This window comes from Tenrec ecaudatus, chromosome 4, assembly GCF_050624435.1.
Source record: "Tenrec ecaudatus isolate mTenEca1 chromosome 4, mTenEca1.hap1, whole genome shotgun sequence".
NCBI classification, from domain to species: Eukaryota; Metazoa; Chordata; class Mammalia; order Afrosoricida; family Tenrecidae; genus Tenrec; species Tenrec ecaudatus.
In genome coordinates, this window is record NC_134533.1 from 153,875,616 (window position 1) to 153,938,260 (window position 62,645).

At 43.7% G+C, this 62,645-nt stretch overlaps 1 non-coding gene and 3 pseudogenes across 1 annotated transcript; 1 reads left to right on the forward strand and 3 right to left on the reverse strand.

Annotated features, from left to right (window-relative positions):
* The first annotated feature begins 21,493 nt into the window (after positions 1–21,493).
* On the forward strand, positions 21,494–21,631 carry LOC142447682 (small nucleolar RNA SNORA7). Its single transcript, XR_012784343.1, has one exon. It is a non-coding gene; the product is annotated as a small nucleolar RNA SNORA7 (small nucleolar RNA).
* A 6,088-nt stretch (positions 21,632–27,719) lies between these two features.
* Positions 27,720–28,112, reverse strand: LOC142446087 (small ribosomal subunit protein eS17-like; annotated as a pseudogene).
* A 13,144-nt stretch (positions 28,113–41,256) lies between these two features.
* On the reverse strand, positions 41,257–41,694 carry LOC142447176 (microtubule-associated protein 1 light chain 3 beta pseudogene; annotated as a pseudogene).
* Positions 41,695–46,987: 5,293 nt separating this feature from the next.
* On the reverse strand, positions 46,988–47,494 carry LOC142447177 (ATP synthase mitochondrial F1 complex assembly factor 1 pseudogene; annotated as a pseudogene).
* Between the last annotated feature and the right edge of the window lie 15,151 nt (positions 47,495–62,645).

Sequence of the window (62,645 nt, forward strand, 5' to 3'; positions counted from 1 at the left end):
AGGAGAAACTTGAGTGGTCCCAGTTGAAAATGTTTTGAAATCATATTCCATATAAATGCCACTGTGTTCACTGTTGACATTTCCAGTAATCGGGGCTTTATCTTCTCTTAGAACCAGCTTCCACAGCCTTACAGAGAAAATGAGTGTTTTCCCCAAAGCAGTGCAAGACTGCCTCCGTATTGTCTCTGGAGTAGCCCACACACAGGATTCTGAAGAGCTTGCTCTCTTGTTTGTCTGGTCAGGGGAGCAGCTCTGAGATCACAAAAACCATCACATAGGCACACACCTTAAAAATAGGAATGTGAAATGCCACATTTACAGAGTTCTACAAATAAGTCTAGTTCGGGGATAGATTTATTACCCACGGCTCCAAAGACAGGTCAGTCTTGGTCTATGCGATGTAATTGCTTAGCCTTGTCATCTCTTCTACCCACCAGCACAGAAGATCTAGGAATGCTGGTTTCAGCATCTCTTGATATTACCAACCATTTGTAACCAGTCATTTCTAACATTCATATGAGCAGTCATATGAATAAAAGTAGTACTAGACTTTCATTTTACAGACGAAATTCCTCTCAATATCTTTGCCAAGTAAAAAATATTTCTATGGGGCGTTTTTTTTTTTTTAATTCCATTTCGGGTTCTTGCCTTGTAACTAATTAGCGAGTTGTTTGATTGTTTGCTTGTAATCCGACAGGAACAGGATTTTGCTAAGATTCAGTGAAAAGCGTGCTGCCGGGCCAGCAAAGGGAAAGTTCTGTTCATTGTTGCTGGGTGTCTGTCTCCACGACACAAGAATACTTAACTTCTACCAGCGTGAAGGGCTCACTCTCTGTTGTATAATAGTCTCCTGAAAAGGCGGGATCAGACAACCTGTTATCAATACACACTTATGTATGTGGAGACTTTTTTTCTCATAACAAGAGTGGGTTATGGGCTTACATTTAAGCAAAAACTAGGAATCTAGGAAGATTATCTAATCAGAGTCCGTGTTTGTTTGTTCCAGCTGAAGGATGTCCTGTGAAACACCCAGTCCATGAGGTGGTTTCTGTGAAAAGGGTTTAATGGTCATAGGAGTTTGAGAGGTGCTGCCACGTTTGTCCACTGGCCTTAGGGGGTCATGATGTTCATTATATAAAAGCCTTGAGACTTTCCCCCGTTAAAGACAGTGCTCATCTTGCTTGACCTTGTGTTTTGTTGACACCTGGCTTTTGAACCCCTTTTAATATAATCTTTAATCCTGGGAAGTTTCTCCAGACCATACTTTGACATGGGATAGTGAAGGTAATGGATTTTTCTGGAACTCAGGAATGTCCTCGTGTTTTAGCACCTTTTTCCTTGGTAAAGTGCTTTTTCTTTGGCCTGCACAGTATTGTATCGGAGCAGCTTCCAAAGTTAGATTTCAGTCTCGAGTTGTAGGCGAGGGAATAAGCCCAGTTTAGGAATAGCTACTTTATTGAGTTTCAGAAATACTTAACAGGTTGGTTGCCCTTTCATTGAATTTTGAGGCCTAAAATTGCCTATCAGTGGGATGATTATTTATAACAACACTGTTTGGTTAATCATATCCAGTATTGGCTATTCTTGACTGATCTCATTTCCGTTGCCAGGCTCTTTGGTATGCTTTGCTCCATTATTCCTGCTGGATAGGATACAGTTAAGTGAAAGCATTCCTACAGCAAAGGTAAAACACTAGGCGTGCAAAAGAACAGCAAGGGGAACAGCAACAAAGTCCCCAGGGAATGCCATCCGACTCAACCAGAAAACACTCCTAGCAAACAGTCTTTGAACTGAAAAAAGCACTCCTTAGTTAGTACTACTTCTGACAGATACAAAAGACTTTCTAAGATTCAATTCCTAGCCCCTCCTTGTTTGTCCCCTTTGTGGATTTCAGTTCTGCTAGAGTTATTACAGTTAGTTGGTTTTAATTACTGGGGCCCAGGCTTTTAGATTTATTCATAAAAGATCTCTTATAGCTCTTACTACAGCTGGATGCATGTAGCTACACGTGCATTGTAAGATGTTTATTTTTTTTGTAGTTGGAGGCAACTGTATTATGTTTCCAACATTAACTCCAGCCCTAAATTCTTACATTAGAATAAAATAAAGCATAAATTGTATACTGTCAAGTCACTGCTGACTCATAGGGACCCAATGTGACAGTAGAATTGCCCTGCAGAGGAGCAGATTGTCAGGTCACATAGCAGCAGGAGACAAAATAGAAAAACTAGTTTGTTTTCTTAGTTCTTTTAACATCAGGTGTAACCCAGTGAAAAGTAAATAACATACACTCTAAAATCGAACATGGTTTTTGAACTTGTTAGATAGATCAACAAGGTCTGATCACTTTCTGTGCTATAGCTGACACCCATCAAAGTGCTCCTGATGACGATCTCTTGAGTCTCTTCTTGGGAAAGCTGACAGAATGTGCTTTAATATTTATTATAAAGCCATCAATGATAAATATACTCCCAAAGTATTAATCATCTTGCTTACAATGACTGATTACTTTCTGGAGATGCAAACTCTTCCAGAAATTCCTTTGGCATTTTCATGTTCAACATGACACTCCCATTTCTTCCCACTTTCCTCCTCCTCTGTACCTTTCAGTCCTTCATAATTGGATGCATATTGGCATGTGGCATGTAAGTTTTACCTCAATAGATCTTCCTTTCATTGACCCAAACTCAGGATGTTGGGGAACTAAAAGCAGGTTACATATCTCCGCCCCTTAAATGACCCAGGACCCCTTTCGTTCATGTTGAGGTAATTAGCCACATGGGTGGCAGAGGGAACCAGGATATCCTTTTTTCACCATTGCAGGGTGTAGTCAACAGTATAGTGGCAGTGTTCACTCTATATCCCTGAATCCTTTCAGGCAAAGTGTAATGCCAATGGAAGTTGCTGCCCCTCAAAGCGTGCCAAGATATCAATTCCCAATCCCAGTCTTAATACTGAAGAGGCCTGGGCATTCCACCAACGCTCACCTTAACAGTGGTTCCCAACGCTGGATACCTATTGCTATTATCTGAAGAGTTAAAAACATATAATACCTAAGCCCCATGATTAAATTAGAATCGTAGGTGAGGCTGAAGTCAATCTTAGTTAAATTGTCAGCCCTCAGTTAATTTAGGGTTGGAAACCTCTGAAACCTGGTTTGTGGAAGTCCATCATTGGCACTCTGGCATAACCAAATGGCACAAAATCCTAATTACATGAAAAAAAGGGCATTGGGACTGTCTTGCTGAAGGTCTTAGTTATAACTGAATTAGCTCAGCACCAGGGCCCAGACTTTAGAACGGATTCACCTGGTGCTGTCAGAGAGTGCACGGGCCTGTTGCCTAATGGTTAGGACAGCTGGCGTAAATACCGCTGAGAACCTTGTGACAGTGTGCGGGTTTTTCCTTTTTCAACTCCTTTCAGAAAGGAGAGACCCGTGCCTATGCTGCGTATCCCCTCAGATCGCCAGCTCTCGCTAGGTCATGAAACCAAGACTGGGCAATTTCCTGCAGTGACTCAGTGTTCTGAGCCAGTCATTTGGGTCTCATTCCCCAGAAAGCTCAGGATTGTCTGCCTGTGACCTCAGTTGCCTGGACTGGATTTATGCAGCACACCCTTCATGTACGATTGGGGACTTTTTTGTGACATCTGTGGACCGTGCAGAGGAGCCCTTTGGTGAGTCATCATACTTTAGAGAATTATGGCCGGATCGTGGCTGTTGTATTGAGATCATAACCCTAAAACCCGGGTTGTCCAGGAATTCTGGCACTTGAGCAATCCAACAGCATGTGCATTTGGAGCAGGCGGGTGTCGCGGGAAGTAATGCCCGTTGACTGCTATCCTGCTTAGGACTCTTGTTGCACCATTGCACTATTACACAAAGGCTTGAATGTAGCTTTTTTGACAGTTTTTGTTCAATAAAAATATTTTATTAACTGGACTACGTATATTTGTTGACTCACTGATTACTCCTAGTGTGTTATGTTTGTGGCAATCATGGCATAAACTAGCTTCGCTGTGTGCGCGCTCCAATCACACCACCCACCGAGCCGTGTTGAACATACTTTGGAATAAGCTTGTGCTTGTATTAACTGGGACCCTAGCAGTAGTGCTTTTTAGAAGTTAGCTATCGCTCATAACGACCAGATTGTGTTCTCAAGCTCACCCTAAGATAGTGTATTTAGCCCTCTCGTATTCACATTTAGGGCACAGTGGCTAGTGTGCTAACAAAGCAGTGCAGACCCACCTACCGGCTGGCCGAGAAAGGTAGCTCACTGCCACAGATTTGTGGTCTTCTGGAACCCTCGGACAGGTCTGCTCTGTCCTATAGGATCATGGTGAGTTGGGATGCTGACTGCATGCTCCTTCACCCCCAGCCGCCTCCTGTTGCTTGGGTCCAAGAATTCGAACAGTACTAATGTTTGAGGTAGCCATGTAATGTGTAGGTGAGGTTGCCCCAAAGTTAATAAGTACCTTAAGAAATGAAACGCCTTGGAATATTTTTTTTTCTTAAGCGAGTTGGCAGAACTAGAGCTAGGATTTACGTCTTTGATTCCTCATGATTCAGGCAAGGTTTGAAAGGAAGTTCTCTAACCAGTGGTAAGTGCACTCCCAAAGCACTCATCCTCTTGCCTACCATGACTGATTACTTCTTGCTGCCCTAGCAACTTACTGTCACCAGTGATTTTAAAGAGAAACTGTTGAATAGGAAATCTATTGAATGGCCCGCTTTTACTTTTCTCTTTCTGTTCTCGTTTGACTTGAGATACTGGATAAGGATGCCTTGCAGCGGCCCTCTGACTCTTTTTGCTGTACTTCAGTTTCCGTGTGCACCAGAAGTAGTACTGATAGTTCCCCTGGCGGTAGTTGTGCTCTACATCCATAAAGATCGACAGTCTTGTGAAACCCACTGCCCTTCTGCCTAGTTGTAAGGGTTATTGTGTGTCAGAATGGACTGATGACAGTGAGTTGTTATTAATTACCAATGGACTGGTTTTTGCTAATTACTGATGGAATATGTCCATTGGGCACTGTACAACAATGCAGGTTTTGTAATCGGGTTACACACTTTGACTTGGATTTTCTTTTCTGTGGTGATGTAGGCACTGTACAGTTGACCTTTGACCACCAGAAGATGGGGCCACTGACCCCTGCAACGTCAAAAATCCTTAACGACTCTCCAAACAACCAAATGACTGGATGTCATGGATAACATAATTTACTAACTTTTCCATGTTAACATGCATGCTATATTGTACCCATGTAAAAGCTGCATTTTTAGTACAAGATGCCAAAGTGAGGTTTTCTAGCTTGCTGGTATGCCTGCAGTTCTTTTCTTACAATGGTCTTTATACTGTGATCCTTTATTTTGAAATGCTGGGTAATTCTATCTGCAGACCTCAATCTGTGATACCTCCAAGCAATTCAGTATTTCTTGGCTTGATTTTTGGTTATGACAAGAATTTTCTCTGCTTTTGAGAGCACTTCATATGAGCCCCATCCTGTCATCCAAAGTTTGGGTTTCCTGAACCGTATAAAAAAGTTCATGAGACCTGTGAGGTGGCACTTTTTACTTTGATAACAGTTTATTCCAAGTGGGGTGATTAGTGTTACATCATGCTTTTTGTTTTTTTCTTTTAATTTGTGTAAGTGAACCTGTTCAGTCCTTATCTGTGGTGTTCAGAGGGAAACTATTTGCATTTTATCACAACTACTGCTGAAAGAAAAGCAGTTTCCCAAAGAGCTTCTCCAGAAGGAATGAACCTTACACGGACCTCTGAAGGCTCAGTGGCCTGAACGAGGACATGCTAAGTATAGTAGAGGGACAGCAAGAAGAGAGGAAGCCCCTGAGCGAGACAGACTGACAAGGGCTCTAACCATGGACTCCAACAACTGGACTTGGGCAGCTTTCATTCTGTTGTGTACATAGATAGGGTCACTTTGAGTTGGAACCAATTGGTGATTAAGTTCATTATCTCTGGGAAACAACTGGGAAGAGTGGGCAAACTCAACAGTTATATCTTAGAGTAGCAGTTGTCAACCTGGGGCCCGAGACCCCTTTGGGAACTGAATGACCCTTTCACAGGGGCTGCCCAATTCATAGCAGTAGCAAAATGACAGTTATGAAGTAGCAATGAAGTTTTATGGTTTGGGGGTGGTGGTGTGTCACCCACAACATGAGGAACCGTATTAAAGGTGCGAGGCACTAGGAAGGTTGAGAACCACTGCTAAGGAGTCTGGGGGCCTAGGGCACCCATGGAGAGAACCTTCACATTGGTGAGTTGGGGTGTGCCTTATGTTCCAAGAGTCATTCCCTTCAGTGCCCCTCAACGCCAAATTTAAGCTGGTGCTTGGTGGGTGCTGAAAGGTCAACTGCGTAAGTTATTTGCCATCAACAGCTATGGGCCTGACCTTAAGTGTAGGGCCCACTCCTTTCTGATCAGGATCATAGATCAGTCCCCTGGAGAACAGCGCAAAAGCACCTAGGGTCAAGCCTAATCAGAGATGACCAACGTTATCCTGCCATCTTGACTAAAGTCCCTTCATCTTGTTACGTATGTGCCTTCCTGTCCTATGTGTGCCTCTGGGGCCTTCCCTTCCTATTACATATCGGCCCATAACTCATCACCTTCCTGTGACACGTCTGCCTATTATCCTACCCCTTCTGTTAATGTATGTGCTTACTGTGGCCTGTGTGCCCGAGATTATATAAGATTCTGCTTGTGAGAATACATTAAGCCGCTAGGACCTGGTCCCAGAAGCAGTCGCGGAGGTGCACCCTTGCACGCTTTATCTTGTCTGATGTCTCATTTACTCAATTACACAGCCATCCCCTTGGACCCATTCGGTTGTGGAGGCTGGTCCCCCATAATCTCTAAGGAAGTTTGTACTTAAAAAAAAATCTACAAGCAGAATGCAAGGCATACTTAAGAGGAATAAATGTCTAATAACACAATTCCAAGTATAAAATAGCCTAAATGCAGCTCATTTGGGACAGGTAACCTAGCCTGTAATCTTGTCTCCACATGTCAAACCACCATGGAGGAAATCTATTCAGCCTCTTAAAGTGCAGTGCTGTCATATAATTGTATATTTTAATTTTAATCCTTAGGCAGACAGTCTGGTTCCTTGTCAACTTCTGTTTGGATGGTAAATATGATTGCTTGGAGAATAGTATGTGATTAGAAGTTTGTTAAATCTTTTAATGAGTTTGTGTGAGGGCCTCTGTCAGATAAACAGAAAACCACAATTCAGTGTGGAGTTGTAATACCGACTTAAAATGCCTGAACAATTTTGGTGGTGCTTATGTTTAAACCCTTTAATTGGTAGTTTGGGTTTCATTTGGAAATGGTTTACATCTCTGTGGACATCTAGGAAATCACACAGCATAGTTTTAGAACACAGGCATTTTTTTTGTTTGTTATTTTTAACATGCATTTAAATATCAGGGGTTTAGTGTTATTTTTCAGCTTTTGTAGGGGAACACTCATTATGCCCCCAATTTGGTATAAAAGCATGAGGTTTCCCTTTTGAGTACCGATATGCTGCTGATCTATAAATTTCAAGTAGTATATTTTGCTTATTCAAAGGGCAAGAGATTTATCCATCAGAATTACTTTAAATAGTTTGCTCTTATTTAATATGGGAAGGTACATGTAAGTTGATATTTATTCTCCAATTTAGCATGACTATTCATGGCAGTGACAATTGTGTGTTCTTCCTGGCATTGTGCTAAGAAAACAGCAATTTATCTTTAAACAATTTATACGCTGTCTTTGCAAGATGTGAGCATTCTCCCCGTTTGTACCTTACCATCTGGCTTCCGTCTCTCCATAGGGTTTCACTCACCTATGTAGCATATGTATATGAGGGGGTAACCCCCCCAAATCAGAATTGTGCTGGGTGGAGTCGAGCTTTTGTAGTACCCATTTTTACCACTAGGTGAGCATCAAGCAACTCACTCTGAATTAGTGCACCCAATGGTGTCACCTGGGAAGGTTCCCTCTGGTCACAGTGAATTTTTTCATAAAAGCAGTTTCACTCAAACTTGTGATGGCCAATTTAAGACAACTGTATAGCTATGAAATTTTGTTTCTGGCTCAGGAAAAATGTTACCGGCACTGTTGTGATATTGAACACAACTTACAGGGACAGCGCTATGGGAAAAAACTCAAGTGTACGAGTGGTTTTCTCCTTTCAGAAAGGGTGAAATGTTGATTGATGACAAACCATGTCTTGGGCATCCGCCAACTTCTCGAACGAGATGAACACGTCAACTTATAGTGCATTTGGAGTTTGTTCCACCAGGTCAGACTGTTAAGCTTTCTATTTAGAGCAGCTGTTCTCAACCTGTGGGTTGTGGCCCCCTTGGGGGTCGAACGACCCTTTCACAGGGGTTGCTCGATTCATAACAGTAGCAAAATTACAGTTATGAAGTAGCAACGAATATAATTTTACGGTTGGGGGGGTCACCACAACATGAATTGTAAAGGGTTGTGGGATTAGGAAGGTTGAAAACCACTGATTTATTAGAGGTTCTGAAAAGATTGGGTAACAGTGTGCAACAAAAAGGCCTGATTTGTGGCAAATGGGGGACTGGTTTTGCCACCATGACAATGCACTTGCTAATGTAGCCATTCTCAGCCCGCCAGTTTTTGGCAAAAAGCATGTTTCTTGCCCCACATACCTTACCTGACCTTTCCCCATGAGACTCCTTTTTGTTTCCAGGAGTGCAGAGGGACACGAGAGGACAGTGATTTGCCCATGTGGAAGAGGTGAAGAAGAGAACGAGGGAGGTGCTGTCAGCCATGCAAGCAGATGTGTTTAAAAAATGTTTCCAAGAATGGAATCACAGATGTAACAAATGTATTTAGTGTAATGCAAAGTACATTGATAGTGATAAGGTTTTTTTTTGTTTAAAAACTTTAAATACATAGCCTTGGGGAAAAGAATTCTGTTTGGGAGGACTGGGGGGTATCCTCTCATATACCTCTCTTTGTAGTCATTCACACATACTACCATTGAAGATTGTATATGTTCGAGCATTTACTGTAACTGTCTCCCTGTCTTGATTTACCTTAGTCTGTTTGTGCTGGCAGCTCAGGATTGGATGATAGCTGCCTGTGGAGACAGGTACAGAGTCCCAGCAAGCAGGAAGGCAAAGAGGCAGAGAGAGGAAAAGAAACCCCCAGTTTCTTTCCTATTAAAAGACACACCCCCAAAAAGGTATCATCTGGCTTACAAGTTGGACTCAGCCCTATCTCCTAATTGATTCTTCATACACACACATATACTGCCAATCCTTGGTAACTTTCAAATTGTGCTGCTTTCTCTGTGTAAACCTATTCTTTATAAAAAGTGGTATCATGCTGTGTTGCTCTTGTGATTTATGTATTCCACTCAGCACAACATCCTTGTTCATGCATGCTATGCACTTATATTTTTGGCTGTGTGCTATATTCCATTGTATGTAGGTACCACGATGTATTTATCCACTGACCTTTTAATGACCACTTAGGTTGTTCTTCACCCCCCACGCCCCACCCCTTTTCCTGCTATTTTGAGGATATTTCAACCTCTAACTGGGGAGATGTGTTTGATTGTATTGGTTGACCCCATTGGCTGGGTTGAGCCCACTGGGGAGGTCATGAGCCTGGGCCTAGTTTGGAGCACCAAGGTGTAGCTCCCACCTGGCTCTGGGGCTTCAGTATGACCATGCTGAGTTTGGGGTCTTCATAGGCATTTAAAGGGTGCCTGGTTTCTTTCCAACAGGGACCTTTGCAGGCCTGGGGAGACAACGCCCTACCCCTAAACTATATTTTTGAACTTAACGAAAGCTGAGGTAATAACCCATTATGTGAATAGATGTATGAGAATCAGATAAAATAATAGGATTTAGTATGCAAATTCCTTTCTGGAGAAAGGTAGTGAGGTGAATACCTTTCTATTCTAGTCTCTGCCCATCTTCATTCACATATCCCTTTGCTCTTTGATTAAATTCGTAGATCTGTTGGGACCATAAATGCTTGGCAGGCTAGAGCTGATTGTCAGAATTTTTTCCAGGTTCCTATTTGGTGGTGTCATGTGGGTCACATGAAGTAGACTGTCTGAAGTATTTATACTATGCTGTTACAGTTGTGATTTCTGAGTCATAGTGACCGGCCTCTGTACAAAAGAATAGGACACTGCCCACAGCTGTGCCGTCCTCACAATGGTTGCTCTGTTTGAGCTCATTGTTGCAGCCTCTGTTCATTTGTGTTCTTCTTTTTCATTCTATCTCCTCTGCTTTACCAAGGATGCTGTCCTTTTTCAGGGACTGGTGTCTCCTGATAACATATCCCTGGACAGGCAAATGCTCTGAATCAAAGCCTTGTCACTCCTGGAGAGCTAGTCGTTAAGTGTTAGTAGCCCACCCCTGGGTGTGGTAGGGGTGTAAGAAGTGAAGTGTGATGCACACGTTCCAGAGCCAGTGGCCTTGGTTCGAATTCTGGCTTTGCCAGCACTAGCCATGGCATCGTGGGAAAATTACTCACCCTGCTCTGTTGCATGTTCTGCATGTGTTCCAGAGAGATGATAAGAATATCTAACTAGAGTGGTTTTGAATGAATAATGAGTTAGTATATGTAAAATGCCTAGAACAGGCATGGGTGTAGCAGACAGGCGTGGGTACAGGTCCCTTGGGAGCTAGTAATTTGCTGTCGGTCATTCCATGTTTCCACTTTAAAATGAATACGGGAGATCTTGTTGAGGCCTCCTGCCTCAGCAAGGGCTGGAGATGAAGAGTTCAGTCTGAGCATGCATCTTCCCCAGGTTGCTCCTCGACAGCTTTTGCCCAACCGTGAGGACAATTAATTACATAGACATTTTCAAACCCTGTGAATAATTGTCCCAACACCTGGAGGTTTACCCAGGTGACTTACCTTGCAAGAAGACAGGCATCTGCTGACATCTGCCAAGCATTGTCTTCCTACTTTCAGTACAAGCTAGGGTGTACTTAGAACTAGATGTTCTTTTAAAAGGAAGGCTCTTGAACTCTGTGTAAAAGGACAATCCCAGTGCTCAGAGTGGCCTTATTTACATGGGGAGCTCAATTTATTATTATTATTAAGAAATTACAAGGAGTGAGTGACTTAGGAGGGAAACACTATGCTAAAAACCAAGAGTTTTGTACTTGAATTCTGCATCTGTCACTCCTTGTGGTCTTGAGAGGAATTTAAATATTTGGTAATTGAATTTTATATTAAAGGGCTCTTTCTGCTAGGAAATATGTATAATTTCTAATCATCTAAGTGGATACTCTCGTTTCATCAATCAGACCCACTCATTTGACTTGAAGATGCAAGGCAATATTTCTTGTCAGGAAAACCAGGATGAGGGTCCATAATGTAGCCAGTGAGCTGTGGAGATTGATGTTATTGTGCATAGCAGTAAATGTAAAGCATATTGGGCCTCCGAGTCTGTAGAAAGGGAGGGACTAGATGGGAATCCTGGGTCCAGTTGCCTCGGATCAAGCCTGGTGACAACCCTTTCGAGGTGGTTTGATAAAGGGAAATGGAGCTGAGACCTCCTTCCCTTAAAGAAATCCTGACAGTGAAGAGAAGCAGATGTGTAATCTCTATAAACAGCAGAATCACCCAGAGGATGGATCCCGGGGGGGAGGGGATAGTTCTTTAATCGATTAAGTGGATATGGATTATGATTCATGGTGAGGAGCCCTTAGAGGCCTGTGGAGGCAGTGGGCAAGATGTGTGTGTGTTTCTCTTGTTAATGCAGGCTAACCCCTCCTCTGTTTTTCTCCCTTTTCCTCCTCTCAGATCTCAATCATTGTCTCCGTGTGCCCCCTCTTTTCCATCTCTTTCTTTTGACCTGCTCTCTTACCCGCCCTTTAGTTCTCTTCCTCAAGTGACTTTGTTTTGGAACATTGTGCTGGTTTCCTTAAGTTACTTGAGGATACAACTTAATAAAAATTGGTTTTTACACAGTGAGCATCTGTTTTAGTCCGGTATACTAGAGAAACAAATTCATGGACACTCACTTGTGTATAAGGAAGAACTTTATATAAAAGAAGAATTGAAAAAAAAAAGAATTGTATATTTAGAAACATCCCAGCCAGATCAAGTCCATAAGCCTAATATTAGCCCATATGTCCAATACTAGTCCATACATTCCTCTTTAGACTCAAACAGCCATTCAATAATGCAGGAAGATCACAGGCCAGTGGGTGGAAAATTTTGTAGATTCAGTGGCGGTGGAAGGATCTCACTGCTGGTGTGAGTCTCCATGTGGCTCCTCCCACTCCAGGGCTCTGGCTCCATCAGTATGTCTCCATGTAGCTTGTCAACAGGAATGTAATAGCGTCGAAGCAGAGAGGGTGTCTGCCCTCCAGTAAGCTATTTATCTCCTTGCGCCTCCAAATGAGGCCATCAACCTCTGCGACCTGATTGACAGGCTAGACTCCACCCCTTTGCTAGTTGACAGGAGATTCTGTAACTATCACAGCATCCAAGGGCTTACTGCAGCAATTGCTTATCTAAGTGGGCCGATAAAACTCCTTGCTATCAAATGGAGTCCAACTCGTGATGATCTATGAGAGGAACTGTCCCTGTGGGTTTCTGAGACTGTAAATCTTCACAGAAGTCAAGTCTCATCTCATTGCCCATGAAGTGGCTGGTGGTTTTGAACTGCCCACCTCACAACCCACTCTGCCACCAGGACACCTGTGCTCTGATAAAATAACTACAAATATTTATTGAGCACTTGGTTAAGCTATACATACCATCTGATGCTTACACTAACACAATAGGTGCTACAATCATCTCCATATTGCAGATTAGAAAAGAGGCCCAGACAAGATGGCCCGCTGCGGTCACATGGAGAGTATTGCAGCACCAGGCTTCAAGTCCCAATCCAAACCAGATCCACCGCCATCACGTGGATTCTGACTCACACTTACCCTGTAGGACAGGATGGACGTACTCACTAGGGTGTCCGAGGCTGCCCGTCTTTACAGAAGCACATGGTCTCATCTTTCTCCTGAGGAGGGGTCTGTGTGCTGGAATCGCTGACTTTGCAGGGCTACCTGACAGCTGCTGTGGGTGCTGTCCAGCGGGGGCTAGTGAGCGCAGGGGAGAAAAGAACCCCATGTGCGTTTTTTTTTTTTCCTCAGTGAAATCGGATCACCCCCCTTTCTATTTCGGTTAGTTACAGACCTCTGATTGCTTATTAAGGTTTTGTTTTGCTAAATTTTAAAACAGTACAAAATCATGCAGCCAGAGCCACAATCAAGATGTGGAAGAATTTCCCCTGACCTCTGCACTCTGTAGTTTCCCACAGTTCTGATCCAGGCTTCATTATGAACCAAAGGAATCTGAGAAGAGAGGATAATGTTCTCTTTGCTCTGCAGTTAGAGAGAGAGCTTTCTGCATCATAAACCTTGCTTAAAGTTTCTGATTTTGTAAAATTTAGTTTGATAATATTCGTAGGAAGATTGATTTTATTCTCTAGTCTAAAAAGGTGACTTGGCTCATGCTTGTCATATCACCCTTGAATTGTACGCTGGTGTGTAAATCTGGGTAGGCAAGAGAAACAAATTCATAGAAACTAATGTGTATAAGAAAGACTTACATACAAGAGCAATTGGATATTGAGAAAACATCCCTGCCCAGTCCAGATCAAGTCCATAAGTCTGATATTAGCCCATATATCCGATACCAATCTACAAAGTCCTCTTCAGACTAACGAAACACATGCAATGATGCTGAGTGCAGGAAGATCCCAGGCCAGTGGGTGGAAAGTGGTGGATCCAGTGGTGGTAGAGGTATCAGCACTGGCAGGGGTCTCCACGTGCCTTCAGCTTCAGAGCTCTAGGGTAGCTTCATGTGTCTTTTCCACAGGAATGTCTCACAGGGAGTGAGCCTGTGCCCTGCCTCCAGCAAGCTATTTATCTCCTTAGTGCTTCCAAATTAGGTCATTCAGCTGCGACCTGATTAACAGGTTAACTCCACCCCTTCACTCTCAAGGCTCAAATTGACAAGAGACTATGTAACTACCACATCTTGGGTAATGGTTATACTGCTAACTGCAAGGCTGGCAGTTCAAAATCACCATCTACTCCTTGAGAGTAAGACGAGCTTTCTATCCCCATTAAGAGTTAGAGTCTCTGAAACTCACAGGGGCTGTTCTACCCTGTCCTGTAGGGTCACTATGAGTGGGCATCAACTTGATGGCAACCGAGTTGTTTTTTGTTAAAGTAAAACTATCCTTGGAATAAGGGATTTTATTGAAGTTTTCAAAAACTGTTGTCACATCCTAGAAAATAAACCTATATGGGTTGTGTTAGTTGGGACATTTCTATCGGGGTTACACTGCCTTGGACTCAGTTCAAACACACAGCGACCCTTTAGGGCAGAGTCGGACTCCCTCTGGGTCTTCCAATACTGCAACTTCTTAAAGGAGTAGAAAGCCTCATCTTTCTCCCACGGTGGCGGTGGTCTCAAGTTGCTGGCCTTGAGGTGGGCAGCCCAATGTGTAACCCACCACGCCACCAGGACTAATAGTGTTGAAATGGACCCTCTGAGATCCTAAACCATTGATGCTTGTCTTTCCTCATTGTCAATGCAAAACAGCATCATTGTCCTCTTTTCCAAACTGCAAGTTGGATAAACAAGCTCCTAGGATTCTTATTATTTTACAAGCAATTTGAGAATGTTGTTGCATTTTAACTGAGTAAAGCACAGGGCATTGAATGAGGAGGCCTGATGCTAGCGTGGCAGAGAGGACAGGCTGCCACAGGTGCTGGGTATGACCAGAAATGCCTGCCAGGAGAGAGCCGTGGTGGTGGGATTCGTAGTTCTGGCCACAAATTAAATACTAAATAAAACGCAGTCCTCAAGAACAGGCATTGCGAGAAGATGCTATTCAACTACTAACAGAAGAAGTCCTGGGAATGATGTATAATCATATCTCCTGACAGCAAATGACCTTGATGAATTGATGACAATTTAAAGTAGGAGTTCCCAATTATTCTGAGAATCCCGGGCAAGCTATTTCTGAGAAATGAATAATGTGAAACCTTTTCATCGGTTGGTTATATCAGCGATGTAGTCATGTTTTCATACTTGTGAAAAATTGCAAAACCATATTCAAAGGACAAGTGCGGAGGTAACTGAAGTAACGGAGGTGCATGGTGCTGGAGTCCCTGTGCTAGTGTGGTGTGTCCTTCCCCGAGAATGACTCATTTGGTAAAGGGAAGGGGCTGCACCTTGGATGTGTCTTTACGTGTTATCTAGTCTCTGTACCATGGCCAGAGCCTCTAAAAGGAGATTCTATGCTGCCACCTGAATGGGCATACCATTGCCTTCAGGATAAAGTTGAACTTTTTGACTTCAAGGTATTTATAATTTGATCCCCATGTGTCTCTACCCTCTCTCTACGGTTTTCCCAGTCCCATTCTTCCCACCACACCCCAGCCCTACAGGCTCTGTTGTCAAACGCCCAGACTCATCACTGTCTCTCACCCCTCAGTGCCTCGCTACTCCACCATCCAACAGGACTGGGCCAGGTGTCTTCTTGACCAGTCTGATTTATCCTTCAAGATGTGATTCAGTAGTCAGCTCTGAGCTATGTTGTTCATGGCCCAATCCAGCTATCATACCCCTTCTTTGTAATTCCTTATGCTTACTTTTATCATAGGATTTTTCTGTTGGATCGTCTTTGAAGGCAAGCGTTCTCTCTCTCTGATGTCTGGGTTCTCATCCCACGGCCTGCCATGCACTAGATGTTCTGGGAGAGTTTGAGAAGAGAAGAAAACATGGAAGAGGAGGACTTGCTTGATGATCAGATTGTAAACTTCATGAGGCCAGGAACCGTTGATACCTTACTCATTGTTCTAGCTCTTAGTGCTTAAATATGGTGTCTGGCACACGGAAAGACACTCAATAGATATTAGTACTGTGAATTCATGAATAGGAGTTAATGTTGAAGGGGCCTTCATCCCTTCAAAGGAGCCAGGCTTCATCTGTCACAGCATTTCCCAAGGAGTCTTCCCTCCCACCTCCCCTGAAGAACTGGGATGTTACAGGGTGTAAGCAAGTTTCAATCTGTTAAACCAAAACTTGGAAACTGAAAATATGTATTTTGTTTTATGGTACCGATTCAGAAATATTTTTCTCTTAGGACTTCTTTAACTCCTTCATGTGGACATATCTACATAAACAAAAGATCTTAAAAGTTATTGAAGACTCCAAAGAGCTTTTGCTTATGTAGGTGATATCCATCAGTATTTATTAGAAATTAATGTTGAGAAAATGTAGAAATATTAAGTAATTTATTAATAAAATAAGCTCACTATACAAGGTTCCTTTAAAAAGTTTATGGAAAAATTCCATTTTGACATACTTTTGGAAGCCCATTCATATGTCAACAAGAATTATGGAAGGCAATAACTATAATAAAATCCTACCATATATTACAATACTAAAATAAATTTGGCAAGAGTGGGATTGCCTTACAATTTTGTAAATCAGCAGTAATAGAACACAACTCTAGTTTCAGTATCTTCTGCCTTCAACCTGTTGTTTTAGTTGAAGCATGTGAAGTAAACTAGCCTCCCAAAGAATGTAGAGCTGGAAATGATCTACGTATCCTTTTTAGATAATTGTGGATGTTTTCTTTGGAAGTACAATAAGACTCAGTAAATATTAATTTCTTAAATGCTAATGGTTATGTAGGAGCCCTGGTGGCATGTTAGTTTTGGGCTGCTAACCATAAAGTCAGCAGTTCGAAATCACCAGTAGTTCCTTGGGGGAAAGATGAGGCTTTCTACTCCCATAAAGAGTTACAATCTGAGAAACCCACACGGTCACTTCTACCCTGTCCTACATGCTTGCTATGAAAAACTTGAAATCTTACCACTGAACTTTATCATTCTGTTACTTTACAATCTATTGATATATTTTTCAATTTCAACCTTTAACTTATGCATGATTTTGGTTTGCTGAATTATACAGATTATCCAAGTGTGACACATTACATTTAGAATACATAAAAATCAATTTTTTCGATGTCATCATTAATTTTATGAGAAAAGCCTATAAAAGGAAGTTGCCAGACTCGTAGTGATGGTTACAAATTTCCAAAAATTCTTATTTTAACTTTAAAGATGGATTTTATTAATAGCAACAAATACTGTCAACTGTTTCCTTGAAGTGACAGGCTAACTTTGTTCCTTTGGGTGGGAGGGGTGTCTTCTAAGTCTGACTAACCATACTTTAATTGTAGTCATTCTTCCAGGTGAAAGCAAGGTCATTCTGCTTGCAAGTCAAACTGTCCGATGGGTGCTTTTCTCTGGGACAATGATCACACTTGGACAGGAAACAGAAGTGCTCTGTGTCTCCCTCCCACTGCACGCACAGAATCTTCGAGCAACGTGTACGCAAGGGATAGGAAATAACAAAGGGTCATCATTTTACTGCTTCGCCAAGGACATTCTTACGTGGCAAATGCGTCTTTCCTCACTTCACATGGCTCCTGATGAAGACTCCGAAGACTGCCAGGAGAGTTGGTGCTCTTGTTCTGATTTATGTTAAAGGGTGCAGCTATTTTATCCACCATCACCTCTGAATTATCCGCACAAATGTCAACACAGTGAAAAAATGCCAACAGTGTCCTAATGTTATTATGAAAGGAGTTTCAATCTCTCAAAGTCCTTGGAAGGGAGGATCCTGGGAGTTTCCAGGGGTTTGAAAACCACATTTTCTGACCTACTTTTCTAGTGGAAAACAAACAAAACAGACACAAAGCACATTTGTGAGTCAACAAGAGGTTTTCAAGCCAGTAAGTCACAGCTGGGCTGTGCCAGCGACATACAAAGTTGGAAGATTAAAATTCTCTGAACACAGAAATGAAGTTCTCCCAGGTCACCCTGATGTTATTGTTGCTTGCTGTGGAGTCACTTTCAACCCATGTGTGCAGAGTAGAAAATTTCCACGGGGTTTTAGAAGCAGATCACCAGACCAGCTTTTCTCTCTTCTGAGGGCCCCTGCGTGGATTCTAACCAGTAAGGGCCGCTTCCTATACCTTTGTAGACTAAGGAAGTGCTTAACAGCCTGTGCACTCTGGGAAAAGTCACCTTATGAATAATTTCAATTGAATTGAAGAAGAATTTTCAAAGGAAATATCAGACCTTCTTCCCATACCAATAGCTCTTAAAGCCCCCAGGAATCAAACTTCAGATCCTAGGTAGCACATGATATGTTTCAAGCCTTACATAGTTCAAGACTTAGGGAGCTGCTTCATGAAGATCTTCAAAAACTCCACTTCACTGAAGTTTCCCACAATGACAAGACTATGCAATGAAGTCAATCTGGTTATTTTACTTTAAAAATTACCTTCATATTTGGCTTAGGTACACATGTCACATCAGATGTAAAGCGTAGACATAAGAATAAAAGGAACCCTGATGAGCACATGCTCAGAGTAAGGTCGAGTGCTGTCTCACTTCATCCACGCAGGCTTTCCTTCTCCACCCAAGGGGCCACTGACCTCAATTTGAATGTATTTCCCTATTTAATTTTTTATTACATATATGTATGACTACATCATACATTATAGAAATTAATTTACTTCTGAGCTTTATAACATGGCGTTATAGTATGTGTAGTTTTTTTATTTAGTTAACAGGCTTTCTTTCTATTCAACTTTTTTTCTAAGATTCATCCATATTGTTGTATATAGCGGTTACGCATTGATTTTTATGGTTGCGCGATATACCATTACAGAAATATGCTAGAATTGATTCATCCATTCGGTTGTCAGTGATCACTTGGGTTGCCCTAGTTTTTTGATATTTTGAGCAATGCTGATACAAAATAATTTTTCTATTTCCTTAATTATTGAGGAGATGCAGCATATTTCCACATGTGTTTGTGTCTTCCTTGAAATAAGTACCTGGTATTACCTTTTTTTTCCCTCTTTTTTTTCCCTAACATTTTATTAGGAGCTCATACAACTCTTATCACAATCCATATACATACATCAATTGTATAAAGCACATCTGTACATTCTTTGCCCTCATCATTTTCAAAGCATTTGCTCTCCACTTAAGCCACATCAGGTCCTCTCCCCCACCCCCGCTCCCTTGATAATTTATAGGTTTTTTTGGGTATTACCTTTTATACACTTTTTCTGTTGAATCTTTTAAGAATTGATTACTAGGAGTTCTATATGTATTCTGAGTATTAATTCTTTGACAGATAAAGGTGTTTTTAATATCTCCAGCATATGGCTTATCGCCTCATTATAAAATTATGTTTTTTTACCCTCACTTATTTAGCAGACACTCGTGGTTATTTATTTATTTATAATAAAAATTATGTTTTTAATAAATCATTTTATTGGGGCTCATACAATTCTTATCACAATCCATACATACATCAGTTGAGTAAAGCACCCTTATACATTCGTTGCCCTCACCATTCTCAAAATTCGCCTTCCACTTGGGTTCCTGGAATCAGCTCATTTTCCTTTTTTTTCCCTTCCCCCTCCCTCCCCTAAACATTATGTTTTAAGGGTAGCACTTTTGTGGAGACTCAAAGCCCAGAGGTAGCCAACCGGACACCCCTTGCTGAGGGGTTGTGGGGAGGAGATGAACCAGGCAGGGTGCAGGGTAGTAACGATGAAACATCTAACTTTCCTCTAGTTCTTAAATACTTCCTCCCCCCCTCCCACTATCATGATCCCAATACTATCTTGCAAATCTGGCTAGACCAGAGGATGTACATTGGTACAGATAGCAACTGGAAACAGAATCCAGGACAGAACCAGTGATGAGAGCGGTGATGCCTGGAGGGTGGAGAGAATGTGGGGTACAAAGGAGAAATTGACTATAGGAATCTACACATAGCCTCATCCCTGGGAGAGGGACAGCAGAAAAGAGGGCAGGGGGAGATGTCAGACAGTGTAATATATGACAAAATAATAATATATGAATGATGAAGGGTTCACGAGGTGGGGGAAAATGAGCAACAGATATTAAGGGCTCAAGTAGAAGGCAAATGTTTTGAGAATGATGAGGGCAACAAATGTATAAGGGTGCTTTATTCGATTGATGTATGTATGGATTGTGATAAGAATTGTATGAGCCCCCAATAAAACGATTTTTTTAAAAAGGTAGCACTTTTCACTTTGGATTTATCCTTAGCCTGAGATCATAAAGTGGTCCCTTTATGTACTGACGTCTCCAGTACAGATATGGATTGAAGCAGTAAATAAAGCTTTTTCATGTTCTTAACTTTAAAGCAGTGGTTCTCAGCCTTCCAAATGTTGCGACCCTTTAATACAATACAGTTCCTCATGTTGTGACCCCCAACCATAAAATTATTTTTCATTGCTATTTCATGAATGTAATTTTGCTACTGTTATGAATCGGGTGACCCCTGTGAAAGGGTCATTCAACCCCAAAGAGACTCATAGGTTGAGAACTGCTGCATTAAAGGAAACATTTTCTTTCTTTGTTTACATTTTATTAGGGGCTCATACAACTCTTATTACAATCCACACATACACATACATCAATTGTATAAAGCACATCTGTACATTCTTTGCCCTAATCACTCTCAAAGCATTTGCTCTCCACTTAAGCCCTCTGCATCAGGTCCTCTTTTTTTTCCCCTCCCTCCCCGCTCCCCCCTCCCTCATGAGCCCTTGATAATCCACAGATTGTTATTTTGTCATATCTTGCCCTATCCGGAGTCTCCCTTCCCCCGCTTCTCTGCTGTCCATTTCCCAGGGAGGAGGTCACATGTGGATCCTTGTAATCAGTTCCCCCTTTCCAACCCACTCACCCTCCACCCTCCCAGCATCACCCCTCACACCCCTGGTCCTGAAGGCATCATCCCCCCTGGATTCCCTGTGCCTCCAGCTCCCATATGCACCAGTGTACAACCTCTGCCCTATCTAGCCCTGCAAGGTAGAATTCGGATCATGATAGTTGGGGGGAGGAAGCATCCAGGATCTGGGGGAAAGCTGTGTTCTTCATCGGTACTACATCGCACCCTGACTGACCCATCTCCTCTCCTAAACCCCTCTATGAGGGGATCTCCAGTGGTCAACACTTGGGCCTCGGGTCTCCACTCAGCACTGCCCTCTTCATTCACTATGGTATACACACACACACACACACACTCTATGGTATATACACGCACACATATGCATATCTTTTTTTTTTGTTGCATGATGCCTTACACCTGGTCCCTTTGGCACCTTGTGATCGCACCGGCTGGTGTGCTTCTTCTATGTGGGCTTTATTGCTTCTGAGCTAGATGGCCGCTTGTTCACCTTCAAGCCTTTAAGACTCCAGACACTTATCTCTTTCGATAGCCGGGCACCATCAGCTTTCTTCGCCACATTTGCTTATGCACCCGTTTGTCTTCGGCGATCGTATCATGGAGTTGTGCAGCCAAAAGGAAACATTTTCATCGTTAAGATATTTGTTCTTGACCTCCCAGGATCGCATCTGGAGAATAGCTAGTATTCTGCCAGCTTCGGAGACGGGAGGGAAAACAAGCCTGTCAGAGACCCATTTCGTTCACAGTTTGCTCAGTAGCTGGTGATTGGAAGATACTCTGCGACAGTGTTAAAAAAAAAAAGATATTTGTTCTTGGTCTTTAATAGATGTATTTATCAAAGTAAGCAAGTTATCTTTTGTGTATGGTTTGGTAAGTCAAAATTGACTCAACAGTGAAAACAGTTTTCCTTTTTTGGTGGGGGAGGAGCAGCCAGACTGCATGTGTATTTCCAGATTTCATTATGTATTTTTCTACAGTTACTCAAATAATTATGTAAATGATTTTTCTCTTTTAGTCTGTATGATAAATACTTACTAATAATCCTAGATTTTATAGGGTAAAATGATTTTTTATTCCTGGTATGAACTCACACTTGCTCAAGATGTATGATTGTCTTTGTGTTTTTTTTTTAGGTGGCTTTTTAATTTTCTTTTTTGTTTTTAAATCATTTTATTGGGGGCTCATACAATTCTTAGCACAATCCACATACACATCCATTGTGTCAAGCACATTTATACATTTGTTGTCCTCAGTTTCAGCTCCTAATTTTCCCTCTCTCTCCCCGCCACCACCCACCCTCACAAACCATTGGTAATTTGTAAATTATTATTGTCATGTCTTACACTGTCCGACAGTTTACTTTCACCCACTTTTTGTGGTGGGAGGTCAGAAGCTTGCAGGCATCCTCCCTGAGGGTGATCAGTTGCCAGACTGCAGTGGGCCCTGTTCCCTGCTGTTAAGGACAATGAACAGGTCTGCAGTCATTTGGTTCCTGTGGTGGGGTTCACACCCTACTGATAATAGTTCCTATGGAGATCCAGCTGCCATCCTGACTCTAGGACCCGCCCATCTTGTCACATGTATACCCCAATCCCTCCTCTTCCTATTGCATGTATGTCCCTAGATTGTCCCCCTCTCATTGCTGTATAACCTATAGTGCAACCCCTTCCTGTGACGGATGTCTTTACCTGTAATTAGTGGGCTTGCACGTCCCCCAAAGGTATATAGGCCTTGGTTAGCAATAGAGCTCGCTCTCTTGACCTCTCTTAGGTTTCCCCTCTCCTCTCCCATCCTCACTCCCCTTTTCCCTTTCCATTTTCCCTCCTTCCCTTCCCCCTCTCTCCACGTGGACCACCAAGCGGGGCTGTTACTATGAAATGTGTCTGACTCCATTATTTAACTCTCTTTTCTATCTCTCTTGCTCCCTATGACTTTATTATATATATATAATAAATCAGCCATACAATTGTGCTAATTGAACCTGTGATTAGTGGTCCGGGGCTGGCACCCCCACCAGTTACAACTTTTTTGTTGTCTGTTCCCCAGGGAGATGGCCATATGTAGATGATTGGAATTAGTTTCCCCTTTCTATCCCACCTTCCCTCCACCCTTCCGGTATCATCACTCTCAGCACTAGTCCTGAACGGATCATCTGTCCTGGATTCCCTGTGTTTCCAGTTCCTATCTATACCAGCGTACATCCTCTGGTCTAGCGGGTTTGTAAGGTAGAATTGGGACATTGATAGTGGGCGGGGGGAAGGGAAGCATTTAAAAACTAGAGGACAGTAGTATGTTTTATTGTTGCTACACTGCACCCTGACTGGCTCATTTCCTCCCCCCAACCCTTCTGTGAAGGGATGTCCAGTTGCCTACAGATGGGCTTTGGGTCCCCAATCTGCACTCCCCCTCATTCACAATGATATGATTATTTGTTCTTTTATCCCTGATCCCTTCTACACCTCGTGATCACACAGGCTGCTTTGCTTCCATGTGGGCTTTGTTGCTTCTGAGCTAGATGGCCGCTTGCTTCCCTTCAAGCCTTTAAGACCCCAGAGTATCTTTTGATAGCCAGGCACCATTAGCTTTATTCACCACATTTGCTTATGCACCAATTTGTCTTCAGCCATCATGTTGGGAAGGTGAGCATCCTGGAATGACAGTTTAATAGAACAAAGTGTTCTTGCATTGAGGGAGTGTGCTTGTTTTTATGTCCTTCTGGGCTTGTGTTGATGTGCTGTTTAGGGTTTTTGCATGTATGTGCCCTTTCCAAAGAAAGGTGATCTAACAACATGGAAATGATGGATTAATATTAATATCACACGCAAGTAGTCTTTAGTTGAAGATGATTTATAATTAGTTTCAGCTGTACATAGACTTTGAACTCCAAGCTGGATTTAGACAGGGATGTGGAATGATAGGTAATAGTTTTTTTTTATGTCAGATAGGTCTTGCCTGAAAAAAGAGAATACTCGAAAGGTGGTTACTTGTGCTTTATTGACTACACAAAGGTAATCGATTGTGTGGGTCATAACATTTCAAAGAATGTGAACCCCAGAACAATGAATTACACTCTTATGGAACCTGTATGAAGAACAAGAGGTCCTTAAAACAGCAGCAACAATAAGAGGTCATTCAAACTGAACAAAGGAGTATGATGAAGTTTAGGCGAGAGAAAGATGAGGCTTTCTACTCCTGTAAAGAGTTACAGCCTCAGAAACCCCCAAGGGCAGTTTATCCTGTCCTGTAGGGTTGTTATGATCAGAATTCACTTGATAGCAGTGAGCTTTTTTTTTAGTGTAGTTTAAAATCAAGAAAAGTGTGCATCTGGGTTATATCCTTTTACCATAATCACTCAACTGTGTGGTGAGCAAAGAATTTAAGAAACGACTCCACGGAGGAGAATGTGGGACTAGGATCGGAGGAAGGCTCGCTGACAACCTTCCTTGTGCAGGTGACACGCCGTGCTTGCTGAAAGGGAAAAGGCTTGAAGCACTTGCTGACAAAGCAGTCTTCAACATAAAGAAAAGAAGAACCTTAGACCGGAACCAATAAGCAACAGCGTGGTAACCAGAGCAAAGACTGAAGCTGGCAAGGACTCGCTTTTTCTTGGATTCACAGTCAAAGCCCCTGGAAGTAGCAGGCGTACTGCACTGGGTATATGTGCCACCCAAACTTCTTCAAAATGCTGAAGAACAAAGATGTCACTTTCAGGACTAAGTGTACCTGATCCAAGTCACAGTGTTTTTAATTGCTCATTACATGCGAAAACTAGACAGTGAACAATAAAGAATACAATGGAATAGATGCATTCTAATCTTGATGTTGGTGAAGAGTACAAGGGGGTAACACCCCACTAGAAAAACAGATTTTCCCTCCCTCAAAGCTATATACTTACTATCTATCTATCTATCTATCTATCTATCTATCTATCTATCTATCTATCTATCTATCTATCTATCTATCTATCTACAGAACTAACATCACTTTCAAAGGACTCTCCATTACACTTAATACATTTGTCAAATCTGAGATTTCATTCTTGGAAACATATTTCAAACTCATCTGATTGGATGGTTGGGATCACCTCCCCCGTTTTTTTTCTTCACCTCCTCTACATCGATTGCCGCATTGCTGTCCGTTCATGTCCCGCTTCATTCGCGGAAACAAAAAGAAGATGCATGGAGTGAGGTCAGGTGAGTAAAGTGCATGGAGCACGAAAGGCATGCTGCTTCTTCCCCAAACTGGTGCACCGAGATGGCTCTGAGCAGGTGCATTGTCGTGGTGGCAAAACCAGTCCCCATCTGCCACAAATCAGGCCTTTTTTGTCGCACACTCTTCTGCAATCTTTTCAGACCCTTTAAATAGAAAGCTTGATTATCAGTCTGATAATCAGAAGGCTTGATTATCTAGTGATGGGTAGGTTGATTGTGCCAACCTGGCCATAGGAACATGTGGGATTAATCAGGTTGCAGTTTGATTGCAGGGCAGAGAGAGAAATGGCTCTGCAAGGTCTGCTCCCCTCTTTCTTGCTCCCTGGTGATGGAGTGTGCTTGAGGCTCCTTCGAGACCTGCTTCTCCAAACTGCTGGTGCCTATATCGCTTGAGCCTGAGGCTAGTGGAGTCCTTCGCCTTGCAGTGCTTGCATTTGATATCCCCTCTGGGCCTGCTTTGCTAATCTTCTGAGCTACTGACTGTTGGTGACCCATCCTGATGCCGGTGGGTGGACTCTGCAGCCCACGTGAGTTGAAGGACTCCCAGTATATTAACTGTTCCACGGAAGGGAGTTGAACTGAACACTTTGTACTGCTGTGTGGACTAATTAGCTGTTATATTCTTTCTCGCTGTATAAACCTATCCTCATATATATAAAATCATAAGTGTCCTGGTTTTATTTCTCTAGAGCAGCAGTGGGTCTCAACCTGTGGGTCTTTACCCCTCTGGGGTCGAACGACCCTTTCACATGGGTAGCCCAATTCATAACAGTAGCAAAATTACAGTTATGAAGCAGCAATGAAAATAATTTAGTCAAACTCTGTTATCAGCTGTTGAAAATAGTCAGTTTGCATATTTTGTTTGTTGTATCTTTCATCGTGTTTCTACCATTTTTCTTTAATTTCTATTCATTTGAGATATGTGCACATATGTATATGTGTATGTATATTTATATATATAGCTTGACAATCTTTGAAAAGCTAATGCCTCTGGTCTCTCTATTCTTTAAAATAATTTCTTCATGACAGCCTGATGAAATATCTACAAGGCTTTCTCATTCTATTCTTCCTGTCATACAGTTTTTCCTGCTCTGTTTTTTGTTCACTAATTTGGGCGTCAGTTGTGCATATTCTGCTATTTAACACATTCATTGAACTAAAACCTTAACATAATATTTATATATGTATGGCACTCAAATAATTTTTAAATTGTGAGGGAAATGATGGGCTCTTCCATCTCAAAAGTTTGCCAACCCCTGCACTAGGGCATGTCAGCTTTAAGCCCAAGGGAGTAGTTCAGTTCTTTTAATGTGCTACAGGTGTGTTTAAGGTAAAGTCCAGTTCTCTTAATGGGGTTTTCAAATTGGATCGCCATGATGTGGCCTATGAAGAATATTGTGCAAGTCAAGAGGACAGAGTCTAAATTCCCTGTTGTCTAAAGCACTAGGTTTGGGTCACCAAAGACTAGATAGAAACCAGGTCAAAATGCCTGATTAAGAACATAGTAGTGGGCATATTTTCCCACTGGTTGTCTAAATGATCAATGTTAAGTATTTTTCTCAGTGGCAACTTGCTTCTTCTGGTTTACCCACCAACAGGAGTGAAATCACTTTCTCCAAGACAGATATGTCCCCTGACATCTCTGGACTTGAATTTCCATTCAGATTCTCTGGCTACCTTTGTAGGAGTGTCTATTAATTTGGGATGATTAGGGACCAAAGCTATATAGCAGGAACTTATTGGTCTTCTCCCTCTGCCCCCTAACACGAAAATCTGACCCCAGCTGAGGAGAGGCCTCTCTGTAGAAGTGGTTATTGAGATGTACAAATAAGGGGTGATCAAGAGCATTAGGCAGGCATGCTGCTTCATTGTTTGGGAGACAGGATTAGAAGACAGCATGACCTGAGAACAGATGCCTGCTTTTCTCTTGGTGTTTATCCTGATAGTAGCGATTGCCCTTTTGTGATTGTGATGAACTTCACTCAGGACGGTTTCCAAGTCCATCCACGTCATAAGGTGTTTTGCAGTTTCAACATTGTCTTGTAAGGATGCATATGATTCCATTGTGTGTACATAGCAGAGGTTCTTTATCCATTCTTCTACTGATAGACATTTAGACCGTTTCCAGCTTCTTGCTCTTGTAAGCTGTACTGTGATGAACGTGGGGGAGCCTATGTCTTCTTCATGTGCTGTCTCTTCTTTGGGGTATATACCCAGCAGCAGTATTGCATTTCTATTCCAAGATGTTTTAGGGAGTGCCATATTGCTTTTCATGATTGTTGTGGATGTTGACAAGTCCAGCAGCTGTGTAAAAGAGTTCCAGTTTCTCCACATCTTTTCCAGTCCTTGTTGTTTTCTTTTTCCTTTTTGAATTGGCCTACTGTTGTCGGTGTAAGGTGAGGATTTTGATTACCTTCTGCTGGTTGGCTAGTGATTGTGGGCATCATTTCATGTGCTTGTTAGCCATTTGAATGTCAAATTTGGTGAACTGTGCACCTTTTCATGAGATTATTCCTATTTTGTTGAATTTTTAAAATCAGAAATGAGTATTAGATATTGTCAAATATTTTTGTCTGCATCTAATGATATGGTTCTTATTCTTTGTCTTGTTTATGTGGTAGAATTTTTTCTTTCTCTTTTTGGTATTGTAGGTTTATTGAAAATATTAGAACATTATGGAAAAGATTGAGACGGCTCCACGTGGTGTTTTGAAATTCCCTCCAACTGTGGGCTGAGCGACCTGCAAGTTGGACAGATTGCTCATGTCCCAAAGCTTCAACTTTTCCTTAGTGTCTGGATCCACCATGATTTCCTGATCCAGGGCTGAGAACTCTGGAACGTAATTGTCTCTCTTTTCTCTGCGTTTCCTGCAGCTTGATAGAGGTACTGTGTGTGTGACATAGTCTGCCATCTTGTTGTGGAACTTTTTGCTTGGAATAATGGCGATCTCCTTGCACACGCATTTGTTAGTGTGCATGTCACTGCCCAGGCTTGTGCAGTATTTTCCAATGATGACTCAGGTCACCTTTGTCATGGTCTTGGTGCGAACTCAGCCCATGTTGGCAGGTCCCTGATAAAAGAACTTGATTACTTTTCTAACGCTGAACTCTCCTTGCATCTTTGGTACGAATCCCACTTGATCAGGGTGAGTTAGATTTTTGATATGTTGTTGAATTCTATTGGCCACAATTTTGCTGAGAGGGTTTGCATCGATGTCCAGGAAGGAGATTGCTCTGTAGCTTTCTGCCTCTGTGGGATCTGTGCCTGGTTTGGGTAGCAGGGTTATGCTCACTTCAGACAGTGAGTTTGGGTGCTTGCTGTCCCTTTCTGCATTGTGGAATAGTCTATGTCAGTGGTTCTCAATCTGTGAGTCATGACCCCTTTCGGGGTCGAATGACCCTTTCACAAGGGTTGCCTAAGACCATGGGAAAACACATATTTCTGATGGTTTTAGGAACCCAGACGTTGGCTTTTTACGCATACTGTCGCAAAATGTAGCAATGTAGTTTGATGTTGTTATATTAAGACTGTTACTCATGCTACACCATGCTTCAAGACAAAATTTCATTTGTTTGTAATTGAAAATAAATATTTCACAATATACAATTACATATTGTTTTTGTGATTAATCACTATGCTTTAGTGATGTTCAATTTGTAACAATGAAAATATATACTGCATATCTGATATTTACATGATCATTCATAATAGTAGCAAAACTATAGTTATGAAGTAGCAACGAAAATAATTTTATAGTTGGGGTCACCACAACATGAGGAAGTGTGTTAAAGGGTCGCGGCATTAGGAAGGTTATCCTTTCGTGTAAATTGGGTAGATGGTGTATTTCTGGGTACATGTCTCTTCTAGGCTATCTGCATGCCTTTTAGGCTATTATTAAACCCTTCATATCTGGTTATTCAAGATTTTAAAATGAATAAATGTTCTATAATTTAATAATTATCTGATAAGTTTAGTGTTTGAAAACCTTTGGTATCTAAGATTCTTCATTAATTATTCTTTTATTTTTCTTCTGAGTTTCACCATCTTGTGTGATTGGTAATTTTTTTTAACATTGTGGATTCATATTCAGTTGGGAATTCTAAGGATCTAATTAGGATATGTTACCATCACTGAGAATGTATACTTGCTGCTGCTGATGGCAGGGCCTCCTCAGGTCCCTTCATGTCTGCAAGTGGTTCTTGTGTAATGAAGTAGGGCCATATTCGGTTAGGCCATGTTCAGTTATCCTATCTTTTGGGTCCCAAAATTCTTTCTCAGTCATAGTGCTGCTACTGACATGTATATCCAGAAGGTGTATCTCTTGATATTTGCTGTCCTTTAAAATTTTTTAAATTTATTTTTATTTTTCTTATGCTCTAATAGACTGAGCAAATAGACCCAACATTATTTGCTATACGACGTCCACAATAGTGTCATGGCCTACCCAAGTCAACACATTGTTGGAGGACATAATTTGATCAATGACACATGTTAACCTTTTATGTCAAATGGAAAGTACTGGAAACAAGTTAATTATAGGTAAAGTAGATGAAATGGATAGCTAAAATGCAAAGCAGTGTAAACAATAGCTGCTCCTTGCAGCAACACCTAGAGTCCATAGTGGTGAAAGTCGGGTCAAAATACGACAGAGGTCACAAGCTGACAGCTCACGGGATGTATGTTTTCATTAGTTTTGACCAGGTTTTTCATAGAAGGCTCTGTTACACAGGAAACATCCAGATATTTGTCTTCTTTTAGAAAAACCATTAGCTGTCATCCACCTTCTTGGATATGGGTGGGACAGAATTGTCTCTTGGAAGATGGAATGAATCTCCAATTCTTTATGTTGAGTTCTGCTGATGAAGGACTTCAGTACATGGTAAAATATTAACTTATGGAAGAAAATGCAAGAGAATATCTTTGTGAACCTAGTTTGAGGGCAGATTTCATTAACAACACTATTTGTGTTGGTCTGGGGAGACTAGAGAAATCAATTCACGGACACTCACATGTGTATAAGAAAGAGTTTTATATAAAAGAGCATTTATATATATGGAGAAAACATCCCAACCCAGTCCAGATCAAGTCCATAAGTTCAATATTAGCCTATTTATCCGATACCAATCTATAAAGTCCTCTCCAGACTCATGAAACACATGCAACGACACCAGTGCAGGAAGATCACAGGTCAGTGGGTGAGACGTCTTGTGGATCCAGTGGTGGTGTAAGCATCTCAGCATTGGCAGAGGTCTCCATTTGGCTTCTCCGGCTCCAGAAGTCAGGCTCCATCAGCCTCTCCATGTGTCTTCTCTACAGGGATGTCAACAGAGAGAGAGTTTCTCCCACCTCCAAGCAGTTATTACAGGAGTCCTCGGAATCCTCAGGAGAAGGCCATGCCCACACAGAGACTCATTGGCTCTAGCCTGATTGACAGGCTAGACTCCACCCCTGCACTCTTAATCCTCAAACTACACCAGATTATGTAACTACCACACCATTCTTATTCAAAAAAGTTACCATCCACATGTTTCATTTACCAGAGACAGACTGCAACTTCTATTTTCAAAGTCTACAACCAATGAGGAATTAATGTCTAGGATATCCCAGCAAACTCTTACACAGTTTGAAACTCATAGCAAGAAAATTCCACGATAGAGATATTTCAATATGCAGAGACACTTTGGGGTAGAGTTTGGCAAGAAGAAATATCCTCAGCAGCAGAGGCATGTGTCATGGCAGTGTTAGCTGTATTAACAAAAGCCACAGATCATCACCGAGGGGCCTCACCGCGGGATGTGGAGATAAAGTGTGGGACATGCATTTACATGTGCAGCAGGCAGAAGCTTGGTATAAATGAGATTTATACAGCCCAGTAAACAGACATAAAACTAACTAGATGTATGAAAGATGATAGGAGTGATCAAGATGTAAATATATTGAGAGCAAGTGCCCGTGCCTGCGAAGAGATGGGATTGAGAATGGACATAGCAAGAAGACAGAAAGGAAAACGAAGGAAGCAGAATGACCTTAGCCTTACACGGGTACCAGGAGTACGTGCCATGCGGTGACCTGGGTAAGATGGCCCCTTCTGTTCTATAAACTTGAAGCTATTACAGACTTTAACAAAAATGTTACTTTACCTTCAGTGTTCTTTCCTTTTGGCCAAAGAGATCGCTTTCAATCTTCATTTTTCACTTGTTCTATTATTTGGCCTGACCTAAGCCGCTCCACTATCTAGCAGGAATCTACTGGTTCTGCTTCCCCAGGTGCTTGTTGGTGGTTTCTAATCTTCCTAACTTGCTGTTTTCTCGGTGGTCATCGGTCTCTGTTCTATGCAGTCCTCCTGCACAGGATGCCTCAAACCACCTTTGCGGAAATCGGGAAGCCAACGGAACCATTCCTGCAGCTGGAGCGAGCCTGGAGTTACCGGCGGGCAGTGCAGATGGGGGCTGGGTTTTACAAGGCTCCTGTGCCCTCTGTCTTTGATTTCTGCTGATGGTACCTTAATCCTTTCTAGCCCGGCAGACGGGCTGAGAGTGTGCAGCGCCCTCCAAGGGGTTGCATCAGTGGTAAGCCGACCCCAGGCACCTTCCAGACTGCGGAGCCTGGGAAGCCCCTCTGCCTGGATCACCTCCAGGCTGGGCGATGGCGAGGAAGTGGGCATGCCAACCTTCTCAGGGGGCATGTATTGAACTTTCCCTTCACCATTTGGGTTTCCAAACACTTAACTTAAAAAAAAATCATTTTTATTGGGGGCTCATACACTCCATCCATCCATCCATCCATCCACGTGTCAAGCACATTTGTACATTTGTTACCCTAATGATTCTCAAAACATTTGCTTTCTACTTGAGCCCTTGACATGAGCTCCTCACTTCCCCCTCTCCCTCCCCACTCCCCCTCCCTCATCAACCCTTGATAACTTATAAATTATTATTTTGTCATATCTTGCCCTGCCCTACATCTCCCTTCACCTACTTTTCTGTTGTCCATCCTCCAGGGAGGAGGTCACATGTAGATCCTTGTAATCGGTTCCCCCTTTCTACCCCACTTTCCCTCCACTCTCCAGGTATCGCCACTCTCACCACTTGTCCTGAAGGGATCATCCGCCCAGGATTCCCTGTGTTTCCAGTTCCTATCTGTACCAGTGTACATCCTCTGGTTTAGCCAGATAAGTAAGGTAGAATTGGGATCATGGTAGTGGGGCAAAGGAGGAGGAAGCATTTAGGAACTAGAGGAAAGTTGTATGGCTCATCGTTGCTACCCTGCACCCTGACTGGCTTGTCTCCTCTCTGAGAACCTTCTGTAAGGGGGCAAACGCTTAACTCTCATTAGTTCAGCTTTAAAGCAAGGAGAGGGCAGCCAAATTGTAACAAAGCTGAATTCTCACAACTCGACTGCAAAGAGGCTTATGCTTAAGTCTCTTTACGTCAGAGTATCACAGCCACTGTGCTGGGATTTCTGTGAACATAAAAAAAAGTTTTTTGAATCAGTTTATGCCATCCCTGCAAAAAAAAAAAAAAGCTTATGCTTCCCTTTCATGTTCCCAGTTGAAGAGTAACGGAGTGATTTAAAACAGTTTCCGGTTCGTTCATGCCTTTCGGGTCCTTCATTCCGTTGCGGAGCATATCTTCTGGAGAAGCGGCTCCAACACTCCCCGTGTGAGATCCTCTTCTTTGTGTGTGGAGATCCTGTATGTCTGATCCTAATTCTAGGAGATGAAGACTTTCTGGGAATCCTGTTGCCAGCCTCCCCTCCCCTCAGTGTGTTCAATGGCTCTCCCAGGTGCTCAGGAGGGAGCTGCTGCCCTGGGCCCCCCACGCTCTGCTGTGGACTCTGTCCGCACCCACAGGGACCCTGCAGGACAGGAGAACTGCCCCAGAGGGTTTGCCGCCTTCATGGGCGTAGATGGCCACATCTTTTTCCTGCAAGCAGTTGGTGGATTCAGACTGGTCCACCAGGCATTTACGACTCTGAAGTACGTTCTCCCTTAAGTACTGAGCGGAACCATGACATTTTAGTAAACATCACTGGCTTCCTAGTGCACTTCTGGAGAGACGTAGCGTAGCATCTCAAAACAAAACACACAAAAAGCCTTGTGGATCCAGTGGCAGCAGAGGCATCTCAGCGCTGGCAGGGTGGCTCCTTCAGCTCCAGGGCTCTAGTATAGCTCCATGTGTGTCTTGTCAGCAAGCTTGTCTCCCAGGGAGTGAGTGTCCTGCCTCCAGCAAGCTATTTATCTTCCTTAGTTCTTCCAAAGGAGATCATCAAGCTGACACCTGATTGACAGGCTACACTCCATCCTTTCACCCTTAAGCCTCAAATTGACCAGATTATGTAACGACCACACAGGAGGTTCACCAGAGGCTTAATGGATTTTGGGCTGTCACTGTCATCCTTAGCCTTTTGCAATTTGGGTGCTCCTAATTTAAACTCTACTACCATTCCCTCCTTCTGGTGTGGGTTTGATTATTTATCATCATTGGATCACACAGGCTGGTGTGCTTCATCCTTGTGGACTTAGTGACAAAACTGTTAATCTTTTTAAAATAAATAATTTTATTGGGGGCTCCTACAGCTCTTATAACAATACATACATCAACTGTATCAAGCATATGTATACATCTGTTGCCATCATCATTTCCAAAACATTTTCTTTCTACTTGAGCCCTTGGTATCAGCTCCTCTTTTCCCCCCTCCCTCTCCCATCCTCGTGAACCCTTGATAATTTATAAATTATGTTTATTATTATATTTTACACATGTTTCTCTTGTTTGACCCCCTTGGGAGGGGGGTGTTATATGTCAATCATTGTGATTGGTTTCTTCTTTCTCCCCTTTCCCCCCAAACTTCCCCCTTCCCATTATTGTTCCTGAGGGTTTTTTTGTCCTGGATTCCATGTGTTGAGAGTTCTTATCTGTACCAGTGAACATGCTCTAGTCTAGCCAGATTTGGAGGTAGACCTGGGTTATGATTGTGTGGGTAGTAAGCATTAAAGAACTAGAGGGATGTTGTGTGTTTTGTTGGTGCTACACTGCATCCTGGCTGGCGTGTCCCTTCCTTGTGACCCTTCTGTGAGGGGATGTCCACTTGTCTACAGATGGGCTTTCGGTCTCCACTCCAAACCCACTTGTTTGCATTGATATGATGCCAGATACCAGATCCCACTGACACCTCGTGATCACACAGGCTGCTGTGCTTCTTCCATGTGGGCTTTGTTACTTCCCTGCTAGATGGTTGCTTGTTGAACTTCAAGCCTTTAAGACCCCAGACGCTATATCTTTTGATAACTGGCCACCATCAGCTTTCTTCACCACATTTACTTATGCACCCATTTTATCTTCAGTGATTGTGTCGGGAAGGCTATTATCACAGAATGCTAGATTGTTAGAACAAAGTGTTCTTGTGTTGAGGGAGGACTTCAGTAGAGAGGCCCAATGTCCATCTGCTACCTTAATATTTAACATATAGAAATATATACATAGACCTATATCCCTGTCATTATATATTAATATATTTACACATGTACATGCCTATATGTATACCTCTATAAATGTCTTTTGCCTCCTAGACAAAATGTATTTTGTCTTTCCTCAATTTCCTTTCACTTTCCCACCATCAGGTTTGGCTTTCATTTGGCTCTCAGTAATTCCTCTTGGCTACGCAGCACTTGTTCAAACCCCACCAGGAGTTCTACACCCCCCACTTGCCATTGACTTGAGATCACTTGTTGTTCCCTTGTCCCTGGGTTTGTTGATTCTCCCCTTTCCCCCACCTCCCCCTCTCCCCTGTCCTCCCTAAACCATTGGTCCCATTGTTTTTTTCTTGGGATTGTTTATCATGCTATCTTATATAGGAAGACATAGAAAAAAAAGAAGGGGACAAAAGGGGGCCTATAAATAAGCAATGTCAATCTTTCTGGGGGTAGGAAGCCTCCTCTTTCTGACCTAGAGCGGTTGGTGGGTTCAAAGCGCTGACTTGCCGTGAGCAGCCCACCTCATAGTTGATTATGCCTCCAGGGCTCCTTTAGGCTCGCATGGGAGAGTACAGTGGAGTCAGCTGTGCCTTTCTCGATCCATGTGAGCTTGAGTAAATGGCTAACATTTCCAAGCCTCAGTTTCCTTAACAATAAATGAATGTTTGTTCTTGGAGTTACTATTTCTGTGTTTTTAAGATGTTCTAGGTACTTAAAACTTAGCAGATACTTTTAAAATTTTGGTATTCCCTCAGCTTCTAAGAGGAAGGTAAAGGAGGTGGAAAAGCCAGTCCTGGTTGTTAGGACCCAATGTTTTAATCAGGGGAGGAGACACACGCTGTAGACCAAACTGTCAGAGAAAGAAAGTTCGAGGACCTGATACAAAGGGCTTACGTGGAGAGCAAATGCTTTGAAATTGATGAGGGCAAAGAATGTACAGATGTGTTTTACACAAATGATCTATGTATGGATTGTGATCAGAGTTGTATGAGTCCCTAATAAAATGTTTTGTTTTTTTTTTAAAAAAAGAAAGTTCATACACATTTTGTTCCAACTCAGAATGCCATCATGTCACCTACTCCCTCCCTGTGCTTCCTGGTTCCCATTCCTCCCCCTTTCCTAACCCTCGGAACTGTGCCATTGGGTCAGTGCAGCCATTTTGACAAAGAGCAAGGGCTCTGAAGCCAGTCAGACTCACGCCCACGCCAGTGTCCCTTGTGACGAGGTGCTCACGTGTTCTGGGATGGTGGTGGTAATATTTGCAGAGGGATCAAAGATTGAGACCGTCCCCTTACCATGTTAACTGTTATTAGCCACGTTGGTTGATTGAAAGCATCCCCAAAGGAGGGCAGTGTCAGAAACACCACTCCAAATCTCCCAAGAACAGTTGACAGGAGAAGGAACCCCAGTTCAGTGTGTGTGCCTCAGTGATCTCTGGGGAGCATATCGTGCTGTATCTGAAGAGGGAACCCCACGCTGAAAGGGTGATGGGCTCAGCAGTGCTTTGGAGGAATCTTTAATGACCAGCTGGAGTGTCTGCTGACTACCTCTCACAAAGCAGCTGGCCTGTTAGGGCAGGGGCTGTGGAGCCGCAGGGAGCGTCAGCGTCCGTGGTGGCGGTTGTGGAGCTCAGAGACCTCCAGGTGGCGCGCGCGAGCTTCGCCTCTGACTTTTGAGTCTGGAAGAGGGCCAGCCAGTCAAGACTGTTTAAGGAGGCAGAGCTTGGGGTCTCCTACCAGAAATAACTGAGTAATTGAGAGCAGAACTAGACTTGAATGTAGGGCTTGTTCTGTCTCTTGCAACTATACATTTAGCTGATTAGTTTTCCTCCAGTACATTTGAAAGCACTTCCAAGGAACCATGAGAAGTTGAGAAGTTGCACATTCTTTTTTTTTTTTTTTTTTGTGGCCTTCTGAGCCTCTCAAGTTGCACATTCTTACAGGATGTGGGTAGAGTGCGGAATACTCAAGGGAAGATATAGGGATTAGGGTCCAGTTCTGGGTGGTTGGCAGGAAACAGAGTAATTCTGTGATTATGCATTTTTTAAATAAATCATTTTATTGGGGGCTCTTACAGCTCTGATAGCAATCCATATATCAATCATACCAAGCACACTTGTACATACGTTACCCTCATCATTTTAAAAACATTTTCTTTCTGCTTGAGCCCTTGGTATAGTTCATCTCCCTCTGCCACCCCATGAATCCTTGATAAATTATAAATTATTATTATTTTCATATCTAATACTGCCTGCTGCCTTCCTTCACCCATGTTTCTGTTGTTCATCCCACACCCCCACCTCCAGGGGTAGTGGTAGTTATACATCGATTCTTGCGATTGGTTCCCTCTTTCTCCCCCTCCTCCCCCTCCCCTTTCCCCACTAGCCTCATGGTATCATAACTACCATTTCTGGTCCTGAGAGGTTTATTTGTCCTGGATTCTGTGTGTCGAGAGCTCTTATTCTGCACCAGTGTACATGTTCTGTTCTAGCCGGATTTGTAAGGTAGAACTGTTCTTATGTATCTTCATAATTTTTATCTAAGTTAGAAGGACTAAGTAAGTAGGAAGCTCATTGGTAAAGGGCAGCAGTCTCTCATTTAGACCGTAGAGAGGATGTTTAATAATTTGTGTGTGTGTGTGTGTGGCTGCGGAGTTGTCTGATAGCTTCTCATAAAGAATATGACTATGGATGGAGTGGCCCTGTACAGCCATTGTTTACATTCCGTGCACAGTTTATGCTCACAGGGAACAGCAGGGGGCTCGCTCTCATATTGTCATCTGATTCTGTTAGTTGCTAGGTGCTGTTGAGTCCGTTCTGATTCACAGCAACCATGCATTCAACAGAAAAAGCACTGCCGGGTCCTGCGCACCCTCACAATTGTTGGTATGTGTGAGCTGATTGTTGCAGCCTTGGTGTCAATCCTTGTTGTGGAGGGTCTTCCTCTTTTCATGACCCTCTACCTGACCAAGCATAATGTCTGTCTCTGTAGACTGTTCTCTCCTGATAACAAGTCCAGCGCATAGGACAGGAAGTCTCACTATCTTCGTTCCAAGGAGCATACTGGCTGCACTTCTTCCAAGAGCGATGTGTTTGTTCTGGCAGGCATGGTACTTTCAATATTCCTCACCAGCACTGTAATTCAAGGGCATCCATTCTTCTTTGGTCTTAGTCATTGACTCTTCTATCAACAAATAAATGTATTAGCAAAATACAATTGGGGAAAGGACCCAAAGGCTTACTATTGATTATGAAAATGAAGGGGGACTTTATGATACATCAAGAAGGAGATTTCTTCCCTAAATGTATTTGTTGCATTGTCTGAAACAGTACCCATACGGCTCACTAGTGGGACGTGTGTGTGCTGTAAGTCAGGTAGTAAAGTTTTTCCAATCCTTCTCATTTAAAAAAAAAATTACCTCAAAAGTTCAAGAACGTTTTGTGTATTCGATAGTAATTTGCCACAATTCCTCAAATAGAGACACTGCAATATAAAATAAGAAGGCAGTTTTCATTCTGAAGATGTAGACCCTCCAGTGACCCACAACCCTCTTTCTGGTTCTGTTACAAAGATTTCTTAGTTTGGGTTTTACTAAATGTGTCAGTCCGGGTTGACTAAAGAAACATAGAAATACTTGATGCATGTAAGAGAGAACTTATATGAAAGAGCAATAGAATATTGAGAAAACATCTTAGCCCAGTCCAGATCAAGTCCATATGTTTGATATTACCCCACATGTCTGCTATCAATCTATAAATTCCTCTTCAGACTCACGAAACACATGCAATGATGCTGAATGCAGGAAGATCAAAGGCCAGTGGGTGGAGAGTCTTGTGGATCCAATGGCGGTAGAAGCATCTCAGCGCTGTCATGGGTTTCCATGTGGCTCCTCCAGCTCCAGGGCACTAGCGTAGCTCCATGTGTCTTGTCAACAGGAAAGTCTGGCAAGGAGTAAGCATGTTGAGGGAATACTTCAGTAGAGGTGCAGAGTCCATCCATGAGGGATGTTCTGGGTGTCCTCCCACAGCTCATCAGGTCTTCTGTCACTAGAGTTCAATGTTTCAAATCTGTTCTTCAGATGTTCTCAAAATTCAGGTGGGATAGACTCAAGATTATAGTTTGGCTCCTGTGAGCTTGTTTTAATTCTCCTCAGCTTTATTCTGAGCAGTTGACGATCTGTCTGGTTTTAGCTGCTGATGTTTAACTACTCTATCTTGTTTTCTCATAGATAAGTCAGTTTGATTTCTGTGTATTCCACCTGGGGAATACTATGTGTACAGTTGCCTTTTGTGTTGTTGAAAAAGGTATTTGCTGTGAACAAGTCGTAAATTTTGCAAAATTCTATCATGGGATCTCCAGCTTCATTTATACCACCATGTTTTCTGCTCATTCATCTTTGTGTTCAACTTTTGCATTTCGATCACTGGTAATTATCAATGGATCTTGATTGCATGCTTGATCAATTCATGACATAAGTGGTTGGTAGATTCTTCAATTTCTTCATCACTAGCTTTTGAGTTGGTACATAAATCTGAATAATAGTTGTTTAAATAGGATTTCCTTGAAGCTGGATAGCTATCACCCCTATGACAGACAGCAGTGTACTATGTGATGAGTTTTGCAGCGTCCTTTCTTACAATGGATGCCACACCATGTTTCATTGTGTTATTCCAGGCACAGTCAATTGTATAGTTTTCCAATTCAAATGGTTCACACTAGTTCATGTCAGCTCACTGTCTAGGACAGTGGTTCTCAACCTTCCTGATGCCACGACCCTTTAATATAGTTCCGCATGTGTGGTGAGCCCCCAACCATACAATTATTTTCATTGTTACTTTGTAACTATAATTTTGCTACTCTCATGAATCAGGCGATGCCTGTGAAAGGGCCGTTCGACCACCAAAGGGGTTGAGACCCACAGGTTGAGAACCGCTGCTCTAGGATATTGATCTTTGTGTGTTCCCTTTCTTTTTTGACAACTTCCAAATTTCCTAGATTCATACTTCACACATTCCAAGTTCTGATAACTAGCAGATTTTTTATTGCAGCTGGTTTGTGTTACTTTGAGTTGCGCCCCATCAGCAAGTGAAGATCCCAAGCCTCCACTCCCATAGGCTTTCCCTGACTCAAATCACCATAGTTGGTTGCACTCTGAGAACTCAGCCCTTCCTCAATCTCAATTCCAGTGCCCTGGGCTGTGCAGGTCCATCCTCCGGCAACATCCTTGAGTGGGGAGCTGAATCCTTCTTCATTGTCTGCTCTTATTTGTTGCAACCGGTTCATTTTGGGGGATTCTGTTGGCGTTTGAAATCCCAGTGACGTAGCTTCCAGCATCACAGTGACACACAAGCCACCACAGCATGACGAACTGACAGACAAGTGGTGAGAACTATTTCAGCAGGAACAAATAGTAGAAAGTGCTGGGGCCTAGAGGGGCTGAGAATGACAAAGACAAGAGTTTCTGAGTGTTCCGTTTCTTTATCGTGCAGTGTAAACATCCCAAGAGTTTTAGGGTTTTCAGAGACAGAAGAAATGGAAACTTTTTAAGAAGTCTTGGGATTAGTATGGCGCCTTGTTTCACATTGTGCATTGCATGGGCAGGCTCCGTACAGAAGTGGTGTTTCCTGAAAATGGTGTCCCTATTCCCCAGGGGTTGTGCATGGCATACTAGAGAACCACAAATACTTGAAGGATCGTAGGGACAGGAGGAACATGGAAATTAAGAGGACTGGTAGACTGGAGTCAAGGAAGGAAGTACTAGATATGGATCCTTATGAATGGAGTGCTGACTAGAGGGCTACGGTTTTGTTCAGTGGGTGCCTACATGACAGTCACAACAATGAGCAACTGGGGCAAGGGCAGCAAGGACCCAGAACATGGCATATAGTCCAAAAACTCTTTCCCACCTTCTTAAGAGTGTGCATACACTTGCCCCTGAACTCCGAGGGAAGCAGAACGCAAGAAGGAGACTTAAAAGGAGAAATATTGCACTAATAAAGAGTCTAAATCCAACACACATCATCTTTAGCCTAAGATAACATTTAAAATGCAAAGAGATGCCATTGTCTTTATTAGGCAGAGACCAGTGGTCTTGTCCAACACCTTCCCAACCCTACCTCAGTGACCACCAGCATAAAGGAGGGCAAAGCACAGTGCAGTCAGATGAAGACAATTGTAGGAAATAAAGTTAAATTTAGTGCCCAGTTGAGTCAGCACAAAGTCTGATTCTGCTACATCATATTAGAAGTCACTTTTGGTAAGTTGAGCAAAAAATGAATTGACTAGCACTAAAAATTCCAAAAAGCCTTAAACAGGTAGCAGTTGGCAACTTCTGGCCACATTTTGACCCTTACAAGGAAGTGGGAAAGTTACTGGCAAGATCTCTTGGGCAACTAGGATATCGGTCCCTACCGTGGATGGGTCACTGTGTGGGAAAATCGTTCAAGCTTTTTTTTTTTTTTTTAGGGTAACTCCAATGTTTATTTTATTGGCAACTTAAAATGCAAAGCACTTTATTTGTAAACCTAACATCTGGGTTAAATAAGAATAGTCTGCTGAAGCTGAGGGCGCGCACTGCGCGAGGGAAGCACCTACAACTCCCAGTGGGCGGGACACCGCAGCGTTGAGGGCCTGTGCTTAGAGGGGCTGACCGATGACCGGCGCTAACATCCCTTTCCTTCCCCGCCCCTTAGTAAGGGGTGACAATTCTGGAGATGGTTTGGTCCGCCTTAGGCAGCCGGCTTCATGCCAAACGTCTCCCGGGAGGAGTAGACCATGTGCAGGAAGCCGTCTTCATCCCGCTCGCTCTCGCACACCTCCGAAATGGGCGTGGACACGCTCCCCGTGCTGTGGCCGCTAACCAGCAGGAAGAAGGCCTGGTTGGAGTTCAGCTGCAGGCGCCTTCCTATGATTTTGATGAGCTCGCTCATGTTGACGTGATCGGGGACGAGGAACTTGGTCTTCTCCAGCACAGGAAGCTGCTTCTCACCCTTGTATCTTTCTATTATCACCGGGATTTTAGTAGGATGTTGTTCTCGGATAAGCCGGACATCTTCCACTCTCTTCGAACGAGCGGCGCTGCTTGAAGGTCTTCTCAGACGGCATAGTGCGGGACGGTGGCGGCGGCGTCAGACGGTAGCTCGGACTAAGACGACGGCAACTTCCCCTGTGTCTGTTCAAGCTTTTTGACCTTGAGAATGCTGCTGAACTTTTTGGAGCCTCATGTTTTTCCTCTCTAAAGTAGGAGTCATAGTAAAGTAATAATATCATCCATCATTTTTCAGAAGGTTAATGAATGAGACAAATATACTGTGGATATGCAACACTATTGTTATAGATTTTATTGTTATTTCTATTATGGTTGTTATTAATTGGTATATTTTGGGGATAGTGATGTGGATAAATAATCTAAGTAGATGCAAAGCTATGTGTAGGGTTTTATAAACCACCGCATCATCATTCTTCTAAAATCCAAGCTGTGTAATTCAATATTTTATTGCATTTTTCCTGGTTTTCTAGTTGTTTCAAATAGTTTGTTGACTCTGACCATTTAAATGATCATTCAGGAGTAACCATGCTTTATGGCCTATAAATACTCATTCTTGTAGTAGGGATTCTACTATGATATATGTATAGTACACACAAAGCTATGAAAAATGTGAGCTGGAGATTAGATATGCTCATTTCCAATTTATTTATAAGATTAAGTCTTGACATGATCACTGAAGATAAAGTCGGTGCATAAGCATATGTGGTGAAGAAAGCTGGTGGTGCCCGGCTATCAAAAGACATAGCATCTGGGGTCTTAAAGGCTTGAAGGTAAACAAGCGGCCATCTACCTCAGAAGCAACAAAGCCCACATAGAAGAAGCACAGCAGCCTGTGTGAGCACAAGGTGTCGAAGGAATGAGACATCAGGCATCAAAGAACAACAACAAAAAAATCATATAATTGTGAATGCGGGGAGTGTGGAGTAGAGACCCAAAGCCCATCTGCAGGCAACTGGACATCACCGTACAGAAGGGGCACAGGGAGGAGACCAGCCAGTCAGGGTGCAGTGTAGCAACGATGAAACATACACCTTCTAGTTCCTAAATGCTTCCTCTCCACCCATTATCATGATCCCAGTTCTACCCTACAAATCTGGCTGGACAAGGAGATGTACACTGGTACAGACAGGAACTGGAAACACAGGGAATCCAGGGCAGATGATCCCTTTAGGACAGTGGTGTGAGTGGCGATACTGGGAGGGTAGAGGGAGGGTGGATTGGAAAGGGGGAACCGACTACAAAGATCTACATGTGACCTCCTCCCTGGGGGATGGATAACAGAAAAGTGGGTGAAGGGAGACATTGGACAGGGCAAGATATGACAAAATAATCATTTATAAATTATCAAGGGTTCATGAGGGAGGGGTGAGCAGGGAGGGAGGGGAAAATGAGGAGCTGATGCCAGGGGCTTAGGTGGAGAGCAAATGTTTTGAGAATGATGAGGGCAATGAATGTACAAATGTGCTTTACACAGTTGACGTATGTATGGATTGTGATAAGAGTTGTATTAGCCCCTAATAAAAGATTAAAAATACTTATAAATCCCAAATTGGTTTCCTTTATTATTTTTCATTGCTTAAGTTTCTTTTACAGGATTTTTTCCTATATTATTACAAAATCAATGCAGCCATAAACTCATTGAAGATAAAAAAATCAAATTAAGTAAAAAAGAGTAGCACAGAGGAACCATTATCTTGTCTGCTTTAGTAACTTGGTGGGCATTTCCCAGAAATCTGACGTCCATTTCACTGTCCCCAAGGAGGATATTGGCTGGGCTGCTTCTGGAGGTTGTGAGAAGAGGATTTGTTTCTTCTACTACTCCAGCTTCTCTAGGAACCTCCCTGGCACAGTGGTCAAGTGCTTGGGTCTTAACGGAAAGATTGCAGGTTCAAACTCAAATCGCTCCGTGGCAAAAGATGTGGCAGCCTGTTTCTGGAAACATTGACAGCCTTGGAAACCCCTTCGGCTGTTCTGTGCTATCCTGACGGGGCACTCACATCAGAACTGACTCAATGGCAACCGGGTTTCAGATTTAGAACTTTCAGCATTCTGAGCGCTGCTTCTGCCACACACACCCTCGCCTCTTCTGAGGGAGATTTTCCTCTGCCCTCTGCCTCTTCTCTCTCTCTTTTTTGAATTTACACAAGATTTCATTTATTTGTTTATTTATCATTTTAATGGAAACTTGTACAACTCTTACCACAATCCATACATACATCCATTGTATCAAGCACAACTTTAAGGACTGTCTATTTTCCATGACACTGTGCTGGCATCAGGTGGCAAATTCACTGAAGCTATGGTTTTCAGGTCTTTGCCAGATAGGTCTCTCTAAACAAATATAAACAACAGCCAGAAGGTACTCCGGTCATTATCTATAGATACACTTTTTTTTTGGTGGCATGTAGGGATTTAGGACAAAGCTGGGACAAATAATGAAACGAATAACTACTTCTTTTCCCATCATTTACTCACCCTTTGGTGGAGGTGTTATCGATGGAGGGAAAAGCAAACAGAACTGGAAAATCACAAAAGCAACCCCACCTGCTATCAAAGATTAATGGGCCTCAAAGAATTAGGACGGTCAGTGGGCATTTAAGGAAGATGGCATGGCTGAAAAGACCAAAATGTCTCAAAAGACGAACTGCCATGTTCAGAGGTAGGTCCAGGATTTTCATTAGCAATCAGCTCGTCCTCTACAGAAATTGTGAAAGGTTAGCAGCTTCTCCAGGCTAAACACTGTCTTTCTCTACACAGACTCAGTGGTACAGCAAAACACATACTGCTCAGAATATAAAGGCAAATCCAACTCCACTGGCAGAACTTGGAGATCAGGCCCGACTCTAAAACTCCTCTCTTAACAAGCACACACACTCAAACTGCAAACACGTTACATCCCATGCACCACATGTGGTGCCACCAACCAGAACCTAGGCAGGAGGTGCCCTTGAGGAGGAGCATGCTACCCCGAACAAGAGTGGCAGACAATAATGTGATGGGCCCGGGGGGCTTGGGTCCAGAAGGCTGGATGTAACCGGCATCCTTTTCTCTTGCTGAGCTTTTAGTCACAACAGTGAAATGACCGACCAAATGCAGATTCCAGCTCTGGAGAAGACCCTTCTCATTCTTAGCATTTCAAGGATCTGCTCTGAGTCTCACGCTCAACCCACAGAATGACACCTGGGACAGCACAGGCTTCAATTTCACAGTTTTGTGTAACAAAGATTGTAATCCAGGCTTTATTTTTTTAATGTTTTATTTGGGGCTCATACAACTCTTATCACAATCCATACATACATCAATTGTGTAAAGCACACCTGTACATTCTTTGCCCTCATCATTTCCAAAGCATTTGCTCTCCACTTAAGCATCAGGTCCTCTTTTTTCCCCCTCCCTCCCCCTCCCCCTCCCTCATCAGCCCTTAATAATTTGTAAATTATTATTTTGTCATATCTTGCCTTGCACAACGTCTCCCTTCACCCCTTTTCTGTTGTCCGTCTCCCAGGGAGGAGGTCACATGTAGATCCTTGTAATCGGTTCCCTCTTTCCAACCCACTCACCCTCTACTCTCCCAGTATCGCCACTCACACCCCTGGTCCTGAAAGTATCATCTGCCCTGGATTCCCTGTGCCTCCAACTCCTATCTGAACCAGTGTACATCCTCTGGTCTAGCCAGACTTACAAGGTAGAATTCGGATTGTGATAGTTGGTGGGGAGGCACTTAGGAACTGGAGGAAAGCTGTATTCTTCATCGGTGCTACATCGCACCCTGATTGACTCATCTCCTCCCTTAGACCCCTCTGTGAGGGGATCTCCAGTGGCCGACAAATGGGCTTTGGGTCTCCATTCCGCACTTTCCCCTTATTCACTATGGTAAGCGGTTTTTGTTCTGATGATGCCTGATACCTGATCCCTTTGACATCTCGTGATCACACAGGCTGGTGTGCTTCTTCCATGTGGGCTTTGTTGCTTCTGAGCTAGATAGCCGCTTATTTACTTTCAAGCCTTTAAGACCCCAGATGCTAGCTCTTTTGATAGCCGAGTACCATCAGCTTTCTCTGCCACATTTGCTTATGCACCCGTTTGTCCTCAGTGATCGTATCATGGAGGTGTGCAGCCAATGATATGATTTTTTTGTTCTTTGATGCCTGATTACTGATCCCTTCGGAACAACGTGATCACACAGGCTGGTGTGTTCTTCCATGTGGGCTTTTTTGCTTCTGAGCTAGATGGCCACTTGTTTATCTTCAAGCGTTTAAGACCCCAGATGCTATATCTTTTGATAGCTGGGCATCATCAGCTTTCTTCACCACATTTGTTTATTCACCTGCTTTGTCTTTTGTGGTTGTGTCGGGAAGGTGAGCATCATAGAATGCGAATTTAATAGAAGAACATATTCTTGCATTGAGGGAATACTGGAGTAGAGGCCCAATGTCCTTCTGCCACCGTAATACTAAACAAATATAGGCACATAGATCAATTTCCCCATATATATATATATATATATATATTTGCATATGTGCATGTCTTTGTCTTGACCTCTATAAATGCCCTTTGTCCAGGCTTTATTTTATTGCTATATCTTCCCCATGATCAGTCAGGAAACATTTGCTTCCACCTACTATTTTATATAACAATGGCACTGCTTGCAATTGCTTTAAATAAAATCATGCAAAGCAGGATTGGTCTTCCCCTTACAAAGCTGTTGATATATTTACACTATTGATATATCCCGTTCAGATACACAGTTTCTAAGAGGACAAGTTATAGAAGCAAGTGCCACCTGATACGGTTTAATAACATGCAGGCATGGTCCTCGTGTATCTAATTATACCTGAAGTCTGTTGACACCTCACACCAGCTACACTAAAGGCCAAGCTGGGGACATCTCATGAAATCTTTATCCTGATGGGAACATCTGGTTATTCTAGACTCTAAGGATATCCAGGTTATATCTTTGGATGGCCAAGGAGGGCAGGGAAGAGGACCTAGTAGCTTACATCTAACTAGAGCAGGACTCTCAGCTCATTATTTTCTCACAAGTTCACACAGTGGAGGAGCTGATCGTGTAGGTGCTGGGAGGTCCAAAGGGACAACACACGACACGCACTGGTGCATTAGGTCGAGCCAAGTAAACACCCTGTGGCTCCTTCACTAGCTCTTGCATTGACTACAGTCTCTTAGAAGGAAGTCTCCAATATGCTGGCAAGTCTTATCAGAAAGTCTGAGTTCCTTGGCTCGGAATAGCAAGAAGTAGGGCTCACCTCTCAATCATTTCCTGCAGCAAGCACACAGGGTGACTCGTTAGGGACCACTCAGGAGTATAAGTTACGTTCTTTGTAGTTCAAGTGGGTGGGCTATAGGTTACCCAGGGTTAAGCAGACCCTGAGTGGAGCCAACGCTTAGAAGCTCTAAGTCTTCTGGTTCTGGGCGCATTTCAGTTTTGCTGCAAGTTCATTTTGCTCCAATTCAGCGATGACAGACATGTATTTGGTCTGAGGTTAAAGGTCTCCACTAAGCCGCAGGTTTCTTTGCGGTCAGTGGCGTAGAAGAGCTGAACTTGGTTGGCAATGCAGTGTACTTCAGCAACATTCAGAAACTGGAGTCCATTTCTGCTGTCAGCAGCACTGTTCCTAGTTCTTCCTCCAGTGCAGGGGAGAGATACAAACTCAGTTGGCTGGCCGCAGCGTCCCCTCGGGTCTGAATATTTATCAGTGCCGTGAAGTGGAGTTCATTGTCCTAAGAATTCACAACTTTCTCTGCTTGGTAGAGCACACAGCAATGTTGGACAGGACTGAGCACGGTTCCAGATCAAATTAGAGGAAGAACTCCCGGAATAGCTGCAGAGACTGTATCTTTTGCTGGAAATACTGTTGCCAAACCGGTTTGATCTCTTCTGCAGTCTTATCTTTCACCATTTCAGTGTTAAAGAGTGAACGATGGTCTTGTCCTCAATGAATCCTCTGCTCAAAGACTGTTTCCCCAAGGTGTCGGGTTTTTGCTCCACACACTTGATTGTCACCTTGCCTGGAGTGCCCTACTGGCTGATTCTGAAACTCACTGCGCGTCTGCAGGCGAGACTCAAAGGCAGTGGGGTCAGACCTGCGCAGCTGCTGGGTCTTGTCCAGGTAGTGGTCCTGGATGGGGTTGGCGTCCAGCTCAGCCGCGACCCTGTCTCCTTCGCTGCCAGCGCACCGAGAACACGTGCAGCTGCATGGGGACATGAGTCCCAGGCCCAGCGCAGCTGCGCGCGGTGCACAGACCCCGGTAGAGGCCCACCACCTGCTGGACAGCCAGGCCGGCGCCCCCCCCCCCCCCCCCCCCCCCCCCCCCCCGCCAGAGCCGCCACCGCCTCCTCCTCCTCCTCCTCCTCCTCATCATCATCATCATCATCATCATCATTTTCAAAACATTTTCTTTCTACTTGAGCCCTTGGTATCAGTACCTTATTTCCCCACACTCCCTCCCTTACGATAATTTATAAATTATTATTATTTTTTGTCTACTGACCGATGTCTTCCTTCACCCACTTTTCTGTTGTCCGTCCCTAGGAGGGTTTATATGTAGATCAGTGTGATCTGTTCCCCCTTTCTCCTCCTACCTTCTTCTTCCCCTCCTGGTATTGCTACTCTCATGACATGAGGGGTTTATCTGTCCTGGATTCCCTGTGTTTCAGCTCTTATCTGCACCCATGTACATGCTCTGGCCTAGTCATATTTGTAAGGTAGAATTGGGGTCATGATAGTGGAGGGGAGGGTGAGGAGGAAGCATTAAAGAACTAGAGGAGAGTTGTGTTTCATAGGTTCTATACTGCAACGGGCTCATTTCTTCCTTGTGACCCTGCTGTAAGGGCATGTCCAATTGTGTGCAGATGGGCTTTGGGTCTCCCCACCACACTCCCCTTCATTAACATTGATATGATTTTTTTTGTCTGGGTTTTTGATGCCTGATACCTGATCCCATCAACACCTCATGATCACACAGGCTGGTGTGCTTCTTCCATGTGGGCTTTGTTGCCGCTAGATGGCAGCTTATTTATCTTTGCCTCCTCTTTTAAGGACTTTGTGATTAAACCATTTGGTCCATCTGGATAAGTCAGGATAATCTCTGCACCTTGGGATTCATAACTTAATTTCATTTGCCAATTCCACATAATGTAACGGGTTTTCAGGACCTAGGGAGAAAGATATGGACATCTGGGGCAGGGAGCATTATTCAACATACACCAACCATTATAAGCAGTCCGTTTCGTCAGAGGAAGATACAAGAAAGAAAGAAAAGGGGGGGGGAGGGAAAGAGCAGGGACCTTGGTGAGCATTTTCAGCCACAGCATTATTTCAGCATTCTAAAGCCTCGACCCGTCTGTTTTCTATCAAATGCCCTGCAGTTCACTGTAGGTATACGAGAGATGCAAGGAAGGCAGACTGTGGGGTGTGTATCTCAGAAGGGCATCTCAGAGGAAGGAGGAGATGTGAATCAGGCGAGGGAAATGTCCTGACACAGGGAATGTGGTATCTGTGGGTGAGAAAATCTCTGAAGGATTAAAAACAGCACCCTAGGTTGAAGGACTTGGAGGCAGGTTTGTGTAGGGTGGGCTGCAGTGTGTTTTGAAGTGGCGATGGGAGAGGCAGGTGGCTAGTTGGACAGACACTGGATCAAGATGAACCTTGTTAGAAGGGCGACCAATGAACTTCATGTTACGGTCGATGCAGAGCTCTTGAACATGGCCTGGGGAGATTTGCCACATAATCACAGTAAGTCTTCCCTCCATATGCTTAAGGGTGGTAAGATGCCAGTACTCTTCAAACCAATCTACTGATTCAGTAAAATCTTGATCAAATTCCCAGGTGGCTTTCCCCCAACCCTCAGAAATTAGCAAGTAGATCCTCATAGAGAGATGAAAAAGGATCCAAATTTGTCAAAATAAATAGGAAGAAATACAATATGGTGGGATGTACATTTCCCATTTTAAAACTATTCCCAAACTGCAGCACTTGTACCAGTGAGGTCCAGTGGGGAGACCCCACTGGGGGAACTGGACTCTCCCGCACACACACTCGTATCCTGAACATGTAAGTAGGACAATACCTGGTGTCTGAGGAAGCAGAAGACAAGATTGTTGAACTGTGCATCGGCGGACAAACCTGGTCTTGCTACATCATCCATATGCTGTAGGAAAATATACATTATTTCAGGAAACCTGTGACTGACATTCCCAGCAATGATTATTGTAAATCTCCCTGACAATTAACCCCTATTGTTTATGTGAATAGCATCCAGCTACGACAGGATTGATTCTGTACAAGTGAACAATTCAGGTGCTGTGATGTGGAGTTAGCCTACATTGGCTCAATATCCCTCTCTCAACAGGGCTTTAAAAAATTAGTACCAGGGGCGAATCAAAGACAATATTAATGGAAGATCATTATGCCCCAGAGGGATGATTGATAAGACTCTACCAGAAATAAACAAGGAGGTTTTGAAAGGGAGCCAAAGGCAGTCAAAAATAACAAACACACAAACAAAATATAGATCCAGGAATGGGTTTTGGTTTTTCGCACTAAATCCTAGCCCCCAACTTAAGAACAATTAGTTCTTACATCATGACCCCACTCGCTTGCCCTCAGGAACACAGAAGATATGGGTGCTATAGCAAACTGTGGCAAAGAGATTAGATGGGTCAGCTATCAGATGAAATAGTTTCCTGCGTCTTAAAGGCTTGCTTCCAAAGGCAAGCAGCCATCTAAGTGAGATGCTAATTCAGTCCACATGCGAGAAACACGCCATCATCAGTCCTCGAAAGACTGTAAATCAGATCATCCAAAGTTGCAGGAGGGCTGAGTATCAGAGCCTAAATTTTGGGAATTCAGTTTGCAGGAGGCTGTGGATGACAGTGGGAGCCCAAGATACATTTGTGGGAACTGCATAGAAATCAACCTTTGGTGGTCTCCCTCCGTCCTTAATTGAGAGATGGGAGGAAAGCGGTCACTGAACAGTGCAAGGGAGAGATGGGTATATGAGATCAAAGGGATACAGTTGACTTGAACAGTTAAAACGTTGTCAGTTGATCCCCTGTCCGATGCACACTGGTCTGATCTGGTTTTCCACAGTACCTGCATTGTTTTGGTTTGTTGGCTTGTATTAGGGTTTATCTTAGAGGTGTCATGTGATGGGGGGTCACACTCTTGAAGTGTTACATGTTTTTCTGTGTTTCAGTATATGAAACCCAGAGTTGATGAACTTATAGGGACAGCAAGTAGAATGAGGGTTTCGGTGGGGAGGGTATACAGTGGTGGGGGTGGGGTGGAGCAGGAGAGGAAGGGGTTAAAGGGAGATGATGCCAAGGAACCCAAGAAGGAAAAGAATGTTTTGAAACTGATTGTGAAATACTGTTGGACGTCATTCAACTATGGAATTATATGTATTAACTCCCAATTAATAATAAAAAAATTAAAGCATTTTATTGGGGCTCATACAACTTTAAAAAATTGTTTTATTAGGGGCTCAGACAACTCTTATCACAATCCATACATACATCAATTGTATAAAGCATATTTGTACATTCATTACCCTAATCACTCTCAAAACATTCGCTCTCCACCTAAGCCCCTGGCATCAGCTCCTCATTTTCCCCCTCTCTCCCTGCTCCCCCCTCCCTCATGAACCCTTGATAATTTATAAATGATTATTTTGTCATATTTTATACTGTCTGAAATCTCCGCTCACCCACTTTTCTGTTGTCCATCCCCCAGGGAGAAGGTTATATGTAGATCCTTGTAATTTGTTCCCCATTTCTACCCCACCCTCCTTTCACCCTCCTGGTATGGCCACTCTCACCACTGGCCCTGAAGGGATTATCTGTCCTGGATTCCCTGTGTTTCCAGTTCCTATCTGTACCAGTGTATATCTTCTGGTTTAGCCAGATTTGTAAGGTAGAATTGGGATCATGATAGTGGAGGAGGAGGAAGCATTTAGGGACTAGAGGAAAGTTGTATGTTTCATCGTTGCCACACTGTGCCCTGACTGGCTCGTTTCCTCCCCGTGATCCTTCTGTAAGGGAAAAGTTGCCTACAGATGGAACTTGAGTTCCCACTCTGCACCCTCCTTCATTCCCAATGATTTTTTGTTATTTGATGCCTGATACCTCATCCATTCTACACCTCGTGATCACACAGGCTGGTGTGCTTCTTCCATGTGGGCTTTGTTGCTTCCGAGCTAGATGGCTGCTTGTTCACCTTCAAGCCTTTAAGACCCCAGATGCTATATCTTATGATAACTGGGCTCCATCAGCTTTCTTCACCACATTTGCTTATGCACTAATTTATCTTCCATGATTGTATCGGGGAGGTGAGTACACAATGATATGATTTTTTGTTCTTTGATACTGGTTAACTGATCCCTTCAGCACCTCGTGAGCATACAGGCTGGTGTGCTTCTTCCATGTGGGCTTTGTTGCTTCTCAGCTAGATGGCCGCTTGTTTACCTTCAAGTCTTTAAGACCCTAGATGCTATATATCTTTTGATAACTGGGCTCCATCAGCTTTCTCCACCACATTTGCTTATGCACCTGCTTTGTCTTCAGAGATCGTGTCAGGGAGGTGAGCATCATGGAATGCCAGTTTAGTAGAACAAAGTATTCTTGAAATGAAGGAGTACTTGAGTGGAGGTCCAATATCTATCTGCTACTTTAATACTAAACCTATAAATATATGCACATAAATCTATTTCCAGTAATAAAAAATTTTAAGACAGGAAAAAAGGAATGATTTCACCACAAATACAGGTTTGCATCACTTAAAATCCACAGTACATACTGTTAAATAGTGTTATGTGATTTTTTATTTAATTAAAAAAATTTTAAACATTTTATTAGGGACTCATACAGCTCTTATCACAATCCATATGTATATCAATTGTGTAAACCACATCTGTATATTCTTTGCCCTCATCAATTTCAAAGCATTTGCTCTCCACCTAAGCCCTTTGCATTAGGTCCTCTTTTTTCCCCCTCCCTCCCCGCTCCCCCTAATTAAAAAAATTAATAAATCATTTTATTGGGGATTCTTACATCAATCCATATATCCATTGTATCAAGCACATTTGTACATATGTTGCCTTCATCCTTTTCAAAAGATTTTCTTTCTATTTGAGCCGTGGATATCAGCTTTGCTTTTTTTCCCTCCCTCCCCGCCTCTGTCCTTGATGAACCCTTGATAAATGATAAATTATTATTATTTTCATATCTTACCCCATTATGTGATTTTTAAGACATGCAAACACCCTATTAAAGTCTAATGAGAATGAAAAAGCAAGCAAGCAAACAAACCCCTGCGGCACTGACATGTGGAAAGAGATAGAGAGCAATGGAATCTAATTGAGATGGCAAACCCTTACAGTTACGGTCAATTGATTTTCCACCCGAGACCCACAGCAATTCAATGGGGAAAGGCTAGCCTTTCTAACAAACGGCACCTGAACAGGCAAAACCAAACAACTCAAACATAACCTCCCGTCACGCACACAGATGAACTCCAGAGGATAGTTAGCCGATGTCAGAGCTAGCACTCTTACACATCCGGAGGAAAAGCCAGCGCTTAAAAACGGAAGTTACCTCTGCCATTTGGGAAACGCAAGTGTTAGGTGCCACTTTATGCCCACGAGGCTGACTAGGATAAGAAAGACTGGCGGGTATGGGTGGCCCTGGAATTCACACATTGCTGGTGAGAATGGAAACTGGCTCAGACATTTTGGGAAACATAGTTTCTGAAAAAGTTAAACATAATTGCCACGTGACTCATTCATTCTACTACTACACACCCACGTCAGCAAGGGAAAAGCATAGGTCCACACAATGCCTATCGAACGATGCCGGGGTAAACAGAACGTGCTCTATACACACACAACTCCCACTGCCACTTTCTGATTCCCAGCGCTCCGCCAGGACAGAGCAGAGCTTCCCTCTGGTGTCCCAAGGCTGTCGATCTTTACAGGAGCAGAAAGCTCCATCTTTCTCCCTTGGAGCAGCTGGTGGGTTTGAACAGCTAACCGTGTGATTAGCAGTCCAACGCACAATCCACCAGGCCACCAAGACTATTCGGTGGAATATTAGTTTCAGCCGTCAAATGAGTGAGGTACAGATAGATATAGGTGACAACCCGGATGAACCTTGGAATCAATACAGTAAAATCAAACCAGTAAAAAACAGTCATATGTTGTCTGATTCCACTTCTACCTTCAAATGTCCAGGTTAGGTGAGCCTTCGCTGGCTGTAAGGTCCATTCCCCGTGTCTCAGGCTAACACTGGTGGCAGGGAGACTGGGATGTGACCCGCTTCCCCTCATGGTGATGGAAAGTTTCTCAAATTAGATGGTGGTGATGGTTTGCAGAAGGGCAACTCTGTAAATATACGAAAAGTGACTAAACCGCGCATTCAAAATGATTTATGAATTCATGACCTAAACTTACCATAAATATTCTCATTACACGTCAAAAAAGCTGTTAAAATGAAAAAACAACTCCCCAAGCCTGGGGATTGGCATTTCCTCCCATGGGGAAGCTGGACTGCAGGGGTGCAGGATGGGAGGCAGGGCTGTGTGTGAAAGATGCGTTTGTTCTGGTGACTCATGCCGGCCAGCTTGTCATTGTCCAGTTTTGCTATAATGAGCTGTGTGTTCTCCACATGGCTCTGATGATACGTTTCCCACCTTGAGACCACTGCTCACCATTCACACCACAGTCGCTATAGCTGCCCGGCACTAAAGCTGGGTCATGCGGTGCACCTGAACACGCTGAGGATGCTTTAAGGTTTTGACGCTTATTGAGTCAGATGGTCCCAAGGGGCAGGTGGATGCATCAGTCTGTCGGCTTGTTTCCCTGAAAATACCTGCCGCAGAACAGGCAGCTGCTGCTCAACAACGCATCTGCGCACCTCTCTCCTTGCTTGTAATTGCGGGCTTTCTCTACTCAGACACCAGGGGCTCTTCGTCAACAAGAAGAGGGTGCTGACACGCCCCAGGCCTTGCATCAGCAACCTCAACCTCAGGTAATAGTACACTTGTGAAAATGGATTTATTTTCACCCTTCCTTCCTCCTCCTGATAAAGATGTAGAGGAGCCATTCTTAACAAAACTCAAATTACAGGCCATACATTTTAAATTGTAGGAGACATGCATGAAGCAACCTAATATCTATTTCGCAGTACAAACAGCAATGGAGACACATACATCACGAAGGGAACTGTGTTCTTTTCTCGACTGTGTGCTTAGAAGGACCGCTCCGCCTAAGAAGTAAAGAAAATGGAAGATGAATAATAGATCCATTCATTTGTAGCTGTGGTCCAATTAGTGCCTAAGATCCCAACTGGTTGTAAAGTCCAGGCACCCAGCAAGGAGGACGACGAGAGCCTCGGGGCACCTGATTGGCAGTGCATGACTGTGATGGGGCTGTGAGTTCCTGGCCCTCCCTGTAAGGCTGGACTTGCCCGCAGTGCACAGCGGTGCTCAGCTGCAGAGGTGAGGGGGCATGAGCTTTCCCTGGAAACCGTCTGCTCCTCTGTAAATACGCTTAGCTTTTGTTAATCAGGTGGTTTTCAGAACCCACAGGGGCTCAGGTGTTTTCAGTGCTGGAAGGCAAGTCTGGGCAGAATGAGTTGTTATGATTCCTGGGAAGAGGGAGCCTGACCTTCGTGGGGGAAGGGGGGAAGAAAACAAAGATAAACCACGTCTAGCGGGAGTGGAAACAACACAGCTCACAGATCCAGGAGGCCCCGTGTGGACACGTGAGATTAAAAACCACCTTTCAGTGGTATCTTCTGCCATGATTGGGCGGGCAGGGGCGAGGTGGGTTCTTGATATCAGGTTGCTGAAGAAATAGTAATTGGGTTGATAGTATTATTGAAGAAGCAATTTCATTTTGAGAGATAACAAAACAACTTGTTCTGGCAAATTTTGTTAATGGAAAATTATTAAATGATCAGCACTTTGAGCCTTGGGCTGCTCACCCAGCACTAGAATATTCCTGACTGGTTGTTGGTTGCAACAACCAGCCCGGGTCCAGCTTGGACCTTGTCTGGCTTCCCTCTTGCCACAGGGCAAGGGTCAGCCGTGCCCCCACGGTGCATCCTTCATGACCTAGTTCGCCACCATGTGTGCACTCCACTTCCTGGCTGGCTTCAATACTTTGTGGCAATGACCACACAGATCTCACAGACACAACTCACGATTAAGGGGTTGATTAGGCGAGTTAAGGGGTTACCCCAAGCCAGGATTAGAAAATATTAGGGATGCAGTCATTGGTCCGCAGCAACACTGCTCCACAATCAGTAGCCAAATCTTGCTCCCGTCCTTAGCTTGGCAGCCACGGTGGAAGCCTGCCTGCTGCTCTGTCTCACAGAGCCACAGTCTCAGCCCTGCTCTGTTGTCTTATGTTCTGTGTCTCGACCTGACTCCTGTGCGCTCTGTGCCACAGTCTCTGGAGGCTCTAGTCTCAGACTCCGCCACTTCAGACAGAGACCTGGAATGTGCTCTTCGGAATTTTCTGGAATTTCTCTTTCTGTCTGAGATGGCTCTGATACACAGAAGAATGGCTTGGAGAGAGGTGTGGTTTTCGTCTTTTAGCAGGCCATTAAAAACAAACAACTCCCAAACAAACAATCCCCAACTGCTGTCTAGTCAATTCTGACTCACAGCCACCCTGTCGGACAGGGTAGATCTGCTCCGGTGGGTTTCCAAGATTGTAACACTTTACTGGAGTAGAAAGCCTCATCTTTCTCCCGAGGAGGAGCTGGTGGTTTTGAACTTGTTAGCGGCCCCATGTGTAACCACTATGCACTCAAGTATCCTCTTAGCAGACCAAACCTGCAAGGAAACAAGAGTGCGACTTGGTTTGGACTCTCCACCAAGGTGAGGACCTAATCCAGCAGTTCTCAACCTGTGGGTCATGACCCCTTTGGGGGGGTGGGGGGTCGAACGACCCTTTCACAGGGATCTCCCAATTCATAACAGCAGCAAAATTACAGTTATGAAGTAGTATCAAAAGTAATTTTCTGATTGGGGCGTCACCACAACATGAGGAACTGTATTAAAGGGTGGCGGCATTAGGAAGGTTGAGAATCACTGCCCTAATCCCACCTTGATTTTGTCCATTAGTACCGCAGAGAACTCCCTCTGAAGTGGGACGATAAACCACAGGCACCGAGTCGAGGCTTATAATACATGACATAAGGAATTATGACTAGAAGGGCCACATTAATGGACTACATCTCATCAGTCCGTTAGACTCTCGGGGGGAAAAAGCCATTTGGTGCAAAGCTCCTTGGTACACGATGAGGAATTGGAGGTGCAAACAAGTGAAGAAAAGCCACATATGAAGAAGCCTGGTCTAGAACCGCTCTCCTGGGTGTCTGCAACCTTCCTATCTACCAAGCAACCTCAGTGAGGACATGGACTGTGTTAGTCTGGGTTGACTAGAGAAACAAATCCAGAGACACTCATGTGTGTCTAAGGAAGAGATTTATATAAAAGAGCTATAGTATATTGAGAAAACATTCTAGTCTAGTCCAGATCAAGTCCGTAAGTCCGATATTAGTCCGTATGTCCCATACTAGTCTTTAAATTCCTCTTCAGACTCGCGCAACACATGCAATGATGCCAAAAGCAGGAAGATCACAGGCCAGTGGGTGGAAAGTCTTGTGGATCCAGTGGTGGTGGAACTCTTTCAGCACCGGCATGGGTTTCCTCATGGCTCCCAGCTCCAGGGCTCTGGCTCCAACAGCAGAGCTCCATGTGGCTTGTCAGCAGGAAGATGAAGCAGAGAGTGTGTCCCACCTCCAGGGAGGAAGACAGGAGTTCCCAGAACCCTCAGGAGATCATTCCCACATAGAGGCATCATTGGCTATGACCTGATTGACAGGCTGGACTCCACCCCTTCACAAGTTGATAGGAGATTATTTAGCTGCCACATGGACTTTGGCACTTGTGTTTCGACACTTGCTAGCTATATGATTGCACATGTCTTCCTCTGCTGAGGGAATGAAACGAAGCCAGTTTTGTCGGGTGTGATGAGGGTAGGATGAGGTACTGTGCATATTATCAACATCATCTACAATGCGTTATTTCTCTTTTGCAGTCTCACCTTTTTTTTTTCAAATCAACAGCCTTACATTATTTATTGTTAAACTTGATGAGGAAGCAAAACACCAAGGAATAAACTAGATTATTTGCCAATAGAAGTTCAATTCATCAGATGGGGACAAATGTCTTAATTCAACACATGATGTAAGCCTGGGAAAATGTGGCCATGCGTGCCATCCTTCAGGGGGCTCCTTACAGACCCAGCTTGGTTCTTCTCCAATGTCTTCTCTTGGAGTTGTACCTGATTTTATTACCGGTTTTCATTCAAATCCACTGGGGAATGGGCCGATTCTGCTTCTGTTTCTTGACCAGGAATCTCTTGATCCTGAAAGTCTTATGAGACGACGTGGTGAAGTCGGAGCAACACCACACTCAGGATGGCGGACAAACGGAGAGAGCGTGCAGTCTCACCTTTGATGGATTCTATTCAATTGCAGGATGTAATCATTATGGCCCTGGTAAAATATGCTAGCATTTGGAGAATTGCATAAATACTGGATACCAGATGCTACTGCCCAGGTCAAATGCCTCATCAACGGGAAATTCAATTCTGACCCAGACGAGAACAGTGCATGTGAAAATAATCTGTAAAAAGTAAAGTCCTGCAAAAACATTAGCTTTTCTCATTACTAATTGTGATTGTTAAAGGTCTGTGCTGAGCTGATGGTCCAGGATTTTCAGTGGTTGGACAGTTAGGATCTAGTACTTCCCCCATGATGAGATCTTCTCTGGAGTGTGCACTGCTTCCAATATAAATGGATTTTGTGAAAAAGCTTGCTTCATATTTTGCTAGGTCTCTATTCTGCAGTTGGCGTGCCATCTGGTCTCACATTCTTTGGACTGCTGTATTACCCGCAGATCCTAGGCATCAGCAGCAGCCTGCCATTTTACCTGATGTGGATTCATTCACCTCTACAACCATGTAGGGTCTGCTCTGGAGATCTGGGGTTCCTTACCCCTTGCAAGTGCAGGGCATGAGTCAGGAGAAGCCTCCAGCCTGACATCTGACCAAAGAACTTGAAACTTGCCCACCTCTGTCATTGTATGAGCCTTGATATAAGTCTCTCTAGACCAGCAGTTTTCAACCTGTGGGTCACGACCCCTTTGGGGGTTGAACGACCCTCATACAGGGGTCATCTGATTCATAACAGTAGCAAAATTGCAGTTATGAAGTAGCTATGGAAATAATTTGATGGTTGGGTCACCACACATGAGGAACTGTATTAAAGGGCCACAACGTTAGGAAGGTTGAGAACCACTGCTCTATACAAAGGAGTCCTCATGCCATATCAGGTTATACATTGGGTTACTAACCACGAAATCAGCAATTCAAACCCACCACCCGCTCCTCAGATAAGAGACGAGTTTTTATGCTCCTGAACACCCACAGGGAGAGTTCTGCTCTGTCCCATAGGGCCACTGTAAATTGTCATCAATTTAATGCAGCAAGTATCAACTCAAAAACCAGACTCCCTGCCATCGAGTCAATGCTGACTCATAGCGACCCCCTTGGGGTTCCTGAGACTGTAACTGTTGACAGCAGTAAAAGGCCTATGCCCTCTCCCCTCAGAGCTTCCGGTGGTTCCGAACTGTTGGCCCTGGGGATCACAGCCTGAGGCACAACCACTGCACCACCAGGGCTCCTTGGTGGGAGTGAGGATAGCCGCATGCATATGATTTGCCTGCTTTACTTTTTCAGAGAACCCAGCCTATGGCACACATGTAGCCTAAAAGGAATATATGTTAAAGAGGTTGTGTGGCCCCTAGTGGAGCTTTGGCCCAGGGGATTGAGCTTCCTGACAAACATGCCTTTGTGCAAGGGAAGCCTTGCCAACCAGCGAGGTAATTGCTCAGAAACAGCTGTCTCCGGGCAAGTGAGGGAGGCCAACCCTGGGTGAGAAATCATCGGAGCCGGTCCAAGGAAGCATGGACTAAGTCTTCACAGGCCAAGAGAGGGGCTTTCAGGGGGTAGCTGAGGTGTGCCCTGCCATCTAGAGTAGCCATTTTGTTTGCTTTCAGCTAAACTCTGAGGCGTATCTGGGGAGCGAAGATTACTCTGGGAATGAGTTAGGATTTTAAAATCTGTTAGCATCTCTTAGAAACCAGAAGGGTGGGACTTATGTACCATCCACGCCTTAGAAAAGGAAGACTCAGCAGACCCTTCGAAACCTGAGCGCCACTCATCCAGGGTCACCGATCTGTCATCTGCTGGCTCCCGTATACGGGCCTGCTGGCTGGGCACAGTGGGGGTGCTGGCCCGTGCTTTCGCCAGCGAACGAGTAACGCAAGATTCTTTTGGAAGTTCTGGGCCTCGGGTGGAGGCGATAATTAATCGGTACCTGTGTGCGGAAACTCTGTCAGAACCCATGAGGTGAAGAGCGTGGCCTTTATATTGCCAGGGGACTGGTAATGCCAGCAATGACAGAGTGGTAGATCAGAGAAGGGTCTCACGCAGGGGCAGGCTGCGTTCAAATGAGCATGTGTAAAGAAAGGTGTTAAAGGGGGACGGGGTGGTGGTGGTGGGGGGGGCGGGCAGTGATTCTTTACACTAAAGCCTTTTTTTTTTTTCATTAAAGGTACAAGACTATTGCAGACAGAACCTGTGGGAAAATATAGAAAAGTACAAAGTTAAAGAAGGAATGAAAAATCATTTGGAATTCATTACTATACAGTAATTAATTAAGAATACTGCATGAGAACCAGTTTTTTAAAAAATCTCACACCCTATCACTTGATTTCCCTTTTGATCTATTTAAAATTTATTGCGTTTTTAATATTTCCTACTTTCTTTCGATTCAGGTTTTTCTTTGGCTTATTTTATTTTTTTTAAATAAATAATTTTGTTGGGGGTTCGCACAACTCTTAGCATAATTCATATATCCATCCGTTGTGCCAAGCACATTTATATATTTGTTGTTTCTGGCTTATTTTATTATTGTTGCTGTTTCTTGCTGGTTATTTAAAAAAAAAATGTCTCCAGCATGTGAAATCCAGGAGAGGTAAATCTATAGAGCCACATACTGGTTCCAGCAGGATGGCGCCCAGGTAAGCAGCTTTCATTAAGAGCACTGTGGCGATGAGTACGTTCACCGATTGGTAGACCAAGTGGGGGATTCAGATAAGTAATAAGAAACAAAACAAACAAGAAAATCTATAGAGACAGTAACTGGATGAGTGGCTTAATTCCTTGGGGATATGAGAGGGGAGATTGGAGGGAAATGGGTGCACAAGCAAATGTGGGGAAGAAAGCTGATGGTGCCCAGTTATCAATAGTGTCTAGGAGCTTAAAGGCCTGAAGTTAAACAAGCGGCCATCTAGCAGAGAAGCAACAAGCCCACATGGAAGAAGCACACCAGGCTGTGCCATCATGAGGTGTTGATGGGATCAGGTAACAGGCATCTGAAGTCCTCAAACAAACAAATAAACAAACAAACAAACAACCCCATATTGTTGAGAATGAGGGGAGTTGAAGCAGAGACCCCAAACCCATCTGTCGACAATGGGAACTCCCCTCACAGAAAGATTGTAAGGAAAGAATGAATCAACCATGGTGAAGTACAGCACTGATGAAGCACACACTATTCCTCTGGCTCCTTGAGGCTTCCTCACCCCCCACTGTCATGACCCCAGTCCTGCCTTTCACTGCGGGCTAGACCAGAACATCTACATGGGTGCAGGTAAGAGCTCAGGATACATGGGAGCCAGATCAGATAAACCCCTCAGGAACAGAAATGGAAGTAGCAACATCAGGAAGGGAGGTGGGAGGTGGGAAAAGGAAGGGGAAGAAACTGGGAGACGGGGACCAGCAGTCAGTGTAAGATGTGAAAATAATAATAATTTATAATTTATCAAGGGGTCACGAGGGTGGAAGGGCAAAAAGAGGAGCCAATACCAAGGGCTCAAGTAGAATGTAAATATTTCAAAAACAATGATGGCAACATATGTACAAATATGCTGGATACAATTGATGTATGGATTGTTATAAAAGCTGTAAGAGCCCTTCCCCCCAATGATCTTTAAATAAAAAAGAGGAAGAAACTGTTCTGAAACTGATTGTGGTGATGGTTGCACCCTCCTTTTTGCTGTGACTGAACTATTGGAGTGTATGTTACGCCAATGAGACGATGAAAACAATAGAAGCATTGCAGGTGTGTGGACTTGAACTGGAAATAAGCATGGGGCACGACAGCCGCAGCCGTGCGGGCTCAGTGGGAAGCAGTCGTTGTCTGGGCTCCTGTGGGCCCACATTAGACGGGGTGGGACGGGGTGCAGATGGCTTTCCAGCCCTGTGACCTCATCGGAAGCCAGTCCTCAGGCCTCCCTGCTGGGGAGACTCGAGCCTCTCGCTGTTGTCTCTCACTGTCTTCCCCCACCTTCTCCCCGTTTGACTTTCTGGTTTTTGGTGTTTTCTTCTGGTCATTTTTATATCACATACATGAATGAAAGGGAGGATAGCCTGGTGAACTTAAAGAATCCGGGGCGCCATTGCAGACGCTTTGTGTTCTGTTCCTTCACTTGAAGCATCATGGGAACTTTCCCTGACGAGTGACTCTTTTTCTAAAACAGACTAGAAATGGCTCCTTGGCATCCAGATACACGACTCTGTCATCACTGATTGAACAAATCCCCTATTGCGTCCATTTCATGGGTTCTTTCTTCAGCGCTGACAAAGCTCCACTCAATAGCCTCAGGCATGAAGTCTGTGGGGACAGCTTCCTGGATTTGTCCTGGGGATTGAGCGCTAGAAGTAAAATCACACAATTAAAGGGCATTCTCTTCGGGGGTTTCGGCAAATGCTCCATAAATGTGTCCTGTCAGAGGATATGCCGGAGGAAGGGCCAAGAGGGAGAGACCAGGAGGTTAGCTATCCATGGTGAGGTTCCAGAGACAGAGCTTGGGGGGGGGGAGGGGGAAGCTCTGTCTAGAAAGCAAGCCAGGA